This window comes from Colletes latitarsis, unplaced genomic scaffold, assembly GCF_051014445.1.
Source record: "Colletes latitarsis isolate SP2378_abdomen unplaced genomic scaffold, iyColLati1 scaffold0018, whole genome shotgun sequence".
In the NCBI taxonomy this organism is placed as follows: domain Eukaryota; kingdom Metazoa; phylum Arthropoda; class Insecta; order Hymenoptera; family Colletidae; genus Colletes; species Colletes latitarsis.
Genome location: NW_027488369.1, coordinates 14775209 through 14847297, shown reverse-complemented (window position 1 = coordinate 14847297; position 72089 = coordinate 14775209).

Genomic DNA, 72089 nt, shown 5'->3' with positions numbered 1-72089 from the left:
ACGTAGTAATGCGTTAACACACCGAAACAGTCAAATAAACCTGGTTGCGATTAATATTTTAGAGGATAACGCAGGTTATGTCTCGGGTAGGTCTGGGATTTGTCCTCATCTGGCTCGTACTTTCGCGTTTTTCGCATACTTGTTGGCCAGATCCTGGCCTTTTTCTGGCTTGGACCACGTAGTAATGTGGTACCACACCGAAACAGTCAATTAAACCTGGTTGCGATTAATATTTTAGTGGATAACGCCGGTTATGTCTCGGTTAGGTCTGGGATTAGCCCTCATCTGGCGCGTACTTTCGCATTTTTCGCATACTTGTTGGCCAGATCATGGCCTTTTTCTGGTTTGGATCACGTAGTAATGCGGTACCACACCGAAACAGTCAATTAAACCTGGTTGCGATTAATATTTTAGAGGATAACGCCGGTTATATCTCGGGTAGGTCTGGGATTTGTCCTCATCTGGCTCGTACTTTCGCGTTTTTCGCATACTTGTTGGCCAGATCCTGGCCTTTTTCTGGCTTGGACCACGTAGTAATGTGGTACCACACCGAAACAGTCAAATAATCCTGGTTGCGATTAATATTTTAGAGGATATCGCCGGTTATGTCTCCGTTAGGTCTGGGATTTGCCCTCATCTGGCTCGTACTTTCGCAATTTTCGCATACTTGTTGCCCAGATCCTGGCCTCTTTCTGGTTTGGATCATCGTAGCAATGCGGTACCACACCGAAACAGTCAATTATACCTGGTTGCGATTAATATATTAGGGGATAACGCCGGTTACGTCTCGGTTAGGTCTGGGATTTTCCCTCATCTGGCTCGTACTTTCGCGTTTTTCTCATAGTTGTTGAACAGATCCTGGGTTTTGTCTGGTTTGGATCCCGTTGTAATGTGGTTCCACAACGAAACAGTCAATTATACCTGGTTGCGATTAATATTTTAGAGGATAACGCCGGTTATGTCTCGGTTAGGCCTGGGATTAGCCCTCATCTGGCGCGTACTTTCGCATTTTTCGCATTCATGTTGGCCAGATCCTGGGCTTTTTCTGGCTTGGACCACGTAGTAATGTGGTACCACACCGAAACAGTCAATTACACCTGGTTGCGAATAATATTTTAGAGGATAACACCGGTTATGTCTCGGTTAGGTCTGGGATTTGCCCTCATCTGGCTCGTACTTTCGCATTTTTCGCATACTTGTTGGCCAGATCATGGCCTTTTTCTGGTTTGGATCACGTAGTAATGTGGTACCACACTGAAGCAGTCAATTATACCTGGTCAATTATACCTGGTTGCGATTAATATTTTAGAGGATAACGCCGGTTATGTCTCGGTTAGGTCTGGGATTAGCCCTCATCTGGCACATACTTTCGCGTTTTTCGCCTACTTGTTGGCCAGATCCTGGGTTTTTTCTGTTTTGGATCCCGTAGTAATGAGGTTCCACACCTAAGCAGTCAATGAAACTGGTTGCGATTAATATTTTAGAGGATAGCGCCGGTTATGTCTCGGGTAGGTCTGGGTTTTGTCCTCATCTGGCTCGTACTTTCGCGTGTTTCGCATACTTGTTGGCCAGATCCTGGCCTTTTTCTGGCTTGGACCACGTAGTAATGTGGTACCACACCGAAACAGTCAATTAAACCTGGTTGCGATTAATATTTTAGTGGATAACGCCGGTTATGTCTCGGTTAGGTCTGGGATTAGCCCTCATCTGGCGCGTACTTTCGCATTTTTCGCATTCATGTTGGCCAGATCCTGGCCTTTTGCTGGCTTGGACCACGTAGTAATGTGGTACCACACCGAAACAGTCAATTACACCTGGTTGCGAATAATATTTTAGAGGATAACGCCGGTTATGTCTCGGTTAGGTCTGGGATTTGCCCGCATCTGGATCGTACTTTCGCATTTTTCGGATACTTGCTGGCCAGATCCTGGGTTTTTTCTGGCTTAGATCATCGTAGCAATGCGGTACCACACCGAAACAGTCAATTATACCTGGTTGCGGTTAATATTTTAGAGGATAACGCCGGTTATGTCTGGGTTAGGTCTGGTATTTGCCCACATCTGGCTCGAACTTTCACATTTTTCACATACTTGTTGGCCAGATCCTGGGCTTTATCTGGTTTGGATCACGTAGTAATGCGTTACCACACCGAAACTGTCAAATAAACCTGGTTGCGATTAATATTTTAGAGGATAACGCAGGTTATGTCTCGGTTAGGTCTGGGATTTGCCCTCATCTGGCTCGTACTTTCGCATTTTTCGCATACTTGTTGGCCAGATCCTGGGCTTTTTCTGATTTGGATCACGTAGTAATGTGGTACCACACTGAAACAGTTAATTAAACCTGGTTGCAATTAATATTTTAGAGGATAACGCCGGTTATGTCTCGGTTAGGTCTGGCATTTGCCCTCACCTGGCGCGTACTTTCGCATTTTTCGCATTCTTGTTGGCCAGATCCTGGGCTTTTTCTGGTTTGGATCACGTAGTAATGCAGTACCACACCGAAACAGTCAATTAAACCTGGTTGCGATTAATATTTTAGAGGATAGCGCCGGTTATGTCTCGGTTAGGTCTGGGATTTGCCCTCATCTGGATCGTACTTTCGCATTTTTCGCATACTTGTTGGCCAGATACTGGGTTTTTTCTGGTTTGGATCCCGCAGTAATGTGGTTCCACAACGGAACAATCAATTAAACCTGGTTGCGATTAATATTTTAGAGGATAACGCCGGTTATGTCTCGGTTAGGTCTGGGATTAGCCCTCATCTGGCGCGTACTTTCGCATTTTTCGCATTCATGTTGGCCAGATCCTGGGCTTTTTCTGGCTTGGACCACGTAGTAATGTGGTACCACACCGAAACAGTCAATTACACCTGGGTGCGAATAATATTTTAGAGGATAACGCCGGTTATGTCTCGGTTAGGTCTGGGATTTGCCCTCATCTGGATCGTACTTTCGCATTTTTCGCATACTTGTTGGCCAGATCCTGGGTTTTTTCTGGCTTGGATCATCGTAGCAATGCGGTACCACACCGAAGCAGTCAATTATACCTGGTTGCGGTTAATATTTTAGGGGATAACGCCGGTTTTGTCTGGGTTAGGTCTGGTATTTGCCCTCATCTGGCTCGAACTTTCACATTTTTCACATACTTGTTGGCCAGATCCTGGGCTTTGACTGGTTTGGATCACGTAGTAATGCGTTACCACACCGAAACAGTCAAATAAACCTGGTTGCGATTAATATTTTAGAGGATAACGCCGGTTATGTCCCGGTTAGGTTTGGGATTTGCCCTCATCTGGCTCGTTCTTTCGCATTTTTCGCATACTTGTTGGCCAGATCCAAGGTTCTTTCTGGTTTGGATCCCGTAGTAATGTGGGTCCACAACGAAACAGTCAACTAAACCTGGTTGCGATTAATATTTTAGCGGATAATGCCGGTTATGACTGGGTTAGGTCTGGAATTTTCACTCATGTGGCTCGTACTTTCGCGTTTCTCGCATTCTTGTTGGCCCGATCCTGGGATTTTTCTGGTTTGGATCTCGTAGTAATGTGTTACCACACTGAAACAGTCATTAAAAGCATGTTCCGATTCGTATTTTAGAGGATAACGCTGGTAATGTCAGGCATAGTTCTGGTATTTGCAACCATCTGACTCATACTTTCGCATTTTTCGCATACTTGTTGGCCAGATCCTGGGCTTTTTCTGGTTTGGATCACGTAGTAATGCGGTACCACACCGAAACAGTCAATTAAACCTGGTTGCGATTAATATTTTAGAGGATAACGCCGGTTATGTCTCGGGTAGGTCTGGGATTTGTCCTCATCTGGCTCGTACTTTCGCGTTTTTCGCATCCTTGTTGGCCAGATCCTGGCCTTTTTCTGGCTTGGACCACGTAGTAATGTGGTACCACACTGAAGCAGTCAATTATACCTGGTTGCGATTAATATTTTAGAGGATATCGCCGGTTATGTCTCCGTTAGGTCTGGGATTTTCCCTCATCTGGCTCGTACTTTCGCGTTTTTCTCATAGTTGTTGAACAGATCCTGGGTTTTTTCTCGTTTGGATCCCGTAGTAATGTGGTTCCACACCGAAACAGTCAATTGAACCTGGTTGCGATTAATATTATAGAGGATAACGCCGATTATGTCTCGGTTAGGTCTGGTATTTCCCCACATCTGGCTCGGACTTTCGTATTTTTCGCATACTTGTTGGCCAGACCCTGGCCCTTTTCTGGTTAGGATCACGTAGTAATGTGGTTCCACACCGAAACAGTCAATTATACCTGGTTGCGATTAATATTTTAAAGGATATCGCCGGTTATGTCTCCGTTAGGTCTGGGATTTGCCCTCATCTGGCTCGTACTTTCGCAATTTTCGCATACTTGTTGGCCAGATCCTGGCCTCTTTCTGGTTTGGATCATCGTAGCAATGCGGTACGACACCGAAACAGTCAATTATACCTGGTTGCGATTAATATTTTAGAGGATATCGCCGGTTATGTCTCCGTTAGGTCTGGGATTTTCCCTCATCTGGCTCGTACTTTCGCGTTTTTCTCATAGTTGTTGAACAGATCCTGGGTTTTTTCTCGTTTGGATCCCGTAGTAATGTGGTTCCACACCGAAACAGTCAATTGAACCTGGTTGCGATTAATATTATAGAGGATAACGCCGATTATGTCTCGGTTAGGTCTGGTATTTCCCCACATCTGGCTCGGACTTTCGTATTTTTCGCATACTTGTTGGCCAGACCCTGGCCCTTTTCTGGTTTGGATCACGTAGTAATGTGGTTCCACACCGAAACAGTCAATTATACCTGGTTGCGATTAATATTTTAAAGGATATCGCCGGTTATGTCTCCGTTAGGTCTGGGATTTGCCCTCATCTGGCTCGTACTTTCGCGTTTTTCGCATACTTGTTGGCCAGATCCTGGCCTTTTTCTGGCTTGGACCACGTAGTAATGTGGTACCACACCGAAACAGTCAATTAAACCTGGTTGCGATTAATATTTTAGTGGATAACGCCGGTTATGTCTCGGTTAGGTCTGGGATTAGCCCTCATCTGGCGCGTACTTTCGCATTTTTCGCATTCATGTTGGCCTGATCCTGGCCTTTTGCTGGCTTGGACCACGTAGTAATGTGGTACCACACCGAAACAGTCAATTACACCTGGTTGCGAATAATATTTTAGAGGATAACGCCGGTTATGTCTCGGTTAGGTCTGGGATTTGCCCTCATCTGGATCGTACTTTCGCATTTTTCGGATACTTGTTGGCCAGATCCTGGGTTTTTCTGGCTTGGATCATCGTAGCAATGCGGTACCACACCGAAACAGCCAATTATACCTGGTTGCGGTTAATATTTTAGGGGATAACACCGGTTTTGTCTGGGTTAGGTCTGGTATTTGCCCTCATCTGGCTCGAACTTTCACATTTTTCACATACTTGTTGGCCAGATCCTGGGCTTTATCTGGTTTGGATCACGTAGTAATGCGTTACCACACCGAAACAGTCAAATAAACCTGGTTGCGATTAATATTTTAGAGGATAACGCAGGTTATGTCTCGGTTAGGTCTGGGATTTGCCCTCATCTGGCTCGTACTTTCGCATTTTTCGCATTCTTGTTGGCCCGATCCTGGGATTTTTCTGGTTTGGATCTCGTAGTAATGTGGGACCACACTGAAACAATGCATTAAACCTGGTCTTGATAAATATTTTTGAGGATAACGCAAGTTAGGTCTGGGATAGGTCTGGGATTTGCCCCCATCAGACTCATACTATCGCATATTTCTTATACTTCATGGCTATATCCTGGGATATTTCTGGATTGCATCACGTAGTAATGTGGTACCACACTGAAACAATCAATTAAACCTGGTTTCGCTCAATATTTTAGAAGATGACGCGTATTAGGTTTAGGTTAGGCCTGGGATTTGCCCTCATCAGGGTCATACTTTCACAGTTTTAACATGCATGTTGACCTGATCGAGGGTTTTTTCTGCTTTGGATCACGTAGTAAAGTGGTACCACAACTAAAACAGTCAATTAAACCTGGTTTCGATCACTATTTTAGAGGATAACGCAAGTTAGGTCTGGGATAGGTCTCGGATTATCCCTCATCAGACTCATACTTTCGCACACTTCACATACTCCTTGACAAGATCCAGGGTTTTTTTCTGGTTTGGATCAGGTAGTAATGTGGTACCACACTGAAACAGTCGATTAATCCTGGTTTCGATTAATATTTTTGAGGATAACGCATGTTAGGTCTGGGATAGGTCTGGGATTTGCCCTCATCAGACTCATAATTTCGCAGTTTTAACATGCATGTTGACCTGATCGAGGGTTTTTTCTGCTTTGGATCACGTAGTAAAGTGGTACCACACTAAAACAGTCAATTAAACCTGGTTTCGATCAAGATTTTAGAGGATAACGAAAGTTATGTCTAGTTTAGGCCTGGGATTTGCCCTCATCAGACTCATACTTTCGCATACTTCACATACTTGTTGAACAGATCCTGGGTTTTTTTCAGGTTTGGATCACGTAGTAATGTGGTACCACACTGAAACAGTCGATTAAACCTGGTTTCGATTAATATTTTTGAGGATAACGCATGTTAGGTCTATCTTTAGGCCTGGGATTTGCCCTCATCAGACTCATACTTTCGCATACTTCACATACTTATTGAACAGATCCTGGGTTTTTTTCTGCTTTGGATCACGTAGTAAAGAGGTACCACACTGAAGCAGTCCATTAAACCTGGTTTGGATCAATATTTTAGAGGATAACGCATGTTAGGTTTGGGTTAGGTCTAGGATTTGCCCTCATCAGGCTGATACTTTCGCATATTTCTCATACTTCATGGCTAGATCCTGGGCTGTTTCTGGATTGTATCACGTAGTAATGTGGTACCACGCTGAAACAGTCAATTAAACCTGGTTTCGATCAATATTTTAGAGGATAACGCAAGTTAGGTCTGGGATAGGTCTGGGATTTTCACTCATCAGACTCATACTTTCGCATTCTTCACATACTTGTTGAACAGATCCTGGGTTTTTTCTGGTTTGGGTCCGGTAGTAATGTGGTACCACACTGAAACAGTCGATTAAACCAGGTTTCGATCAATATTTTTGAGGATAACGCATGTTAGGTCTGGGTTAGGTCTAGGATTTGCCCTCGTCAGGCTCATACTTTCGCATTCTTCCCATACCTGTTAAACGGATCCTGGGTTTTTTCCGGTTTGGATCACGTAGTAATGTGGGACCACACTGAAACAATCAATTAAACCTAGTCATGATAAATATTTTAGAGGATAACGCATGTTAGGTCTGGGATAGGTCTGGCATTTGCCCTCACCATACTCATACTTTCGCACACTTCACAAACTCGTTGAACAGATCCTGGGTTATTTTCTGGTTAGGATCACATAGTAATGTGGTACCACACCGAAACAGTCGATTAAACCAGGTTTTGATCAATATTTTTGAGGATAACGCATGTTAGGTCTAGTTTAGGCCTGGGATTTGCCCTCATCAGACTCATACTTTCACATACTTCAAATACTTGTTGAACAGGTCCTGGGTTTTTTTCTGGTTTGGATCACGTAGTAATGTGGTACCACACTGAAACAGTCGATTAAACCTGGTTTCGATCAATATTTTTGAGGATAACGCATGTTAGGTCTAGGTTAGGCCGGGGATTTTCACTCATCAGACTCATACTTTCGCATTCTTCACATACTTGTTGGACGGATCCTGGGTTTTTTCTGGTTTGGATCACGTAGTAATGTGGGACCACACTGAAACAATCAATTAAACCTGGTCTTGATAAATATTTTAGAGGATAACGCATGTTAGGTCTGGGATAGGTCTGGGATTTGCCCTCATCAGACTCATACTTTCGCATACTTCAAATACTTGTTGAACAGGTCCTGGGTTTTTTTCTGGTTTGGATCACGTAGTAATGTGGTACCACACTGAAACAGTCGATTAAACCAGGTTTCGAGCAATATTTTTGGGGATAACGCATGTTAGGTCTAGGTTAGGCCGGGGATTTTCACTGATCAGACTCATACTTTCGCATTCTTCACATACTTGTTGGACGGATCCTGGGTTTTTTCTGGTTTGGATCACGTAGTAATGTGGGACCTCACTGAAACAATCAATTAAACCTGGTCTTGATGAATATTTTAGAGGATAACGCATGTTAGGTCTGGGATAGGTCTGGGATTTGCCCTCATCAGGCTCATACTTTCGCGTTTTTCACATACTTGTTGAACGGATCCTGGGTTTTTTCTGGTTTGGATCACGTAGTAATGTGGGACCACACTGAAACAATGAATTAAACCTGGTCTTGATAAATATTTTTGAGGATAACGCAAGTTAGGTCTGGGATAGGTCTGGGATTTGCCCTTATCAGGCCCATACTTTCGCGTTTTTCACATACATGTTGAACAGATCCTGGGTTTTTTCCGGTTTGGGTCACGTAGTAGTGTGGTACCACACTGAAACAGTCGATTAAACCAGGCTTCGATCAATATTTTTGAGGATAACGCATGTTAGGTCTAGGTTAGGCCGGGGATTTTCAGTCATCAGACTCATACTTTCGCATTCTTCACATACTTGTAGGACGGATCCTCGGTTTTTTCTGGTTTGGATCACGTAGTAATGTGGGACCACACTGAAACAATCAATTAAACCTGGTCTTGATAAATATTTTAGAGGATAACGCATGTTTGGTCTGGGATAGGTCTGGGATTTGCCCTCATCATACTCATACTTTCGCACACTTCACAAACTCGTTGAACACATCCTGGGTTATTTTCTGGTTTGGATCACATAGTAATGTGGTACCACACTGAAACAGTAGATTAAACCAGGTTTTGATCAATATTTTTGAGGATAACGCATGTTAGGTCTAGTTTAGGCCTGGGATTTGCCCTCATCAGACTCATACTTTCGCATACTTCAAATACTTGTTGAACAGATCCTGGGTTTTTTCCGGTTTGGGTCACGTAGTAGTGTGGTACCACACTGAAACAGTCGATTAAACCTGGCTTCGATCAATATTTTTGAGGATAACGCATGTTAGGTCTAGGTTAGGCCGGGGTTTTTCACTCATCACACTCATACTTTCGAATTCTTCACATACTTGTTGAACGGATCCTGGGTTTTTACTGGTTTGGATCACGTAGTAATGTGGTACCACACTGAAACATTCAATTAAAGCTGGTCTTGATAAATATTTTAGAGGATAACGCATGTTAGGTTTGGGTTAGGTCTAGGATTTGCCCTCATCAGGCTCATACTTTCGCATATTTCTCATACTTCATGGCTAGATCCTGGGCTGTTTCTGGATTGTGTCACGTAGTAATGTGGGACCACACTGAAACAATCAATTAAACCTGGTCTTGATAAATATTTTAGAGGATAACGCTTGTTAGGTCTGGGATAGGTCTGGGATTTGCCCTCATCATACTCATACTTTCGCACACTTCACATACTTCTTGAACAGATCCTGGATTATTTTCAGGTTTGGATCACATAGTAATGTGGTACCACACTGAAACAGTCGATTAAACCTGGTTTCGATCAATATTTTTGAGGATAACGCATGTTAGGTCTGGGTTAGGTCTAGGATTTGCCCTCATCAGGCTCATACTTTCGCATATTTCTCATACTTCATGGCTAGATCCTGGGCTGTTTCTGGATTGTGTCACGTAGTAATGTGGGACCACACTGAAACAGTCAATTAAACCTGGTCTTGATAAATATTTTAGAGGATAACGCTTGTTAGGTCTAGGTTAGCTCTGGGATTTTCACTCATCAGACTCATACTTTCGCATTCTTCACATACTTGTTGAACAGATACAGGGTTTTTTCTGGTTTGGATCACATAGTAATGTGGCACCACACTGAAACAGACGATTAAACCAGGTTTCGATCAATATTTTTGAGGATAACGCATGTTAGGTCTAGGTTAGGCCGGGGTTTTTCACTCATCACACTCATACTGTCGCATTCTTCACATAGTTGTTGAACGGATCCTGGGTTTTTACTGGTTTGGATCACGTAGTAATGAAGTGCAACACTGAAACAGTCAATTAAACCTGGTTTCCATCAATATTTTAGAGGACAACGCATGTTAGGTCTAGGTTAGGCCGAGGATTTTCACTCATCAGACTCATACTTTCGCATTCTCCACATACTTGTTGAACGGATCCTGGGTTTTTACTGGTTTGGATCACGTAGTAATGTGATACCACACTGAAACAGTCGATTAAACCTGGTTTCGATCAATATTTTTGAGGATAACGCATGTTAGGTCTAGGTTAGGCCGAGGATTTTCACTCATCAAACTCGTACTTTCGCATTCTCCACATACTTGTTGAACGGATCCTGGGTTTTTACTGGTTTGGATCACGTAGTAATGTGGTACCACACTGAAACATTCAATTAAAGCTGGTCTTGATAAATATTTTAGAGGATAACGCATGTTAGGTCTGGGATAGGTCTGGGATTTGCCCTCATCATACTCATACTTTCGCACACTTCACATACTCCTTGAACAGATCCTGGATTATTTTCAGGTTTGGATCACATAGTAATGTGGTACCACACTGAAACAGTCGATTAAACCAGGTTATGATCAATATTTTTGAGGATAACGCATGTTAGGTCTAGTTTAGGCCTGGGATTTGCCCTCATCAGACTCATTCTTTCGCATACTTCAAATACTTGTTGAACAGGTCCTGGGTTTTTTTCTGGTTTGGATCACGTAGTAATGTGGGACCACACTGAAACAATCAATTAAACCAGGTCTTGATGAATATTTTAGAGGATAACGCATGTTAGGTTTGGGTTAGGTCTAGGATTTGCCCTCATCAGGCTCATACTTTCGCATATTTCTCATACTTCATGGCTAGATCCTGGGCTGTTTCTGGATTGTGTCACGTAGTAATGTGGTACCACGCTGAAACAGTCAATTAAACCTGGTCTTGATAAATATTTTAGAGGGTAACGCTTGTTAGGTCTAGGTTAGCCCTGGGATTTTCACTCATCAGACTCATACTTTCGCATTCTTCACATACTTGTTGAACAGATACAGGGTTTTTTCTGGTTTGGATCACATAGTAATGTGGCTCCACACTGAAACAGACGATTAAACCAGGTTTCGATCAATATTTTTGAGGATAACGCATGTTAGGTCTAGGTTAGGCCGGGGTTTTTCACTCATCACACTCATACTTTCGCATTCTTCACATACTTGTTGAACGGATCCTGGGTTTTTACTGGTTTGGATCACGTAGTAATGAAGTGCAACACTGAAACAGTCAATTAAACCTGGTTTCGATCAATATTTTAGAGGACAACGCATGTTAGGTCTAGGTTAGGCCGAGGATTTTCACTCATCAGACTCATACTTTCGCATTCTCCACATACTTGTTGAACGGATCCTGGGTTTTTACTGGTTTGGATCACGTAGTAATGTGGTACCACACTGAAACAGTCGACTAAACCTGGTTTCGATCAATATTTTTGAGGATAACGCATGTTAGGTATAGGTTAGGCCGAGGATTTTCACTCATCAAACTCATACTTTCGCATTCTCCACATACTTGTTGAACGGATCCTGGGTTTTTACTGGTTTGGTTCACGTAGTAATGTGGTACCACACTGAAACATTCAATTAAACCTGGTCTTGATAAATATTTTACAGGATAACGCATGTTAGGTCTGGGATAGGTCTGGGATTTTCACTCATCAGACTCATACTTTCGCATTCTTCACATATTTGTTGAACGGATCCTGGGTTTTTTCTGGTTTGGATCACGTAGTAATGTGGGACCACACTGAAACATTCAATTAAACCTGGTCTTGATAAATATTTTAGAGGATAACGCATGTTAGGTTTGGGTTAGGTCTAGGATTTGCCCTCATCAGGCTCATACTTTCGCATATTTCTCTTACTTCATGGCTAGATCCTGGGCTGTTTCTGAATTGTGTCACGTAGTAATGTGGGCCCACACAGAAACAATCAATTAAACCTGGTCTTGATAAATATTTTACAGGATAACGCATGTTAGGTCTGGGATAGGTCTGGGATTTTCACTCATCAGACTCATACTTTCGCATTCTTCACATATTTGCTGAACGGATCCTGGGTTTTTACTGGTTTGGTTCACGTAGTAATGTGGTACCACACTGAAACATTCAATTAAACCTGGTCTTGATAAATATTTTAGAGGATAACGCATGTTAGGTCTGGGATAGGTCTGGGATTTTCACTCATCAGACTCATACTTTCGTATTCTTCAGATATTTGTTGAACGGATCCTGGGTTTTTTCTGGTTTGGATCACGTAGTAATGTGGGACCACACTGAAACATTCAATTAAACCTGGTCTTGATAAATATTTTAGAGGATAACGCATGTTAGGTCTGGGATAGGTCTGGGATTTTCACTCATCAGACTCATACTTTCGCATTCTTCACATATTTGTTGAACGGATCCTGGGTTTTTTCTGGTTTGGATCACGTAGTAATGTGGGACCACACCGAAGCAATCAATTAAACCTGGTCTTGATAAATATTTTAGAGTATAACGCATGTTAGGTCTGGGTTAGGTCTAGGGTTTGCCCTCGTCAGGCTCATACTTTCGCATATTTCTCATATCTCATGGCTAGATCCTGGGCTATTTCTGGATTGGATCACGTAGTAATGTGGTACCACACTGAAACAGTCGATTAAACCAGGTTTCTATCAATATTTTTGAGGATAACGCAAGTTAGGTCTGGGATAGGTCTGGGATTTGCCCTCATCAGGCTCATACTTTCGCGTTTTTCACATACTTGTTGAACAGATCCTGGGTTTTTTCCGGTTTGGGTCACGTAGTAGTGTGGTACCACTCTGAAACAGTCGATTAAACCTGGTTTCGATCAATATTTTTGAGGATAACGCATGTTAGGTCCAGGTTAGGCCGGGGAATTTCACTCATCAGACTCATACTTTCGCATTCTTCACATACTTGTTCAACGGATCCTGGGTATTTCTGGTTTGGATCACGTAGTAATGTGGGACCACACTGAAACAATCAACTAAACCTGGTCTTGATAAATATTTTAGAGGATAACGCATGTTAGGTCTGGGATAGGTCTGTGATTTGCCCTCATCATACTCATACTTTCGCACACTTCACATACTCGTTGAACAGATCCTGGGTTATTTTCTGGTTTGGATCACATAGTAATGTGGTACCTCACTGAAACAGTCGATTAAACCAGGTTTTGATCAATATTTTTGAGGATAACGCTTGTTAGGTCTAGGTTAGGCCTGGGATTTTCACTCATCAGACTCATACTTTCGCATTCTTCACATACTTGTTGAACGGATCCTGGGTTTTTTCTGGTTTGGATCACGTAGTAATGTGGGACCACACTGAAGCAATCAATTAAACCTGGTCTTGATAAATATTTTAGAGTATAACGCATGTTAGGTCTGGGTTAGGTCTAGGATTTGTCCTCGTCAGGCTCATACTTTCGCATATTTCTCATACTTCATGGCTAGATCCTCGGTTATTTCTGGATTGGGTCACGTAGTAATGTGGTACGACATTGAAACAGTCGATTAAACCAGGTTTCGATCAATATTTTTGAGGATAACGCAAGTTAGATCTGGGATAGGACTGGGATTTGCCCTCATCAGGCTCATACTTTCGCGTTTTTCACACACTTGTCGAACAGATCCTGGGTTTTTCCCGGTTTGGGTCACGTATTCGTGTGGTACCACACTGAAACAGTCGATTAAACCTGGTTTCGATCAATATTTTAGAGGATAACGCATGTTAGGTCTGGGTTAGGTCTAGGATTTGCCCCCATCAGGCTCATACTTTCGCATATTTCTCATACTTCATGGCTGGATCCTGGGCTATTTCTGGATTGGATCACGTAGTAATGTGGTACCACACTGAAACAGTCGATTAAACCAGGTTTCGATCAATATTTTTGAGGATAACGCATGTTAGGTCTAGGTTAGGCCTGGGATTTTCACTCATCAGACTCATACTTTCGCATTCTTCACATACTTGTTGAACGGATCCTGGGTTTTTTCTGGTTTGGATCACGTAGTAATGTCGGACCACACTGAAACAATCAATTAAACCTGGTCTTGATAAATATTTTAGAGGATAACGCAAGTTAGGTCTGGGTTAGGTCTAGGATTTGCCCTCGTCAGGGTCATACTTTCGCATATTTCTCATACTTCATGGCTAGATCCTGGGCTATTTCTGGACTAGATCACGTAGTAATGTGGTGCCACACTGAAACAGTCAATTAAACCTGGTTTTGATCAATATTTTAGAGAATAATTCATGTTAGGTCTAGGTTAGGTCTGGGATTTGCTCTCATCAGGCTCATTCTTTCGCATATTTCTCATACTTCATGGCTAGATCCTGGGCTATTTCTGGATTGTATCACGTAGTAACGTGGTACCACGCTGAAACAGTCAATTAAACCTGGTTTCGATCAATATTTTAGAGGATAACGAAAGTTAGGTCTGGGATAGGTCTGGGATTTGCCCTCATCAGGCTCATACTTTCGCGTTTTTCACATACTTGTTGAACAGATCCTGGGTTTTTTCCGGTTTGGGTCACGTAGTAGTGTGGTACCACACTGGAACAGTCAATTAAACCTGGTTTTGATCAATATTTTTGAGGATAACGCATGTTAGGTCTAGGCTAGGCCGGGGATTTTCACTCATCAGACTCATACTTTCGCATTCTTCACATACTTGTTAAACGGATCCTGGGTTTTTTCTGGTTTGGATTACGTAGTAATGTGGGACCACACTGAAACAATCAATTAAACCTGGTCATGATAAATATTTTAGAGGATAACGGATGTTAGGTCTGAGTTAGGTCTAGGATTTGCCCTCGTCAGACTCATACTTTCGCATATTTCTCATACTTCACGGCCTCGATCCTGGGCTATTTCTGGATTGGATCACATAGTAATGTGGTACCACACTGAAACAGTCAATTAAACCTGGTTTCGATCAATATTTTTGAGGATAACGCATGTTAGGTCTAGGTTAGGCCTGGGATTTTCACTCATCAGACTCATACTTTCGCATTCTTCACATACTTGTTGAACGGATCCTGTGTTTTTTCTGGTTTGGTTCACGTAGTAATGTGGTACCACACTGAAACATTCAATTAAACCTGGTCTTGATAAATATTTTAGAGGATAACGCATGTTAGGTTTGGGTTAGGTCTAGGATTTGTCCTCATCAGGCTCATACATTCGCATATTTCTCATACTTCATGGCTAGATCCTTGGCTGTTTCTGGATTGTATCATGTAGTAATGTGGTACCACGCAGAAGCAGTCAATTAAACCTGGTTTCGATCAATATTTTTGAGGATAACGCATGTTAGGTCTAGGTTAGGCCTGGGATTTTCACTCATCAGACTCATACTTTCGCATTCTTCACATACTTCTTAAACGGATCCTGGGTTTTTTCTGGTTTGGATCACGTAGTAATGTGGGACCACACTGAAACAATCAATTAAACCTGGTCATGATAAATATTTTAGAGGATAACGCATGTTAGGTCTGAGTTAGGTCTAGGATTTGCCCTCGTCAGACTCATACTTTCGCATATTTCTCATACTTCACGGCTAGATCCTGGGCTATTTCTGGATTGCATCACGTAGTAATGAAGTACAACACTGAAACAGTCAATTAAACCTGGTTTCCATCAATATTTTAGAGGACAACGCATGTTAGGTCTAGGTAAGGCCTGGGATTTGCCCTCATCAGGGTCATACTTTCGCAGTTTTAACATACATGTTGACCTGATCGAGGATTCTTAATGCTTTGGATCACGTAGTAAAGTGGTACCACACTGAAACAGTCCATTAAACCTGGTTTGGATCAATATTTTAGAGGATAGCGCATGTTAGGTCTGGGTTAGACCTGGGATTTTCACTCATCAGACTCATACTTTCGCATTCTTCACATACTTGTTGAACGGAACCTGGGTTTTTTCTGGTTTGGATCACGTAGTAATGTGGGACCACACTGAAACAATCAATTAAACCTGGTCTTGATAAATATTTTAGAGGATAACGCATGTTAGGTCTGGGTTAGGTCTAGGATTTGCCCTCGTCGGGCTCATACTTTCGCATATTTCTCATATTTCATGGCTAGATCCTGGGCTATTTCTGGATTGGATCACGTAGTAATGTGGTAACACACTGAAACCGACGATTAAACCAGGTTTCGATCAATATATTTGAGGATAACGCATGTTAGGTCTAGGTTAGGCCGGGGTTTTTCACTCACCACACTCATACTTTCGCATTCTTCACATACTTGTTGAACGGATCCTGGGTTTTTACTGGTATGGATCACGTAGTAATGAAGTGCAACACTGAAACAGTCAACTAAACCTGGTTTCCATCAATATTTTAGAGGATAACGCTTGTTAGGTCTAGGTTAGCCCTGGGACTTTCACTCATCAGACTCATACTTTCGCATTCTTCACATACTTGTTAAACGGATCCTGGGTTTTTTCTGTTTTGGATTACGTAGTAATGTGGGACCACACTGAAACAATCAATTAAACCTGGTCTTGATAAATATTTTAGAGGATAACGCATGTTAGGTTTGGGTTAGGTCTAGGATTTGTCCTCATCAGGCTCATACATTCGCATATTTCTCATACTTCATGGCTAGATCCTTGGCTGTTTCTGGATTGTATGATGTAGTAATGTGGTACCACGCAGAAACAGTCAATTAAACCTGGTTTCGATCAATATTTTTGAGGATAACGCATGTTAGGTCTAGGTTAGGCCTGGGATTTTCACTCATCAGACTCATACTTTCGCATTCTTCACATACTTGTTAAACGGATCCTGGGTTTTTTCTGGTTTGGATTACGTAGTAATGTGGGACCACACTGAAACAATCAATTAAACCTGGTCATGATAAATATTTTAGAGGATAACGGATGTTAGGTCTGAGTTAGGTCTAGGATTTGCCCTCGTCAGACTCATACTTTCGCATATTTCTCATACTTCATGGATAGACCCAGGGCTGTTTCTGGATTGTATCACGTAGTAATGTGGTACCACGCTGAAGCAGTAAATTAAACCTGGTTTCCATCAATATTTTAGAGGATAACGCTTGTTAGGTCTAGGTTAGCCCTGGGACTTTCACTCATCAGACTCATACTTTCGCATTCTTCACATACTTGTTGAACGGATCCTGGGTTTTTTCTGGTTTGGTTCACGTAGTAATGTGGTACCACACTGAAACATTCAATTAAACCTGGTCTTGATAAATATTTTAGAGGATAACGCATGTTAGGTTTGGGTTAGGTCTAGGATTTGTCCTCATCAGGCTCATACATTCGCATATTTCTCATACTTCATGGCTAGATCCTTGGCTGTTTCTGGATTGTATCATGTAGTAATGTGGTACCACGCAGAAACAGTCAATTAAACCTGGTTTCGATCAATATTTCTGAGGATAACGCATGTTAGGTCTAGGTTAGGCCTGGGATTTTCACTCATCAGACTCATACTTTCGCATTCTTCACATACTTCTTAAACGGATCCTGGGTTTTTTCTGGTTTGGATCACGTAGCATAGTGGTACCACACTGAAACAGTCGATTAAACCTGGTTTTGATCAATATTTTAGAGAATAATTCATGTTAGGTCTAGGTTAGGTCTGGGATTTGCTCTCATCAGGCTCATTCTTTCGCATATTTCTCATACTTGATGGCTAGATCCTGGGCTTTTTCTGGATTGCATCACGTAGTAATGAAGTACAACACTGAAACAGTCAACTAAACCTGGTTTCCATCAATATCTTAGAGGACAACGCAAGTTAGGTCTGGGATAGGTCTGGGATTTGCCCACATCAGGCTCATACTTTGGCGTTTTTCACATACTCGTTGAACAGATCCTGGGTTATTTTCTGGTTTGGATCGCATAGTAATGTGGTACCACACTGAAACAGTCGATTAAACCTGGTCTTGATAAATATTTTAGAGGATAACGCATGTTAGGTCCGGGTTAGGTCTAGGATTTGCCCTCATCAGGCTCATACTTTCGCATATTTCTCATACTTCATGGCTGGATCCTGGGCTATTTCTGGATTGGATCACGTAGTAATGTGGTACCACACTGAAACAGTCGATTAAACCAGGTTTCGATCAATATTTTTGAGGATAACGCATGTCAGGTCTAGGTTAGGCCTGGGATTTTCACTCATCAGACTCATACTTTCGCACACTTCACATACTCGTTGAACAGATCCTGGGTTATTTTCTGGTTTGGATCACATAGTAATGTGGTACCACACTGAAACAGTCGATTAAAGCAGGTTTCGATCAATATTTTTGAGGATAACGCATGTTTGGTCTAGGTTAGGCCTGGGATTTTCACTCATCAGACTCATACTTTCGCATTCTTCTCATACTTGTTGAACGGATCCTGGGTTTTTCCTGGTTTGGATCACGTAGTAATGTGGGTCCGCACAGAAACAATCAATTAAACCTGGTGTTGATAAATATTTTAGAGGATAACGCAAGTTAGGTCTGGGATAGGTCTGGGATTTGCCCTCATCAGACTCATACTTTCGCACACTTCACATACTCGTTGAACAGATCCTGGGTTATTTTCTGGTTTGGATCACATAGTAATGTGGTACCACACTGAAACAGTCGATTAAACTAGGTTTGGATCAACATTTTACAGGATAACGCATGTTAGGTCTACGTTAGGTTGGGGATTTTCACTCATCAGACTCATACTTTCGCATTCTTCACATACTTGTTGAACGGATCCTGGGTTTTTTCTGGTTTGGATCACGTAGTAATGTGGTACCACACTGAAACATTGAATTAAACCTGGTCTTGATAAATATTTTAGAGGATAACGCATGTTAGGTCTGGGTTAGGTCTAGGATTTGCCCTCATCAGGCTCATACTTTCGCATATTTTTCATACTTCATGACTGGATCCTGGGCTATTTCTGGATTGGATCACGTATTAATGTGGTACCACACTGAAACAGTCAATTAAACCTGGCTTTGATGAATATTTTAGAGAATAATTCATGTTAGGTCAAGGTTAGGCATGGGATTTGCTCTCACCAGGCTCATTCTTTCGCATATTTCTCATACTAGATGGCTAGATCCTGGGCTTTTTCTGGATTGCATCACGCAGTAATGAAGTACAACACTGAAACACTCAATTAAACCTGGTTTCGATCAATATTATTGAGGATAACGCATGTTAGGTCTAGGTTAGGCCTGGGATTTTCACTCATCAGACTCATACTTTCGCATTCTTCTCATACTTGTTGAACGGATCCTGGGTTTTTCCTGGTTTGGATCACGTAGTAATGTGGGACCGCACAGAAACAATCAATTAAACCTGGTGTTGATAAATATTTTAGAGGATAACGCATGTTAGGTCTGGGTTAGGTCTGGGATTTGCCCTCATCAGGCTCATACTTTCGCGTTTTTCACATACTTGTTGAACAGATCCTGGGTTTTTTCCGGTTTGGGTCACGTAGTAGTGTGGTACCACACTGGAACAGTCAATTAAACCTGGTTTTGATCAATATTTTTGAGGATAACGCATGTTAGGTCTAGGCTAGGCCGGGGATTTTCACTCATCAGACTCATACTTTCGCATTCTTCACATACTTGTTAAACGGATCCTGGGTTTTTTCTGGTTTGGATTACGTAGTAATGTGGGACCACACTGAAACAATCAATTAAACCTGGTCATGATAAATATTTTAGAGGATAACGGATGTTAGGTCTGAGTTAGGTCTAGGATTTGCCCTCGTCAGACTCATACTTTCGCATATTTCTCATACTTCACGGCTAGATCCTGGGCTATTTCTGGATTGGATCACATAGTAATGTGGTACCACACTGAAACAGTCAATTAAACCTGGTTTCGATCAATATTTTTGAGGATAACGCATGTTAGGTCTAGGTTAGGCCTGGGATTTTCACTCATCAGACTCATACTTTCGCATTCTTCACATACTTGTTGAACGGATCCTGTGTTTTTTCTGGTTTGGTTCACGTAGTAATGTGGTACCACACTGAAACATTCAATTAAACCTGGTCTTGATAAATATTTTAGAGGATAACGCATGTTAGGTTTGGGTTAGTTCTAGGATTTGTCCTCATCAGGCTCATACATTCGCATATTTCTCATACTTCATGGCTAGATCCTTGGCTGTTTCTGGATTGTATCATGTAGTAATGTGGTACCACGCAGAAACAGTCAATTAAACCTGGTTTCGATCAATATTTTTGAGGATAACGCATGTTAGGTCTAGGTTAGGCCTGGGATTTTCACTCATCAGACTCATACTTTCGCATTCTTCACATACTTCTTAAACGGATCCTGGGTTTTTTCTGGTTTGGATCACGTAGTAATGTGGGACCACACTGAAACAATCAATTAAACCTGGTCATGATAAATATTTTAGAGGATAACGCATGTTAGGTCTGAGTTAGGTCTAGGATTTGCCCTCGTCAGACTCATACTTTCGCATATTTCTCATACTTCACGGCTAGATCCTGGGCTATTTCTGGATTGCATCACGTAGTAATGAAGTACAACACTGAAACAGTCAATTAAACCTGGTTTCCATCAATATTTTAGAGGACAACGCATGTTAGGTCTAGGTAAGGCCTGGGATTTGCCCTCATCAGGGTCATACTTTCGCAGTTTTAACATACATGTTGACCTGATCGAGGATTCTTAATGCTTTGGATCACGTAGTAAAGTGGTACCACACTGAAACAGTCCATTAAACCTGGTTTGGATCAATATTTTAGAGGATAGCGCATGTTAGGTCTGGGTTAGACCTGGGATTTTCACTCATCAGACTCATACTTTCGCATTCTTCACATACTTGTTGAACGGAACCTGGGTTTTTTCTGGTTTGGATCACGTAGTAATGTGGGACCACACTGAAACAATCAATTAAACCTGGTCTTGATAAATATTTTAGAGGATAACGCATGTTAGGTCTGGGTTAGGTCTAGGATTTGCCCTCGTCGGGCTCATACTTTCGCATATTTCTCATATTTCATGGCTAGATCCTGGGCTATTTCTGGATTGGATCACGTAGTAATGTGGTAACACACTGAAACCGACGATTAAACCAGGTTTCGATCAATATATTTGAGGATAACGCATGTTAGGTCTAGGTTAGGCCGGGGTTTTTCACTCACCACACTCATACTTTCGCATTCTTCACATACTTGTTGAACGGATCCTGGGTTTTTACTGGTATGGATCACGTAGTAATGAAGTGCAACACTGAAACAGTCAATTAAACCTGGTTTCCATCAATATTTTAGAGGATAACGCTTGTTAGGTCTAGGTTAGCCCTGGGACTTTCACTCATCAGACTCATACTTTCGCATTCTTCACATACTTGTTAAACGGATCCTGGGTTTTTTCTGGTTTGGATTACGTAGTAATGTGGGACCACACTGAAACAATCAATTAAACCTGGTCTTGATAAATATTTTAGAGGATAACGCATGTTAGGTTTGGGTTAGGTCTAGGATTTGTCCTCATCAGGCTCATACATTCGCATATTTCTCATACTTCATGGCTAGATCCTTGGCTGTTTCTGGATTGTATGATGTAGTAATGTGGTACCACGCAGAAACAGTCAATTAAACCTGGTTTCGATCAATATTTTTGAGGATAACGCATGTTAGGTCTAGGTTAGGCCTGGGATTTTCACTCATCAGACTCATACTTTCGCATTCTTCACATACTTGTTAAACGGATCCTGGGTTTTTTCTGGTTTGGATTACGTAGTAATGTGGGACCACACTGAAACAATCAATTAAACCTGGTCATGATAAATATTTTAGAGGATAACGGATGTTAGGTCTGAGTTAGGTCTAGGATTTGCCCTCGTCAGACTCATACTTTCGCATATTTCTCATACTTCATGGCTAGACCCAGGGCTGTTTCTGGATTGTATCACGTAGTAATGTGGTACCACGCTGAAGCAGTAAATTAAACCTGGTTTCCATCAATATTTTAGAGGATAACGCTTGTTAGGTCTAGGTTAGCCCTGGGACTTTCACTCATCAGACTCATACTTTCGCATTCTTCACATACTTGTTGAACGGATCCTGGGTTTTTTCTGGTTTGGTTCACGTAGTAATGTGGTACCACACTGAAACATTCAATTAAACCTGGTCTTGATAAATATTTTAGAGGATAACGCATGTTAGGTTTGGGTTAGGTCTAGGATTTGTCCTCATCAGGCTCATACATTCGCATATTTCTCATACTTCATGGCTAGATCCTTGGCTGTTTCTGGATTGTATCATGTAGTAATGTGGTACCACGCAGAAACAGTCAATTAAACCTGGTTTCGATCAATATTTCTGAGGATAACGCATGTTAGGTCTAGGTTAGGCCTGGGATTTTCACTCATCAGACTCATACTTTCGCATTCTTCACATACTTCTTAAACGGATCCTGGGTTTTTTCTGGTTTGGATCACGTAGCATAGTGGTACCACACTGAAACAGTCGATTAAACCTGGTTTTGATCAATATTTTAGAGAATAATTCATGTTAGGTCTAGGTTAGGTCTGGGATTTGCTCTCATCAGGCTCATTCTTTCGCATATTTCTCATACTTGATGGCTAGATCCTGGGCTTTTTCTGGATTGCATCACGTAGTAATGAAGTACAACACTGAAACAGTCAACTAAACCTGGTTTCCATCAATATCTTAGAGGACAACGCAAGTTAGGGCTGGGATAGGTCTGGGATTTGCCCACATCAGGCTCATACTTTGGCGTTTTTCACATACTCGTTGAACAGATCCTGGGTTATTTTCTGGTTTGGATCGCATAGTAATGTGGTACCACACTGAAACAGTCGATTAAACCTGGTCTTGATAAATATTTTAGAGGATAACGCATGTTAGGTCCGGGTTAGGTCTAGGATTTGCCCTCATCAGGCTCATACTTTCGCATATTTCTCATACTTCATGGCTGGATCCTGGGCTATTTCTGGATTGGATCACGTAGTAATGTGGTACCACACTGAAACAGTCGATTAAACCAGGTTTCGATCAATATTTTTGAGGATAACGCATGTCAGGTCTAGGTTAGGCCTGGGATTTTCACTCATCAGACTCATACTTTCGCACACTTCACATACTCGTTGAACAGATCCTGGGTTATTTTCTGGTTTGGATCACATAGTAATGTGGTACCACACTGAAACAGTCGATTAAAGCAGGTTTCGATCAATATTTTTGAGGATAACGCATGTTTGGTCTAGGTTAGGCCTGGGATTTTCACTCATCAGACTCATACTTTCGCATTCTTCTCATACTTGTTGAACGGATCCTGGGTTTTTCCTGGTTTGGATCACGTAGTAATGTGGGACCGCACAGAAACAATCAATTAAACCTGGTGTTGATAAATATTTTAGAGGATAACGCAAGTTAGGTCTGGGATAGGTCTGGGATTTGCCCTCATCAGACTCATACTTTCGCACACTTCACATACTCGTTGAACAGATCCTGGGTTATTTTCTGGTTTGGATCACATAGTAATGTGGTACCACACTGAAACAGTCGATTAAACTAGGTTTGGATCAACATTTTACAGGATAACGCATGTTAGGTCTACGTTAGGTTGGGGATTTTCACTCATCAGACTCATACTTTCGCATTCTTCACATACTTGTTGAACGGATCCTGGGTTTTTTCTGGTTTGGATCACGTAGTAATGTGGTACCACACTGAAACATTGAATTAAACCTGGTCTTGATAAATATTTTAGAGGATAACGCATGTTAGGTCTGGGTTAGGTCTAGGATTTGCCCTCATCAGGCTCATACTTTCGCATATTTTTCATACTTCATGACTGGATCCTGGGCTATTTCTGGATTGGATCACGTATTAATGTGGTACCACACTGAAACAGTCAATTAAACCTGGCTTTGATGAATATTTTAGAGAATAATTCATGTTAGGTCAAGGTTAGGCATGGGATTTGCTCTCACCAGGCTCATTCTTTCGCATATTTCTCATACTAGATGGCTAGATCCTGGGCTTTTTCTGGATTGCATCACGCAGTAATGAAGTACAACACTGAAACACTCAATTAAACCTGGTTTCGATCAATATTATTGAGGATAACGCATGTTAGGTCTAGGTTAGGCCTGGGATTTTCACTCATCAGACTCATACTTTCGCGTTCTTCACATACTTGTTGAACGGATCTTGGGTTTTTTCTGGTGTGGATCACGTAGTAATGTGGTACCACACTGAAACAATCAATTAAACCTGATCTTGATAAATATTTTAGAGGATAACGCATGTTTGGTCTGGGGTAGGTCTAGGATTTGCCCCCATCAGGCTCATACTTTCGCATATTTCTCATACTTCATGGCTGGATCCTGGGCTGTTTCTGGATTGTATCACATAGTAATGTGGTACCACGCTGAAACAGTCGATTAAACCTGGTTTCGATCAATATTTTAGAGGATAACGCAAGTTAATTCTGGGATAGGTCTGGGATTTGACCTCATTAGACTCATACTTTCGCGTTTTTCACGTACTTGTTGAACAGATCCTGGGTTTTTTCTGGTTTGGATCACGTAGTAGTGTGGTACCACACTGAAACAGTCCATTACACCTGCTTGCGATCAATATTTTAGAGGATAACGCATGTTAGGACTGGGTTAGGTCTAGGATTTGCCCTCATCAGGCTCATACTTTCGCATATTTCTCAAACTTGATGGCTAGATCCTGGGCATTTTCTGGATTACATAACGTAGTAATGTGGTACCACACTGAAACATTCAATTAAACCTGATCTTGATAAATATCTTAGAGGATAACGCATGTTAGGTCTGGGTTAGTTCTAGGATTTGCCCTCATCAGGCTCATACTTTCGCATATTTCTCATACTTCATGGCTAGATCCTGGGCTTTTTCTGGATTGCATCACGTAGTAATGAAGTACAACACTGAACCCGTCAATCAAACCTGGTTTCCATCAATATCTTAGAGGACAACGCAAGTTAAGTCTGGGATTGGTCTGGGATTTGACCTCATCAGACTCATACTTTCGCACACTTCACATACGCGTTGAACTGATCCCGGGTTTTTTCTGGTTTGTCTCACGTAGTTGTGTGGTACCACACTGAAACAGTCCATTAAACCTGGTTTGCATCAATATTTTAGAGGATAACGCATGTTAGGTCTAGGTTAGCCCTGGGATTTTCACTCATCAGACTCATACTTTCGCATTCTTCACATACTTGTTGAACTGATCCTGGGTTTTTTCTGGTTTGTCTCACGTAGTAGTGTGGTACCACACTGAAACAGTCCATTAAACCTGGTTTGCATCAATATTTAAGAGGATAACGCATGTTAGGTATAGGTTAGCCCAGGGATTTTCACTCATCAGACTAATACTGTCGCATTCTTCACATACTTGTTGAACTGATCCTGGGTTTTTTCTGGTTTGGATCACGTAGTAATGTGGTACCACACTGAAACAGTCGATTAAACCTGGTTTCGATCAATATTTTAGAGGATAACGCAAGTTAATTCTGGGATAGGTCTGGGATTTGACCTCATCAGGCTCATACTTTCGCATATTTCTCAAACTTGATGGCTAGATCCTGGGCATTTTCTGGATTACATAACGTAGTAATGTGGTACCACACTGAAACATTCAATTAAACCTGATCTTGATAAATATCTTAGAGGATAACGCATGTTAGGTCTGGGTTAGTTCTAGGATTTGTCCTCATCAGGCTCATACATTCGCATATTTCTCATACTTCATGGCTAGATCCTTGGCTGTTTCTGGATTGTATCATGTAGTAATGTGGTACCACGCAGAAACAGTCAATTAAACCTGGTTTCGATCAATATTTTTGAGGATAACGCATGTTAGGTCTAGGTTAGGCCTGGGATTTTCACTCATCAGACTCATACTTTCGCATTCTTCACATACTTCTTAAACGGATCCTGGGTTTTTTCTGGTTTGGATCACGTAGTAATGTGGGACCACACTGAAACAATCAATTAAACCTGGTCATGATAAATATTTTAGAGGATAACGCATGTTAGGTCTGAGTTAGGTCTAGGATTTGCCCTCGTCAGACTCATACTTTCGCATATTTCTCATACTTCACGGCTAGATCCTGGGCTATTTCTGGATTGCATCACGTAGTAATGAAGTACAACACTGAAACAGTCAATTAAACCTGGTTTCCATCAATATTTTAGAGGACAACGCATGTTAGGTCTAGGTAAGGCCTGGGATTTGCCCTCATCAGGGTCATACTTTCGCAGTTTTAACATACATGTTGACCTGATCGAGGATTCTTAATGCTTTGGATCACGTAGTAAAGTGGTACCACACTGAAACAGTCCATTAAACCTGGTTTGGATCAATATTTTAGAGGATAGCGCATGTTAGGTCTGGGTTAGACCTGGGATTTTCACTCATCAGACTCATACTTTCGCATTCTTCACATACTTGTTGAACGGAACCTGGGTTTTTTCTGGTTTGGATCACGTAGTAATGTGGGACCACACTGAAACAATCAATTAAACCTGGTCTTGATAAATATTTTAGAGGATAACGCATGTTAGGTCTGGGTTAGGTCTAGGATTTGCCCTCGTCGGGCTCATACTTTCGCATATTTCTCATATTTCATGGCTAGATCCTGGGCTATTTCTGGATTGGATCACGTAGTAATGTGGTAACACACTGAAACCGACGATTAAACCAGGTTTCGATCAATATATTTGAGGATAACGCATGTTAGGTCTAGGTTAGGCCGGGGTTTTTCACTCACCACACTCATACTTTCGCATTCTTCACATACTTGTTGAACGGATCCTGGGTTTTTACTGGTATGGATCACGTAGTAATGAAGTGCAACACTGAAACAGTCAATTAAACCTGGTTTCCATCAATATTTTAGAGGATAACGCTTGTTAGGTCTAGGTTAGCCCTGGGACTTTCACTCATCAGACTCATACTTTCGCATTCTTCACATACTTGTTAAACGGATCCTGGGTTTTTTCTGGTTTGGATTACGTAGTAATGTGGGACCACACTGAAACAATCAATTAAACCTGGTCTTGATAAATATTTTAGAGGATAACGCATGTTAGGTTTGGGTTAGGTCTAGGATTTGTCCTCATCAGGCTCATACATTCGCATATTTCTCATACTTCATGGCTAGATCCTTGGCTGTTTCTGGATTGTATGATGTAGTAATGTGGTACCACGCAGAAACAGTCAATTAAACCTGGTTTCGATCAATATTTTTGAGGATAACGCATGTTAGGTCTAGGTTAGGCCTGGGATTTTCACTCATCAGACTCATACTTTCGCATTCTTCACATACTTGTTAAACGGATCCTGGGTTTTTTCTGGTTTGGATTACGTAGTAATGTGGGACCACACTGAAACAATCAATTAAACCTGGTCATGATAAATATTTTAGAGGATAACGGATGTTAGGTCTGAGTTAGGTCTAGGATTTGCCCTCGTCAGACTCATACTTTCGCATATTTCTCATACTTCATGGCTAGACCCAGGGCTGTTTCTGGATTGTATCACGTAGTAATGTGGTACCACGCTGAAGCAGTAAATTAAACCTGGTTTCCATCAATATTTTAGAGGATAACGCTTGTTAGGTCTAGGTTAGCCCTGGGACTTTCACTCATCAGACTCATACTTTCGCATTCTTCACATACTTGTTGAACGGATCCTGGGTTTTTTCTGGTTTGGTTCACGTAGTAATGTGGTACCACACTGAAACATTCAATTAAACCTGGTCTTGATAAATATTTTAGAGGATAACGCATGTTAGGTTTGGGTTAGGTCTAGGATTTGTCCTCATCAGGCTCATACATTCGCATATTTCTCATACTTCATGGCTAGATCCTTGGCTGTTTCTGGATTGTATCATGTAGTAATGTGGTACCACGCAGAAACAGTCAATTAAACCTGGTTTCGATCAATATTTCTGAGGATAACGCATGTTAGGTCTAGGTTAGGCCTGGGATTTTCACTCATCAGACTCATACTTTCGCATTCTTCACATACTTCTTAAACGGATCCTGGGTTTTTTCTGGTTTGGATCACGTAGCATAGTGGTACCACACTGAAACAGTCGATTAAACCTGGTTTTGATCAATATTTTAGAGAATAATTCATGTTAGGTCTAGGTTAGGTCTGGGATTTGCTCTCATCAGGCTCATTCTTTCGCATATTTCTCATACTTGATGGCTAGATCCTGGGCTTTTTCTGGATTGCATCACGTAGTAATGAAGTACAACACTGAAACAGTCAACTAAACCTGGTTTCCATCAATATCTTAGAGGACAACGCAAGTTAGGGCTGGGATAGGTCTGGGATTTGCCCACATCAGGCTCATACTTTGGCGTTTTTCACATACTCGTTGAACAGATCCTGGGTTATTTTCTGGTTTGGATCGCATAGTAATGTGGTACCACACTGAAACAGTCGATTAAACCTGGTCTTGATAAATATTTTAGAGGATAACGCATGTTAGGTCCGGGTTAGGTCTAGGATTTGCCCTCATCAGGCTCATACTTTCGCATATTTCTCATACTTCATGGCTGGATCCTGGGCTATTTCTGGATTGGATCACGTAGTAATGTGGTACCACACTGAAACAGTCGATTAAACCAGGTTTCGATCAATATTTTTGAGGATAACGCATGTCAGGTCTAGGTTAGGCCTGGGATTTTCACTCATCAGACTCATACTTTCGCACACTTCACATACTCGTTGAACAGATCCTGGGTTATTTTCTGGTTTGGATCACATAGTAATGTGGTACCACACTGAAACAGTCGATTAAAGCAGGTTTCGATCAATATTTTTGAGGATAACGCATGTTTGGTCTAGGTTAGGCCTGGGATTTTCACTCATCAGACTCATACTTTCGCATTCTTCTCATACTTGTTGAACGGATCCTGGGTTTTTCCTGGTTTGGATCACGTAGTAATGTGGGACCGCACAGAAACAATCAATTAAACCTGGTGTTGATAAATATTTTAGAGGATAACGCAAGTTAGGTCTGGGATAGGTCTGGGATTTGCCCTCATCAGACTCATACTTTCGCACACTTCACATACTCGTTGAACAGATCCTGGGTTATTTTCTGGTTTGGATCACATAGTAATGTGGTACCACACTGAAACAGTCGATTAAACTAGGTTTGGATCAACATTTTACAGGATAACGCATGTTAGGTCTACGTTAGGTTGGGGATTTTCACTCATCAGACTCATACTTTCGCATTCTTCACATACTTGTTGAACGGATCCTGGGTTTTTTCTGGTTTGGATCACGTAGTAATGTGGTACCACACTGAAACATTGAATTAAACCTGGTCTTGATAAATATTTTAGAGGATAACGCATGTTAGGTCTGGGTTAGGTCTAGGATTTGCCCTCATCAGGCTCATACTTTCGCATATTTTTCATACTTCATGACTGGATCCTGGGCTATTTCTGGATTGGATCACGTATTAATGTGGTACCACACTGAAACAGTCAATTAAACCTGGCTTTGATGAATATTTTAGAGAATAATTCATGTTAGGTCAAGGTTAGGCATGGGATTTGCTCTCACCAGGCTCATTCTTTCGCATATTTCTCATACTAGATGGCTAGATCCTGGGCTTTTTCTGGATTGCATCACGCAGTAATGAAGTACAACACTGAAACACTCAATTAAACCTGGTTTCGATCAATATTATTGAGGATAACGCATGTTAGGTCTAGGTTAGGCCTGGGATTTTCACTCATCAGACTCATACTTTCGCGTTCTTCACATACTTGTTGAACGGATCTTGGGTTTTTTCTGGTGTGGATCACGTAGTAATGTGGTACCACACTGAAACAATCAATTAAACCTGATCTTGATAAATATTTTAGAGGATAACGCATGTTTGGTCTGGGGTAGGTCTAGGATTTGCCCCCATCAGGCTCATACTTTCGCATATTTCTCATACTTCATGGCTGGATCCTGGGCTGTTTCTGGATTGTATCACATAGTAATGTGGTACCACGCTGAAACAGTCGATTAAACCTGGTTTCGATCAATATTTTAGAGGATAACGCAAGTTAATTCTGGGATAGGTCTGGGATTTGACCTCATTAGACTTATACTTTCGCGTTTTTCACGTACTTGTTGAACAGATCCTGGGTTTTTTCTGGTTTGGATCACGTAGTAGTGTGGTACCACACTGAAACAGTCCATTACACCTGCTTGCGATCAATATTTTAGAGGATAACGCATGTTAGGACTGGGTTAGGTCTAGGATTTGCCCTCATCAGGCTCATACTTTCGCATATTTCTCAAACTTGATGGCTAGATCCTGGGCATTTTCTGGATTACATAACGTAGTAATGTGGTACCACACTGAAACATTCAATTAAACCTGATCTTGATAAATATCTTAGAGGATAACGCATGTTAGGTCTGGGTTAGTTCTAGGATTTGCCCTCATCAGGCTCATACTTTCGCATATTTCTCATACTTCATGGCTAGATCCTGGGCTTTTTCTGGATTGCATCACGTAGTAATGAAGTACAACACTGAACCCGTCAATCAAACCTGGTTTCCATCAATATCTTAGAGGACAACGCAAGTTAAGTCTGGGATTGGTCTGGGATTTGACCTCATCAGACTCATACTTTCGCACACTTCACATACGCGTTGAACTGATCCCGGGTTTTTTCTGGTTTGTCTCACGTAGTTGTGTGGTACCACACTGAAACAGTCCATTAAACCTGGTTTGCATCAATATTTTAGAGGATAACGCATGTTAGGTCTAGGTTAGCCCTGGGATTTTCACTCATCAGACTCATACTTTCGCATTCTTCACATACTTGTTGAACTGATCCTGGGTTTTTTCTGGTTTGTCTCACGTAGTAGTGTGGTACCACACTGAAACAGTCCATTAAACCTGGTTTGCATCAATATTTAAGAGGATAACGCATGTTAGGTATAGGTTAGCCCAGGGATTTTCACTCATCAGACTAATACTGTCGCATTCTTCACATACTTGTTGAACTGATCCTGGGTTTTTTCTGGTTTGGATCACGTAGTAATGTGGTACCACACTGAAACAGTCGATTAAACCTGGTTTCGATCAATATTTTAGAGGATAACGCAAGTTAATTCTGGGATAGGTCTGGGATTTGACCTCATCAGGCTCATACTTTCGCATATTTCTCAAACTTGATGGCTAGATCCTGGGCATTTTCTGGATTACATAACGTAGTAATGTGGTACCACACTGAAACATTCAATTAAACCTGATCTTGATAAATATCTTAGAGGATAACGCATGTTAGGTCTGGGTTAGTTCTAGGATTTGCCCTCATCAGGCTCATACTTTCGCATATTTCTCATACTTCATGGCTAGATCCTGGGCTTTTTCTGGATTGCATCACGTAGTAATGAAGTACAACACTGAACCCGTCAATCAAACCTGGTTTCCATCAATATCTTAGAGGACAACGCAAGTTAAGTCTGGGATTGGTCTGGGATTTGACCTCATCAGACTCATACTTTCGCACACTTCACATACGCGTTGAACTGATCCCGGGTTTTTTCTGGTTTGTCTCACGTAGTTGTGTGGTACCACACTGAAACAGTCCATTAAACCTGGTTTGCATCAATATTTTAGAGGATAACGCATGTTAGGTCTAGGTTAGCCCTGGGATTTTCACTCATCAGACTCATACTTTCGCATTCTTCACATACTTGTTGAACTGATCCTGGGTTTTTTCTGGTTTGTCTCACGTAGTAGTGTGGTACCACACTGAAACAGTCCATTAAACCTGGTTTGCATCAATATTTAAGAGGATAACGCATGTTAGGTATAGGTTAGCCCAGGGATTTTCACTCATCAGACTAATACTGTCGCATTCTTCACATACTTGTTGAACTGATCCTGGGTTTTTTCTGGTTTGGATCACGTAGTAATGTGGTACCACACTGAAACAGTCGATTAAACCTGGTTTCGATCAATATTTTAGAGGATAACGCAAGTTAGGTCTGGGATAGGTCTGGGATTTGACCTCATCAGACTCATACTTTTTTTTTTTTTTTTTTTTTTTTTTTTTTGTCGTGGGGAAAATCTTCGAAAGACTCCCTCCCACCTCCTTGGGGAGAGGTGGGAGGGGTGTGTGGGATTCCCCGCGCCCGTACAACGACAGGCGCGGGACCTACCCACTAAAAACCCCACGGTGACCCTTCGGCACGCTTTGGGAGGATACCGGGAATCGCCCGAAGCATTCTTCCGGTATCCTCCCCGTGCCCGCGCTTTCGCGCCCATCCCCCGGGGGGACAATCGGTCCCCACAGTAGACACACTGCCTCATAGCGGCGGGACGGGGCCACTCCATCCCGCCGCTATCCGTCCCGGGGCCGCGTTTAGTGGCGGCTGCGAGCCCCAACTCGCAACCGCCCGCGACCCCGTTTCCACCCCTCGGCGGCCGGGCGTTCATGGCCGCACCAGACCGCCGAGGGTGCCTCCCCTTGCGTCGGACCGGTAGGGGGAGGCACTCCTACCCCCAACCGGTCCGACCCGGCGCCGCCTGGCGGGAGGAGGGTCCCCTCAGGACCCCCCTCCCAGCCTAGGTCATCCGCCACGCCGAGGCGGCCGCCCGCGACGCCTCGCGACCGGGCGACGACCTCGGGCCACCGCACGAGCGCGAGCTTCAGCGCGCCGCTGAAGCTCGCGCTCCCTCCCCGCGGCCTCCTTCTGCAACATTACGTTCTCGCAGAAGGAGGCCACGGCCCTCCACTTCTCCTCGCTGCCGAGCATGGCGCGCACCACGCCCGGCAGCGAGACATCCCGCCCGACGACGCCGACCAGGACACGGCGCTCCCCCTCCCACGCGGGGCATACCTCCAGGGTATGATCCGCCGTGTCCTCCTCAGCGTCGCAGTGGCAGCAACGCGCCGTCGGCTCCTTCCCTATCCGGCACAGGTATCTTCCGAAGCTCCCATGCCCGGAAAATACCTGTGCCAGCCGGTAGGTGAAGCTGCCATGGCCTCTGTCCAGCCACTCCTTCAGGAGTGGCCGAACAGCCCCGACAGTCCGGTGCCCCGCGGTTGGCAGAGCCAGCCGCTCCTGCCACGCGAGCAACACGGACTGCCGGGCCTGGCGCTTCAAATCGCCCCAAGCAGGTTCCTGCCCGCCCGGGACCGACCCCACCCCCGCGCGACGGTCGACGCGGTGCCGGTACATCACCGCATGCGACCGCGCGAGCAGGTCCATGGGCGGCATCCCCGCTAGCACCGTCGCCGCCTCATGTGACACGGTCCGATACCCGCGGACGACCCTGAGCGCCATGCGCCTCTGCACCCGGCGCAGCATAGTCATGCTGCGCCGGGAGGCAGCCAGGTCGTCCGCCCAGACGGGGGCCCCGTATAGGGCCACCGACTGGACCATTGCCACATAGAGGCGACGAACTCGGCCCGCCGGGCCCCCCAGGTTGGGCAGGATCCGGCCCAGAGCCGCAACCATCCTTTCCAACCGGGGGACCAGGCAGCGGAAATGCTCCACGAAACGCCAGTGGCTATCGAGGATCAGCCCCAGATACCTGATCTGGGGCTTCACCTCGATGTCAGCCCCACCCACCCGGATCAGAGGGGGTGGCGGATCCTGCCGAGGTGAATGAAACGCAATCACCTCGGTCTTATGGACCGCCACCGTCATCCCCATCCCCCTGATCCGGTCGACGACGCGTTGCGACCCCTCCTCCGCGCGACGCATGGCCCTCCCCCAGTGCGCCCCGACGGCCAGCACCAGTGTGTCATCCGCATAACACACCGTGCTGACGCCGTCGGGGAGGCCGGCCCGCAACACCGAGTCGTACGCGATGTTCCACAGGAGTGGCCCGAGGACCGACCCCTGCGGAACACCGCAGTACACCTCCCTCCGCATATCACCATCCCGGCCCGGATACTCGATCCACCTGCCGCGGAGATAATCCCCGACGACCGCCCTGAGACAAGGGGGGACTCGATGATATTCGAGTCCCCTCCTTATCTCTTCCCAGGGAAGGGTGTTAAAGGCATTGGCAATATCCAAGGATATTGCCAATGCCACCCCTCCCCGGGAGACGGCCGCCTCCGAGAGGGCCCTCACACGACCTATCGCGTCGATAGTCGATCGGCCCCCCCGGAAACCGAACTGGCAGTCTGCCAGACCGGGATCACCCCGCGACAGGTGCTCGACGAGGCGGGCAGCAATCACACGCTCGAAGAGCTTGCCCACCTCGTCGAGGAGACAAATGGGCCGGTATGCGGAGGGAGACTCCGCGGGCCGACCCTCCTTCCGGAGGAGGACCATCCTCGCCACCTTCCAACTGGGGGGGAATCGCCCGTCCCTCAGGCAGCGGTCGAACAACCGCCTGAGGTCGGCCCCAAGGACGCCCTGGGTCAAGACCCAAACCCGGCCGGGCACCCCATCCGGACCCGGGGCCGTGTTACGAACCCCGAGCCGTCTGATGGCCGCTGCCAGCTCCTCCTGCGTGACCCCCAGCTCGGCCGTCCACTCCACTGGGACAGCCGCCGCCGCCGGAGGACGCGGTCCCCTCTCCCCAATTGGGAAGAGTGTATTGACCACGTCCTCCAGCAGCCGGGGGTCAAGACCCTCGGTGACGGGGGGCGCCCACGGGCGGAGCTTATTCAGCACCACCTTATATGGGCGCCCCCATGGATCGTCATCAAGGGTCTGGAGGAGCTCCTTCCATGCCTGGGTCTTGGCCCGTTTGATGGCGACCTGCAGAGCAACCCGCGCCACGCGGTATGCTCCATACAGGTCATCAGCTGCCCTCGCTCGCGCCACGCCGTCGCCTGTACGTTGACGACGGCGCGCGCGGGTGTACTGGCGTCGGGCGCGGACAGTCGCGACTCGCAACTCCGCGATCGCGTCCGACCACCAGTACACCGCCCGGCGAGGAGAAGCCCGCCCGACCCGAGGCATCGCCGGGTCGCAAATACCCGCGACCAATGCTCCGAGCCGGGCGACCTCCTCCTCTATGCTCGGCAACTCGGCCGCTCCCTGCGGCCAAGTTGCAGCGAGGGCAGCTGCCATCAGGGCGTCCTTGTCCAGGCGCCGAAGCGCCCAGCGGCGTGGTGGGGTGCCACGCAGGCGGCCGTGTCGGGATGCACTCGCGGCGGCAGAGACCTCCATCCGGATGTACCGGTGATCGGAGAGTGTCTCTGCCCCCGCGACCACGTGCCAACCCGACACCATGCGCACGGCGTTGGGGGTCGCGAATCCAACATCCACGATGGACCCCCCATATCGCCGCACGCATGTGTGCTCCGACCCCCGGTTCAATACCCGGAGGTCGAGCCCCGCCGCCCAATCGCCCAGGATCCCGCCGCGAACGGAGGTCCTGGGGGATCCCCAAGCCACCGACTTGGCATTAAAATCCCCCAGGACCAGCACCGGCCGGGCCGCGTAGCGCTGCACGCATGCCGCGACCTCGGCCAGGTACAGCTCGAACGCAGCGTGACCGCTACGGGGCGAAATGTAGCACCCCACCACAGCGACTCCCCCCCAGTCCACGGCGACGAATCCCCGACCGCGCTCCAACAAGGAGAACGGTGGGGACCCGTCGCCCCCTCCCCATACCGTCGCCACCAAGCCGTCCGCGTCGCCCACCCAATGAGGGTGATCAGGGACGCGGTACGGCTCGGCGGCGACCGCCAGGCCAACCCCCCACTCCGCGAGGACTTGGGACATCAAGTCCTGTGCCGCGCGGCAGTGGTTGAGGTTGGCCTGGAGGAGGAGGCGGGGCGGCATTAATTAATGGCCGCGCCAGCCTCCTCCCGGCCGTCCGTCCCCGTAGCACCGTCCACCTCCATGGAGGACGATGCCACCGCCCTCGGCACCGGAGCCGGTGCAGCCCGCCTCTTCCTCTCCTTACGGGAGGGGGGGGAGCACTTCTTGCTCCCCACCCTGTGATCGGCTGGCCTCCCCATGTCCGCACACAGCGGGCAGTGGGGGGCCGCCGAGCACTGGCTCGCACGGTGCTCTTTGGCACCGCAGCGGTAACACTGACCGCTGCGGTCCACCGGCGAGGTGCACCACTGCCTCACGTGCCCCAATTCGAGGCAGCGGTGACACTGGAGCGGGCGCGGCGCGAGGATTTCCACTCGCGCCGAAACCCACCCCACCAACACCCTCCCGGATTCCGCCACCTTACGGGCGGCGGAGAGGGGGCACCGGGCCCACACCGACCCGAGGCCGGAGGGCGACCTGCGGATCTCTCCGATCCGCAGGTCCTCCACAGGACAGTCCCCCGCCCTCGCAAGGGCACGGGACACATCCTGTGCGCTGACCGAGTCGTCCAGCCCACAAACGCGCATCTCCGTGCGCTTCGTGGGCCGGGCGACCCGGACACCTCGCTCGCCCAGCTGCTCCCGGAGCCTCTGGGCGAGACGATCCGCCTTCGCGCCGCTCTCTGCACCGGGGATCTCCAACAAGAGACCCCCGGTCACGGCCCTCTTCGCCCTCACGGAGGCGATGCCCAGCTCTTCCAGGGAGATATTCTCCCTGGCGAGCCGCATCGCCTCCGCGAGGGTCAGGTCGCCCCCCTGCGCAACGGTCAGCGTCACCGCTGCCGTTTTTGGGGGACGACCTGGTCGTGCCTTCCCGACCTTCGCGGCCTTTACCTTGGCCGCCGGCGGCGGAGGCGGAGGCTGCGGTTGCGAGGCCTTCCTCGCCGCCCGCTTCGCCTTCCGCCCCACCACCTCACTCCACGCCACCCCCCCTTGGGAGGGTGCCGTGGAGGACGCGACCACCGCGACCACGGGTACACCACCCCCCTTGGGGGTCGCAACCCGGGGCCCTGGTGCCGCAACGCTGGGCGGAGCCTTCACTCCGCCCTTCTTTGCCTTCCCCGACTGTACCGGAACAGGTCGGGGAGGCACCGCCTTCCTGCTGACCGCTCTTCCGGCGAGGAGCTCCTCCCGGAAGGCGGCCAGCTTGCCATCAATCATGTCCCCAATCCTCCTCAGAAGATCGTCTTCTGAGGAGGACGGGGACTTCTTCACGGGCGGAGTGCGGGTGGAGGGGCCCGCGGTGCCCCGCACCACTGCCGCCGCACTCCGCTTATTTACCTCCGCTGAGGGACGCGGCGGTGGAGGAGGAGGGAGGATGGGAGGGAGGGCCGCGCTGTTCCACAGCGCCTCTGCCCTCCTCCTCCCCTGTCGCTCCTCCTCCAAGAGGAGCTGCAGACGGGCGTTCCGCCCTCTGAGCTCCCGCGCCGCCTCCCTCATCTCCTCCGCCGCGGCCTTCAGGGCCTCCGCGCCACCGCTTTTCTGCCCCTTAAAGGCGCAGGCAGCGGCGACTTTCTCCACCCGCCTCAGGGACGAGGAGATCCTCTCCGATATCTCCTCGGTCACCTCGTCCCTGAGGCAACTCAGCCTCACCGACGGGCTCATCGCCCCGCCCACCTCGACGACGGCCTGCCCCGTCCTCTTCCTCTTAGAGCGTATGTGGCTCGTGCTCGAGGAGAAGGACGAGACCGACGCCGTCTCGTCGTCCTCCTCCACCCTCCACGAAGCCGGACCTGGCGCTGAGTGGGGCGCGAGCGCCGCCACCCTAACCCCAACCCCGTCTCCGTCCTCCCCAACCGACAAAACCCGCCCCATCCCCATTTTATTTTCTGTGTCCATAAGAATCCCACGAGATGGTCGGAAATAAAGGTCCACCCGGGCAGAGCCGCCTTACCCGGGTAAGCCTAATACTCCGGGGGTTCGGCAGGTTCCCCGGAGGTGGTCGCTTGGGATTGGGCCTTCTCCCCCAACCATGCATCCCATCGCCGCGCACCATAGCTTAGGATTGGAGGGCGATTTTATAGAGTCGCCATACTCGTGGCCCAGGCGGTTAAGCCAAGACCCCCGTTCCTCCTGCCGTCACGTACCATTCACAAAACCAATAGGGAATTGCGAATGGGTCGTTGTGACGACCAACAGGAGGCTTACGGTGTGTGTATGACTCGGGTACCCCGGGTTCGTTAAGCCCGTACTGCAGCTGAAAGGCTGGCAGCCCCTGAGGGGATCAGACTCATACTTTCGCACACGTCACATACTCGTTGAACAGATCCTGGGTTATTTTCTGGATTGCATCACGTAGTAATGAAGTACAACACTGAAACAGTCAATTAAACCTGGTTTCCATCAATATTTTAGAGGACATCGCATGTTAGGTCTAGGTTAGGCCTGGGATTTGCACTCATCAGGGTCATACTTTCGCAGTTTTAACATACATGTTGACCTGATCGAGGGTTTTTTCTGCTTTGGATCACGTAGTAAAGTGGTACCACACTGAAACAGTCCATTAAACCTGATCTTGATAAATATTTTAGAGGATAACGCATGTTAGGTCTGGGTTAGGTCTAAGATTTGCCCCCATCAGGCTCATACTTTCGCATATTTCCCATACTTCATGGCTAGATCCTGGGCTGTTTCTGGATTGTATCACGTAGTAATGTGGTACCACGCTGAAACAGTCAATTAAACCTGGTTTCGATCAATATTTTAGAGGATAACGCAAGTTAGGTCTGGCATAGGTCTGGGATTCGCCCTAATCAGGCTCATACTTTCGCGTTTTTCACATACTTGTTGAACTGATCCTGGGCTTTTTCTGGTTTGGATCACGTAGTAATGTGGTACCACACTGAAACAGTCAATTAAACCTGGTTTCGATCAATATTTTAGAGAATAATTCATGTTAGGTCTAGGTTAGGTCTGGGATTTGCTCTCATCAGGCTCATACTTTCGCACACTTCACATACTCGTTTGACAGATCCTGGGTTATTTTCTGGTTTGGATCACGTAGTAAAGTGGTACCACACTGAAACAGTCCACTAAACCTGGTTTGGATCAATATTTTAGAGGATAATGCATGTTAGGTCTAGGTTAGCCCTGAAATTTTCACTCATCAGACTCATACTTTCGCATTCTTCAGATACTTGTTGAACAGATCCTGGGTTTTTTCTGGTATGGATCACGTAGTAATGTGGTACCACACTGAAACATTCAGTTAAACCTGGTCTTGATAAATATTTTTGAGGATAACGCATGTTAGGTCTGGGTTAGGTCTAGGATTTGCCCTCATCAAGCTCATACTTTCGCATATTTCTCATACCTCATGGCTAGATCCTGGGCTATTTCTGGATTGGATCACGTAGTAATGTGGTACCACACTGAAACAGTCAATTAAACCTGGTTTCGATCAATATTTTAGAGGATAACGCATGTTAGGTCTAGGTTAGGCCTGGGATTTTCACTCATCAGACTCATACTTTCGCATTCTTCACATACTTGTTGAACGGATCCTGGGTTTTTTCTGGTTTGGATCACGTAGTAGTGTGGTACCACACCGAAACTGTCGATTAAACCTGGTTTCGATCAATATTTTTGAGGATAACGCATGTTAGATCTAGGTTAGGCCGAGGATTTTCACTCATCAGACTCATACTTTCGCATTCTTCACATACTTGTTGAACGTATCCTGGGGTTTTACTGGATTGGATCACGTAGTAATGTGGTACCACACTGAAACAGTCAATTAAACTTGGTTTCGATCAATATTTTAGAGAATAATTCATGTTAGGTCTAGGTTAGGTCTGGGATTTGCACTCATCAGACTCATTCTTTCGCATATTTCTCATACTTGATGGCTAGATCCTGGGCTTTTTCTGGATTGCATCACGTAGTAATGAAGTACAACACTGAAACAGTCAATTAAACCTGGTTTCCATCAATATCTTAGAGGACAACGCAAGTTAGGTCTGGGAAAGGTCTGGGATTTGCCCTGATCAGACTCTTACGTTCGCATTCTTCACATACTTGTTGAATGGATCCTGGGTTTTTTCTGGTATGGATCACGTAGTAATGTGGTACCACACTGAAACATTCAAATAAACCTGGTCTTGATAAATATTTTAGAGGATAACGCATGTTGGGTTTGGGTTAGGTCTAGGATTTGCCCACATCAGGCTCATACTTTCGCATATTTCTCATACTTGATGGCTAGATCCTGGGCTTTTTCTGGATTGCATCACGTAGTAATGAAGTACAACACTGAAACAGTCAATTAAACCTGGTTTCGATCAATATTTTAGATAATAATTCATGTTAGGTCTAGGTTAGGCCTGGGATTTGCCCTCATCAGGCTCATACTTTCGCACACTTCACATACTCGTTTAACAGATCCTGGGTTTTTTCTGGTTTGGTTCACGTAGTAATGTGGTACCACACTGAAACATTCATTTAACCTGGTCTTGATCAATATTTTAGAGGATAACGCATGTTAGGTTTGGGTTAGGTCTAGGATTTGCCCTCATCAGGCTCATACTTTCGCATATTTCTCATACTTGATGGCTAGATCCTGGGCTTTTTCTGGATTGCATCACGTAGTAATGAAGTACAACACTGAAACAGTCAATTAAACCTGGTTTCGATCAATATTTTAGATAATAATTCATGTTAGGTCTAGGTTAGGCCTGGGATTTGCCCTCATCAGGCTCATACTTTCGCGTTTTTCACATACTTGTTGAACTGATCCTGAGTTTTTTCTGGTTTGGATCACGTAGCATAGTGGTACCACACTGAAACAGTCGATTAAACCTGGTTTTGATCAATATTTTAGAGAATAATTCATGTTAGGTCTAGGTTAGGTCTGGGATTTGCTCTCATCAGGCTCATTCTTTCGCATATTTCTCATACTTGATGGCTAGATCCTGGGCTTTTTCTGGATTGCATCACGTAGTAATGAAGTACAACACTGAAACAGTCAACTAAACCTGGTTTCCATCAATATCTTAGAGGACAACGCAAGTTAGGTCTGGGATAGGTCTGGGATTTGCCCACATCAGGCTCATACTTTGGCGTTTTTCACATACTCGTTGAACAGATCCTGGGTTATTTTCTGGTTTGGATCGCATAGTAATGTGGTACCACACTGAAACAGTCGATTAAACCTGGTCTTGATAAATATTTTAGAGGATAACGCATGTTAGGTCTAGGTTAGGCCTGGGATTTTCACTCATCAGACTCATACTTTCGCGTTCTTCACATACTTCTTGAACGGATCTTGGGTTTTTTCTGGTGGGGATGACGTAGTAATGTGGTACCACACTGAAACAATCAATTAAACCTGATCTTGATAAATATTTTAGAGGATAACGCATGTTTGGTCTGGGGTAGGTCTAGGATTTGCCCCCATCAGGCTGATACTTTCGCATATTTCTCATACTTCATGGCTGGATCCTGGGCTGTTTCTGGATTGTATCACATAGTAATGTGGTACCACGCTGAAACAGTCGATTAAAGCTGGTTTCGATCAATATTTTAGAGAATAACGCAAGTTAATACTGGGATAGGTCTGGGATTTGACCTCATCAGACTCATACTTTCGCGTTTTCCACGTACTTGTTGAACAGATCCTGGGTTTTTTCTGGTTTGGATCACGTAGTAGTGTGGTACCACACTGAAACAGTCCATTACACCTGCTTGCGATCAATATTTTAGAGGATAACGCATGTTAGGACTGGGTTAGGTCTAGGATTTGCCCTCATCAGGCTCATACTTTCGCATATTTCTCAAACTTCATGGCTAGATCCTGGGCTTTTTCTGGATTGCATCACGTAGTAATGAAGTACAACACTGAACCCGTCAATCAAACCTGGTTTCCATCAATATCTTAGAGGACAACGCTAGTTAAGTCTGGGATTGGTCTGGGATTCTCACTCATCAGACTCATACTTTCGCACACGTCACATACTCGTTGAACAGATCCTGGGTTATTTTCTGGATTGGATCACATAGTAATGTGGTATCGCACTGAAACAGTCGATTAAACCAGGTTTGGACCAACATTTTACAGGATAACGCATGTTAGGTCTACGTTAGGTCTGGGATTTTCACTCATCAGACTCATACTTTCGCATTCTTCACATACTTGTTGAACGGATCCTGGGTTTTTTCTGGTTTGGATCACGTAGTAATGTGGTACCACACTGAAACATTGAATTAAACCTGGTCTTGATAAATATTTTGGAGGATAACGGATGTTAGGTCTGGGTTAGGTCTAGGATTTGCCCTCATCAGGTTCATACTTTCGCATATTTCTCATACTTCATGGCTGGATCCTGGGCTATTTCTGGATTGGATCACGTATTAATGTGGTACCACACTGAAACAGTCAATTAAACCTGGTTTTGATGAATATTTTAGAGAATAATGCATGTTAGGTCTAGGTTAGGCATGGGATTTGCTCTCATCAGGCTCATTGTTTCGCATATTTCTCATACTAGATGGCTAGATCCTGGGCTTTTTCTGGATTGCATCACGCAGTAATGAAGTACAACACTGAAACACTCAATTAAACCCGGTTTCGATCAATATTATTGAGGATAGCGCATGTTAGGTCTAGGTTAGGCCTGGGATTTTCACTCATCAGACTCATGCTTTCGCATTCTTCACATACTTGTTGAACGGATCCTGGGTTTTTTCTGGTTTGGATCACGTAGTAATGTGGGTCCACACTGAAACAATCAATTAAACCTGGTCTTGATAAATATTTTAGAGGATAACGCATGTTAGGTCTGGGATAGGTCTGGGATTTGCCCTCATCAGACTCATACTTTCGCACACTTTACATACTCGTTGAACAGATCCTGGGTTTTTTCTGGTTTGGATCACGTAGTAATGTGGTACCACACTGAAACAGTCGATGAAACCTGGTTTCGATCAATATTTTAGAGGATAACGCAAGGTAAGTCTTGGATTGGTCTGGGATTTGACCTCATCAGACTCATACTTTCGCACACTTCACATACTCGTTGAACAGATCCTGGGTTATTTTCTGGTTTGGACCACATAGTAATGTGGTACCACACTGAAACAGTCGATTAAACCAGGTTTCGATCAATATTTTTGAGGATAACGCATGTTAGGTCTAGGTTAGGCCGGGGATTTTCACTCAACAGACTCATACTTTCGCATTCTTCTCATACTTGTTGAACGGATCCTGGGTTTTTTCTGGTTTGGATCACGTAGTAATGTGGTACCACACTGAAACAGTCAATTAAACCTGGTTTTGATCAATATTTTAGAGAATAATTCATGTTAGGTCTAGGTTAGGTCTGGGATTTGCTCTCATCAGGCTCATTCTTTCGCATATTTCTCATACTTGATGGCTAGATCCTGGGCTTTTTCTGGATTGCATCACGTAGTAATGAAGTACAACACTGAAACAGTCAACTAAACCTGGTTTCCATCAATATTTTAGAGGACAACGCATGTTAGGTCTAGGTTAGGTCTGAGACTTGTCCTCATCAGGGTCATACTTTCGCAGTTTTAACATACATGTTGACCTGATCGAGGGTTTTTTCTGCTTTGGATCACGTAGTAAAGTGGTACCACACTGAAACAGTCCGTTAAACCTGGTTTGGATCTATATTTTAGAGGATAACGCATGTTAGGTCTAGGTTAGCCCTGGGATTTTCACTAATCAGACTCATACTTTCGCATATTTCTCATACTTCATGGCTAGATCCTGGGCTGTTTCTGGATTGTATCACATAGTAATGTGGTACCACGCTGTAACAGTCGATTAAACCTGGTTTCGATCAATATTTTAAAGGATAACGCAAGTTAAGTCTGGGATAGGTCTGGGATATGACCTCATCAGACTCATACTTTCGCGTTTTTCACATACTTGTTGAACGGATCCTGGGCTATTTCTGGATTGGATCACGTATTAATGTGGTACCACACTGAAACAGTCAATTAAACCTGGCTTTGATGAATATTTTAGAGAATAATTCATGTTAGGTCCAGGTTAGGCATGGGATTTGCTCTCACCAGGCTCATTCTTTCGCATATTTCTCATACTAGATGGCTAGATCCTGGGCTTTTTCTGGATTGCATCACGCAGTAATGAAGTACAACACTGAAACACTCAATTAAACCTGGTTTCGATCAATATTATTGAGGATAACGCATGTTAGGTCTAGGTTAGGCCTGGGATTTTCACTCATCAGACTCATACTTTCGCGTTCTTCACATACTTGTTGAACGGATCCTGGGCTATTTCTGGATTGGATCACGTAGTAATGTGGTACCACACTGAAACAGTCAATTAAACCTGGCTTTGATCAATATTTTAGAGAATAATTCATGTTAGGTCTAGGTTACGTCTGGGATTTGCCCTCATCAGGCTCATACTTTCGCATATTTCTCATACTTCATGGCTGGATCCTGGGCTATTTCTGGATTGGATCACGTAGTAATGTGGTACCACACTGAAACAGTCAATTAAACCTGGTTTTGATCAATATTTTAGAGAATAATTCATGTTAGGTCTAGGGTAGGTCTGGGATTTGCTCTCATCAGGCTCATTCTTTCGCATATTTCTCATACTTGATGGCTAGATCCTGGGCTTTCTATGGATTGCATCACGTAGTAATGAAGTACAACACTGAAACAGTCAATTAACCCTGGTTTCCATCAATATTTTAGAGGACAACGCATGATAGGTCTAGGTTAGGCCTGGGATTTGCCCTCATCAGGGTCATACTTTCGCAGTTTTAACATACATGTTGACCTGATCGAGGGTTCTTTCTGCATTGAATCACGTAGTAAAGTGGTACCACACTGAAACAGTCCATTAAACCTGGTTTGGGTCAATATTTTTAGAGGATAACGCATGTTAGTTCTAGGTTAGCCCTGGGATTTTCACTCATCAGACTCATACTTTCGCATTCTTCACATACTTGTTGAACGGATCCTGGGTTTTTTCTGGTTTGGTTCACGTAGTAATGTGGTACCACACTGAAACATTCAATTATACCTGATCTTGATAAATATTTTGGAGTATAACGCATGTTAGGTCTGGGTTAGGTCTAGGATTTGCCCTCATCAGGCTCATACTTTCGCATATTTCTCATACTTCATGGCTAGATCCTGGGCTGTTTCTGGATTGTATCACGTAGTAATGTGGTACCACGCTGAAACAGTCAATTAAACCTGGTTTCGATCAATATTTTAGAGGATAACGCAAGTTAGGTCTGGCATAGGTCTGGGATTCGCCCTCATCAGACTCATACTTTCGCGTTTTTCACATACTTGTTGAACTGATCCTGGGCTTTTTCTGGCTTTGATCACGTAGTAATGTGGTACAACACTGAAACACTCAATTAAACCTGGTTTCGATCAATATTATTGAGGATAACGCATGTTAGGTCTAGGTTAGCCCTGGGATTTTCACTCATGAGACTCATACTTTCGCATTCTTCACATACTTGTTGAACGGATCTTGGGTTTTTTCTGGTGTGGATCACGTAGTAATGTGGTACCACACTGAAACAATCAATTAAACCTGATGTTGATAAATATTTTAGAGGATAACGCATGTTAGGTCTGGGTTAGGTCTAAGATATGCCCCCATCAGGCTCATACTTTCGCATATTTCTCATACTTCATGGCTGGATCCTGGGCTGTTTCTGGATTGTATCACATAGTAATGTGGTACCACGCTGAAACAGTCGATTAAACCTGGTTTCGATCAATATTTTAGAGGATAACGCAAGTTAAGTCTGGGATAGGTCTGGGATTTGTCCTCATCAGACTCATACTTTCGCGTTTTTCACATACTTGTTGAACAGATCCTGGGTTTTTTCTGGTTTGGATCACGTAGTAGTGTGGTACCACACTAAAACAGTCCATTAAACCTGGTTGCGATCAATATTTTAGAGGATAATTCATGTTAGGTCTAGGTTAGGCCTGGGATTTGCCCTCATCAGGGTCATACTTTCGCAGTTTTAACATACATATTGACCTGTTCGAGGGTTTTTTCTGCTTTGGATCACGTAGTAAAGTGGTACCACACTGAAACAGTCCATTAAACCTGGTTTGGATCCATATTCTTAGAGGATAACGCATGTTAGGTCTAGGTTAGCCCTGGGATTTTCACTCATCAGACTCATACTTTCGCATTCTTCACATACTTGTTGAACGGATCCTGGGTTTTTTCTGGTTTGGTTCACGTAGTAATGTGGTACCACACTGAAACATTCAATTATACCTGATCTTGATAAATATTTTGGAGTATAACGCATGTTAGGTCTGGGTTAGGTCTAGGATTTGCCCTCATCAGGCTCATACTTTCGCATATTTCTCATACTTCATGGCTAGATCCTGGGCTGTTTCTGGATTGTATCACGTAGTAATGTGGCACCACGCTGAAACAGTCAATTAAACCTGGTTTCGATCAATATTTTAGAGGATAACGCAAGTTAGGTCTGGCATAGGTCTGGGATTCGCCCTCATCAGACTCATACTTTCGCGTTTTTCACATACTTGTTGAACTGATCCTGGGCTTTTTCTGGCTTGGATCACGTAGTAATGTGGTACAACACTGAAACACTCAATTAAACCTGGTTTCGATCAATATTATTGAGGATAACGCATGTTAGGTCTAGGTTAGCCCTGGGATTTTCACTCATGAGACTCATACTTTCGCATTCTTCACATACTTGTTGAACGGATCTTGGGTTTTTTCTGGTGTGGATCACGTAGTAATGTGGTACCACACTGAAACAATCAATTAAACCTGATGTTGATAAATATTTTAGAGGATAACGCATGTTAGGTCTGGGTTAGGTCTAGGATATGCCCCCATCAGGCTCATACTTTCGCATATTTCTCATACTTCATGGCTGGATCCTGGGCTGTTTCTGGATTGTATCACATAGTAATGTGGTACCACGCTGAAACAGTCGATTAAACCTGGTTTCGATCAATATTTTAGAGGATAACGCAAGTTAAGTCTGGGATAGGTCTGGGATTTGTCCTCATCAGACTCATACTTTCGCGTTTTTCACATACTTGTTGAACAGATCCTGGGTTTTTTCTGGTTTGGATCACGTAGTAGTGTGGTACCACACTGAAACAGTCCATTAAACCTGGTTGCGATCAATATTTTAGAGGATAATTCATGTTAGGTCTAGGTTAGGCCTGGGATTTGCCCTCATCAGGGTCATACTTTCGCAGTTTTAACATACATATTGACCTGTTCGAGGGTTTTTTCTGCTTTGGATCACGTAGTAAAGTGGTACCACACTGAAACAGTCCATTAAACCTGGTTTGGATCCATATTTTTAGAGGATAACGCATGTTAGGTCTAGGTTAGCCCTGGGATTTTCACTCATCAGACTCATACTTTCGCATTGTTCACATACTTGTTGAACGGATCCTGGGTTTTTTCTGGTTTGGTTCACGTAGTAATGTGGTACCACACTGAAACATTCAATTAAACCTGATCTTGATAAATATTTTGGAGTATAACGCATGTTAGGTCTGGGTTAGGTCTAGGATTTGCCCTCATCAGGCTCATACTTTCGCATATTTCTCATACTTCATGGCTAGATCCTGGGCTGTTTCTGGATTGTATCACGTAGTAATGTGGTACCACGCTGAAACAGTCAATTAAACCTGGTTTCGATCAATATTTTAGAGGATAACGCAAGTTAGGTCTGGCATAGGTCTGGGATTCACCCTAATCAGGCTCATACTTTCGCGTTTTTCACTTACTTGTTGAACTGATCCTGGGCTTTTTCTGGTTTGGATCACGTAGTAATGTGGTACCACACTGAAACAGTCAATTAAACCTGGTTTCGATCAATATTTTAGAGGATAACGCAAGTTAGGTCTGGGATGGGTCTGGGATTTGCCCTCATCAGGCTCATACTTTCGCGTTTTTCACATACTTGTTGAACAGATCCTGGGTTTTTTCTGGATTGGATCACGTAGTAATGTGGGACCACACTGAAACAATCAATTAAACCTGGTCTTGATAAATGTTTTAGAGGATACCGCATGTTAGGTCTGGGATAGGTCTGGGATTTGCCCCCATCAGACTCATACTTTCGCACACTTCACATACTCGTTGAACAGATCCTGGGTTATTTTCTGGTTTGGATCACATAGTAATGTGGTATCGCACTGAAACAGTCGATTAAACCAGGTTTGGATCAACATTTTACAGGATAACGCATGTTAGGTCTACGTTAGGTCTGGGATTTTCACTCATCAGACTCATACTTTCGCATTCTTCACATACTTGTTGAACGGATCCTGGGTTTTTTCTGGTTTGGATCATGTAGTAATGTGGCACCACACTGAAACATTGAATTAAACCTGGTCTTGATAAATATTTTGGAGGATAACGCATGTTAGGTCTGGGTTAGGTCTAGGATTTGCCCTCATCAGGCTCATACTTTCGCATATTTCTCATACTTCATGGCTAGATCCTGGGCTGTTTCTGGATTGTATCACGTAGTAATGTGGTACCACGCTGAAACAGTCGATTAATCCAGGTTTCGATCAATATTTTTGAGGATAACGCATGTTAGGTCTAGGTTAGGCCTGGTATTTTCACTCATCAGACTCATACTTTCGCATTCTTCACATACTTGTTGAACGGATCCTGGGTTTTTTCTGGTTTGGATCACGTAGTAATGTGGAACCACACAGAAACAATCAATTAAACCTGGTCCTGATAAATATTTTAGAGGATAACGCATGTTAGGTCTAGGTTAGGTCTACGATTTGCCCTCGTCAGGCTCATACATTCGCATATTTCTCATACTTCATGGCTAGATCATGGGCTATTTCTGGATTGTATCACGTAGTAATGTGGTACCACACAGAAACAGTCAATTAAACCTGGTTTCGATGAATATTTTAGAGGATAACGCAAGTTACGTCTGGGATAGGTCTGGGATAGGTCTGGGATTTGCCCTCATCAGGCTCATACTTTCGCGTTTTTCACATACTTGTTGAACAGATCCTGGGTTTTTTTCTGGATTGCGTCACGTAGTAGTGTGGTACCACACTGAAACAGTCGATTAAACCTGGTTTCGATCAATATTTTTGAGGATAACGCATGTTAGGTCTAGGTTAGGCCGGGGATTTTCACTCAACAGACTCATACTTTCGCATTCTTCACATACTTGTTGAACGGATCCTGGATTTTTTCTGGTTTGGATCACGTAGTAATGTGGGACCACACTGAAACAGTCAATTGAACCTGGTTTCGATCAATATATTAGAGAATAATTCATGTTACGTGTAGGTTAGGTCTGGGATTTGCTCTCATCAGGCTCATTCTTTCGCATATTTCTCATACTTGATGGCTAGATCCTGGGCTTTTTCTGGATTGCATCACGTAGTAATGAAGTACAACACTGAAACAGTCAATTAAACCTGGTTTCCATCAATATCTTAGAGGACAACGCAAGTTAGGTCTGGGATAGGTCTGGGATTTGCCCACATCAGGCTCATACTTTCGCGTTTTCCACATACTCGTTGAACAGATCCTGGGTTATTTTCTGGTTTGGATCACATAGTAATGTGGTACCACACTGAAACAGTTGATTAATCCAGGTTTCGATCAATATTTTTGAGGATAACGCATGTTAGGTCTAGGTTAGGCCTGGTATTTTCACTCATCAGACTCATACTTTCGCATTCTTCTCATACTTGTTGAACGGATCCTGGGTTTTTTCTGGTTTGGATCACGTAGTAATGTAGGACCACACAGAAACAATCAATTAAACCTGGTCTTGATAAATATTTTGGAGGATAACGCATGTTAGGTCTGGGTTAGGTCTAGGATTTGCCCTCGTCAGGCTCATACATTCGCATATTACTCATACTTCACGGCTAGATCCTGGGCTATTTCTGGATTGTATCACGTAGTAATGTGGTACCACACAGAAACAGTCAATTAAACCTGGTTTCGATCAATATTTTAGAGGATAACGCAAGTTAGGTCTGGGATGGGTCTGGGATTTGCCCTCATCAGGCTCATACTTTCGCGTTTTTCACATACTTGTTGAACAGATTCTGGGTTTCTTCTGGATTGGATCACGTAGTAATGTGGGACCACACTAAAACAATCAATTAAACCTGGTCTTGATAAATATTTTAGAGGATAACGCATGTTAGGTCTGGGTTAGGTCTAGGATTTGCCCTCATCAGGCTCATACTTTCGCATATTTCTCATACTTCATGGCTGGATCCTGGGCTATTTCTGGATTGGGTCACGTATTAATGTGGTACCACACTGAAACAGTCAATTAAACCTGGTTTTGATGAATATTTTAGAGAATAATTCATGTTAGGTCTAGGTTAGGCATGGGATTTGCTCTCATCAGGCTCATTCTTTCGCATATTTCTCATACTAGATGGCTAGATCCTGGGCTTTTTCTGGATTGCATCACGCAGTAATGAAGTACAACACTGAAACACTCAATTAAACCTGGTTTCGATCAATATTATTGAGGATAACGCATGTTAGGTCTAGGTTAGGCCTGGGATTTTCACTCATCAGACTCATGCTTTCGCATTCTTCACATACTTGATGAACGGATCCTGGGTTTTTTCTGGTTTGGATCATGTAGTAATGTGGGTCCACACTGAAACAATCAATTAAACCTGGTCTTGATAAATATTTTAGAGGATAACGCATGTTAGGTCTGGGATAGGTCTGGGATTTGCCCTCATCAGACTCATACTTTCGCACACTTCACATACTCGTTGAACAGATCCTGGGTTTTTTCTGGTTTGGATCACGTAGTAATGTGGTACCACACTGAAACAGTCGATGAAGCCTGGTTTCGATCAATATTTTAGAGGATAACGCAAGTTAAGTCTTGGATTGGTCTGGGATTTGACCTCATCAGACTAATACTTTCGCACACTTCACATACTTGTTGAACAGATCCTGGGTTATTTTCTGGTTTGGACCACATAGTAATGTGGTACCACACTGAGACAGTCGATTAAACGAGGTTTCGATCAATATTTTTGAGGATAACGCATGTTAGGTCTATGTTAGTCCTGGGATTTTCACTCATCAGGCTCATACTTTCGCATTCTTCACATACTTGTTGAACGGATCCTGGGTTTTTTCTGGTTTGGATCACGTAGTAATGTGGGACCACACAGAAACAGTCAATTAAACCTGGTTTCGATCAATATTTTTGAGGACAACGCAAGTTAGGTCTGGGATAGGTCTGGGATTTGCCCTCATCAGGCTCATACTTTCGCGTTTTTCACATACTTGTTGAACAGATCCTGGGTTTTTTCTGGTTTGTATCACGTAGTAGTGTGGCACCACACTGAAACAGTCCATTAAACCTGGTTTCCATCAATATTTTAGAGGATAACGCATGTTAGGTCTAGGTTAGCCCTGGGATTTTCACTCATCAGACTCATACTTTCGTATTCTTCACATACTTGTTGAACTGATCCTGGGTTTTTACTGGTTTGGATCACGTAGTAATGTGGTACCACACTGAAACAGTCGATTAAACCTGGTTTCGATCAATATTTTAGAGGATAACGCAAGTTAGGTCTGGGATAGGTCTGGGTTTTGACCTCATCAGACTCATACTTTCGCATATTTCTCATACCAGATGGCTAGATCCTGAGCTTTTTCTGGATTGCATCACGTAGTAATGAAGTACAACACTGAAACACTCAATTAAACCTGGTTTCCATCAATATTATTGAGGATAACGCATGTTAGATCTAGGTTAGGCCGGGGATTCTCACTCATCAGACTCATACTTTCGCATTCTTCACATACTTGTTGAACGGATTCTGGGTTTTTTCTGGTTTGGATCACGTAGTAATGTCGGACCACACTGAAACAGTCAATTAAACCTGGTCTGGATAAATATTTTAGAGGATAACGCATCTTAGGTATGGGTTAGTTCTAAGATTTGCCCTCATCAGGCTCATACTTTCGCATATTTCTCATACTAGATGGCTAGATCCTGAGCTTTTTCTGGATTGCATCACGTAGTAATGAAGTACAACACTGAAACACTCAATTAAACCTGGTTTCCATCAATATTTTAGAGGACAACGCATGTTAGGTCTAGGTTAAGCCTGGGATTTGCTCTCATCAGGGTCATACTTTCGCAGATTTAACATACATGTTGACCTGATCGAGGGTTTTTTCTGCTTTTGATCACGTAGTAATGTGGTACCACACTGAAACAGTCAATGAAACCAGGTTTCCATCAATATTTTAGAAGACAACGCAAGTTAGGTCTAGGTAAGGCCTGAGATTTTCACTGATCAGACTCATACTTTCGCATTCTTCACATACTTGTTGCACGGGTCCTCGGTTCTTTCTGGTTTGGATCACGTAGTAATGTGGTACCACACTGAAACATTCAATTAAACCTGGTCTTGATAAATATTTTAGAGAATAACGCATGTTAGGACTGGGTTAGGTCTAGGATTTGCTCTCATCGGGCTCATACTTTCGCATATTTCTCATACTTCATGGCTAGATCCTGGGCTATTTCTGGATTGCATAACGTAGTAATGAAGTACAACACTGAAACAGTCAATTAAACCTGGTTTCCATCAATATTTTAGAGGACAACGCATATTAGGTCTAGGTTAGGCCTGGGATTTGCCCTCATCAGGGTCATACTTTCGCAGTTTTAACATACATGTTGGCCTGATCGAGGGTTTTTTCTGCTTTGGATCACGTAGTAAAGTGGTACCACACTGAAACATTAAATTGAACCTGGTCTTGATAAATATTTTAGAGGATAACGCATGTTAGGTTTGGGTTAGGTCTAGGATTTGCCCTCATCCGGCTCATATTTTCGCATATTTCTCATACTTCGTGGCTAGATCCTGGGCTATTTCTGGATTGGATCACGTAGAAATGTGGTACCACACTGAAACAGTCGATTAAACCTGGTTTCGATCAATATTATTGAGGATTACGCATGTTAGGTCTAGGTTAGGCCTGGGATTTTCACTCATCAGACTCATACTTTCGCATATTTCTCATACTTCATGGCTAGATCCTGGGCTATTTCTGGATTGGATCACGTAGTAATGTGGTACCACACTGAAACAGTCGATTAAACCTGGTTTCGATCAATATTATTGAGGATTACGCATGTTAGGTCTAGGTTAGGCCTGGGATTTTCACTCATCAGACTAATACTTTCGCATATTTCTCATACTTCATGGCTAGATCCTGGGCTATTTCTGGATTGGATCACGTAGTAATGTGGTACCACACTGAAACATTCAATTAAACCTGGTCTTGATAAATATTTTAGAGGATAACGCATGTTAGGTTTGGGTTAGGTCTAGGATTTGCCCTCAACAGGCTCATCCTTTCGCATATTTCTCATACTTCATGGCTAGATCCTGGGCTGTTTCTGGATTGTATCACGTAGTAATGTGGTACCACACTGAAACAGTCTATTAAACCTGGTTTCGCTCAATATTTTAGAGGATAACGCAAGTTAGGTCTGGGATAGGTCTGGGATTCGCCCTAATCAGGCTCATACTTTCGCGTTTTTCACGTACTTGTTGAACTGATCCTGGGTTTTTTCTGGTTTGGATAACGTAGTAATGTGGTACCACACTGAAACAGTCGATTAAACCTCGTTTCCATCAATATTTTAGAGGACAACGCATGTTAGGTCTAGGTTAGGCCTGGGATTTGCCCTCATCAGGGTCATACTGTCGCAGTTTTAACATACTTGTTGAACGGATCCTGGGTTTTTTCTGGTTTGGATAACGTAGTAATGTGGTACCACACTGAAACAGTCGATTAAACCTCGTTTCCATCAATATTTTACAGAATAACGCATGTTAGGTCTGGGTTAGGTCTAGGATTTGCCCTCATCAGGCTCATATTTTCGCATATTTCTCATACTTCATGGCTAGATCCTGGGCTTTTTCTGGATTGCATCACGTAGTAATGAATTACAACACTGAAACAGTCAATTAAACCTGGTTTCGATCAATATTTTACAGAATAATTCATGTTAGGTCTAGGTTAGGTCTGGGATTTGCTCTCATCAGGCTCATTCTTTCGCATATTTCTCATACTTGATGGCTAGATCCTGGGCTTTTTCTGGATTGCATCACGTAGTAATGTAGTACCATACTGAAACAGTCAATTAAACCTGGTTTCCATCAATATTTTAGAGGACAACGCATGTTAGGTCTAGGTAAGGCCTGAGATTTTCACTGATCAGACTCATACTTCCGCATTCTTCACATACTTGTTGAACGGATCCTGGGTTTTTTCTGGTTTTGATCACGTAGTAATATGGTACCACACTGAAACATTCAATTAAATCTGGTTTCGATCAATATTTTAGAGAATAATTCATGTTAGGTCTAGGTTAGGCCTGGGATTTTCACTCATCAGACTCATACCTTCGCATTCTTCACATACTTGCTGAACGGATCCTGGGTTTTTTCTGGTTTGGATCACGTAGTAATGTGGGACCACACTGAAACAGTCAATTAATCCTGGTTTCGATCAATATTTTAGAGAATAATTCATGTTAGGTCTAGGTTAGGTCTGGGATTTGCTCTCATCAGGCTCATTCTTTCGCATATTTCTCCTACATGTAGAACAGATCCTGGGTTTTTTCTGATTTGGATCACGTAGTAATGTGGGACCACACTGAAACAATCAATTAAACCTGGTCTTGATAAACATTTTAGAGGATAACGCATGTTAGGTCTGGGTTAGGTTTAGGATTTGCCCTCATCAGGCTCATACTTTCGCATATTGCTCATACTTCATGGCTAGATCCTGGGCTGTTTCTGGATTGCATCACGTAGTAATGTGGTACCACGCTGAAACTGTCAATTAAACCTGATTTCGATCAATATTTTAGAGTATAACGCAAGTTAGGTCTGGGATAGGTCTAGGATTTGCCCTCATCAGGCTCTTACTTTCGCATATTTCTCATACTTCATGGCTAGATCCTGGGCTATTTCTGGATTGGATCACGTAGTAAAGTGGTACCACACTGAAACATTCAATTAAACCTGGTCTTGATAAATATTTTAGAGGATAACGCATGTTAGATCTGGGTTAGGTCTAGGATTTGCCCTCATCAGGCTCATACTTTCGCATATTTCTCATACTTCATGGCTAGATCCTGGGCTATTTCTGGATTGGATCACGTAGTAATGTGGTACCACACTGAAACAGTCAAATAAACCTGGTTTTGATCAATATTTTAGAGAATAATTCATGTTAGGTCTAGGTTAGGTCTGGGATTTGCTCCCATCAGGCTCATTCTTTCGCATATTTCTCATACTTGATGGCTAGATCCTGGGCTTTTTCTGGATTGCATCACGTAGTGATGAAGTACAACACTGAAACAGTCAATTAAACCTGGTTTCCATCAATATTCTAGAGGACAACGCATGTTAGGTCTAGGTTAGGCCTGGGATTTGCCCTCATCAGGGTCATACTGTCGCAGTTTTAACATACTTGTTGAACGGATCCTGGGTTTTTTCTGGTTTGGTTCACGTAGTAATGTGTTACCACACTGAAACATTCAATTAAACCTGGTCTTGATAAATATTTTAGAGGATAACGCATGTTAGGTTTGGGCTAAGTCTAGGATTTGCCCTCATCAGGCCCATACTTTCGCATATTTCTCATACTTCATGGCTAGATCCTGGGCTGTTTCTGGATTGCATCACGAAGTAGTGTGGTACGTCACTGAAACAGTCCATTAAACCTGGTTTCGCTCAATATTTTAGAGGATAACGCATGTTAGGTCTAGGTTATGTCTGGGATTTGCTCTCATCAGGCTCATTCTTTCGCATATTTCTCATACTTGATGGCTAGATCCTGGGCTTTTTCTGGATTGCATCACGTAGTAATGTAGTACCACACTGAAACAGTCAATGAAACCTGGTTTCCATCAATATTTTAGAGGACAACGCAAGTTAGGTCTAGGTAAGGCCTGAGATTTTCACTGATCAGACTCATACTTTCGCATTCTTCACATACTTGTTGAACGGATCCTGGGTTTTTTCTGGTTTGGTTCTCGTAGTAATATGGTACCACACTGAAACATTCAATTAAACCTGGTCTTGATAAATATTTTAGAGGATAACGCATGTTAGGTTTGGGTTAAGTCTAGGATTTGCCCTCATCAGGCTCATTCTTTCGCGTATTTCTCATACTTCATGGCTAGATCCTGGGCTGATTCTGGATTGTATCACGTAGTAATGTGGCACCACGCTGAAACAGTAGATTAAACCTGGTTTCGATCAATATTTTAGAGGACAACGCAAGTTAGGTCTGGGATATGTCTGGGATTTGCCCTCATCAGGCTCATACTTTCGCGTTTTTCACATACTTGTTGAACAGATCCTGGGTTTTTTCTGGTTTGGATCACGCAGTAGTGTGGTACCACGCTGAAACAGTCCATTAAACCTGGTTTGGATCAATATTTTAGAGGATAACGCATGTTAGGTCTAGGTTAGGCCTGGGATTTTCACTCATCAGACTCATACTTTCGCATTCTTCACATACTTGTTGAACGGATCCTGGGTTATTTCTGGTTTGGATCACGTAGTAATGTGGGACCACACTGAAACAGTCAATTAAACCAGGTTTCGATCAATATTTTAGAGGATAACGCATGTTAGGTTTGGGTTAGGTCTAGGATTTGCCCTCATCAGGCTCATACTTTCGCATATTTCACATACTTCATGGCTAGATCCTGGGCTGTTTCTGGATTGTATCACGTAGTAATGTGGTACCACGCTGAAACAGTCGATTAAACCTGGTTTCGATCAATATTTTAGAGGATAACACAAGTTAAGTCTGGGATAGGTCTGGGATTTGACCTCATCAGACTCATACTTTCGCATTTTTCACATACTTGTTGAACAGTTCCTGGGTTATTTTCTGGTTTGGATCACGTAGTAATGAAGTACAACACTGAAACAGTCAATTAAACCTGGTTTCCATCAATATTCTAGAGGACAACGCATGTTAGGTCTAGGTTAGGCCTGGGATTTGCCCTCATCAGGGTCATACTGTCGCAGTTTTAACATACTTGTTGAACGGATCCTGGGTCTTTTCTGGTTTGGTTCACGTAGTAATGTGTTACCACACTGAAACATTCAATTAAACCTGGTCTTGATAAATATTTTAGAGGATAACGCATGTTAGGTTTGGGTTTGGTCTAGGATTTGCCCTCATCAGGCTCATACTTTCGCATATTTCTCACACTTCATGGCTAGATCCTGGGCTGATTCTGGATTGTATCACGTAGTAATGTGGCACCACGCTGAAACAGTAGATTAAACCTGGTTTCGATCAATATTTTAGAGGATAACGCAAGTTAAGTCTGGGATAGGTCTGGGATTTGACCTCATCAGACTCATACTTTCGCGTTTTTCACATACTTGTTGAACAGATCCTGGGTTTTTTCTGGTTTGGATCACGTAGTAATGTGGGACCACACTGAAACGGTCAGGTAAACCTGGTTTCGATCAATATTTTAGAGAATAATTCATGTTAGGTCTAAGTTAGGTCTGGGATTTGCTCTCATCAGGCTCATTCTTTCGCATATTTCTCATATATGTTGAACAGATACTGGGTTTTTTCTGGTTTGGATCACGTAGTAATGTGGGACCACACTGAAACAATCAATTAAACCTGATCTTGATAAATATTTTAGAGGATAACGCGTGTTAGGTCTGGGTTAGGTCTAGGATTTGCGCTCATCAGGCTCACACTTTCGCATATTTCTCATACTTCATGGCTAGATCCTGGGCTGTTTCTGGATTGTATCACGTAGTAATGTGGTACCACGCTGAAACAGTCAATTAAACCTGGTTTCGATCAATATTTTAGAGGATAACGCAAGTTATGTCTGGGATAGGTCTAGGATTTGCCTTCATCAGGCTGTTACTTTCGCATATTTCTCATACTTCATGGCTAGATCCTGGGCTATTTCTGGATTGGATCACGTAGTAAAGTGGTACCATACTGAAACAGTCAATTAAACCTGGTTTCGATCAATATTTTAGAGAATAATTCATGTTAGGTCTAGGTTAGGTCTGGGATTTGCTGTCATCAGGCTCATTCTTTCGCATATTTCTCATACTTGATGGCTAGATCCTGGGCTTTTTCTGGTTTGGATCACGTAGTAATGTGGGACCACACTGAAACAGTCAATTAAACCAGGTTTCGATCAATATTTTAGAGAATAATTCATGTTAGGTCTAGGTTAGGTCTGGGATTTGCTCTCCTCAGGCTCATTCTTTCGCATATTTCTCATACTTCATGGCTAGATCCTGGGCTATTTCTGGATTGGATCACGTAGTAATGTGGTACCACACTGAAACAGTCAAGTAAACCTGGTTTTGATCAATATTTTAGAGAATAATTCATATTAGGTCTAGGTTAGGTCTGGGATTTGCTCCCATCAGGCTCATTCTTTCGCATATTTCTCATACTTGATGGCTAGATCCTGGGCTTTTTCTGGATTGCATCACGTAGTAATGAAGTACAACACTGAAACAGTCAATTAAACCTGGTTTCCATCAATATTCTAGAGGACAACGCATGTTAGGTCTAGGTTAGGCCTGGGATTTGCCCTCATCAGGGTCATACTGTCGCAGTTTTAACATACTTGTTGAACGGATCCTGGGTTTTTTCTGGTTTGGTTCACGTAGTAATGTGTTACCACACTGAAACATTCAATTAAACCTGGTCTTGATAAATATTTTAGAGGATAACGCATGTTAGGTTTGGGTTAATTCTAGGATTTGCCCTCATCTGGCTCATACTTTCGCATATTTCTCATACTTCATGGCTAGATCCTGGGCTGTTTCTGGATTGGATCACGTAGTAATGTGGTACCACGCTGAAACAGTCAATTAAACCTAGTTTCGATCAATATTTTAGAGGATAACGCAGGTTAGGTCTGGGATAGGTCTAGGATTTGCCCTCATCGGGCTCTTACTTTCGCATATTTCTCATACTTCATGGCTAGATCCTGGGCTATTTCTGGATTGGATCACGTAGTAAAGTGATACCACACTGAAACATTCAATGAAACCAGGTCTGGATAAATATTTTAGCGGATAACGCATCTTATGTCTGGGTTAGGTCTAAGACTTGCCCTCATCAGGCTCACAGTTTAGCGTTTTTCACATACTTATTGAACAGATCCTGGGCTTTTTCTGGTTTGGATCACGAAGTAGTGTGGTACGTCACTGAAACAGTCCATTAAACCTGGTTTCGCTCAATGTTTTAGAGGATAACGCATGTTAGGTCTAGGTTAGGTCTGGGATTTGCTCTCATCAGGCTCATTCTTTCGCATATTTCTCATACTTGATGGCTAGATCCTGGGCTTTTTATGGATTGCATCACGTAGTAATGTAGTACCACACTGAAACAGTCAATGAAACCTGGTTTCCATCAATATTTTAGAGGACAACGCAAGTTAGGTCTAGGTAAGGCCTGAGATTTTCACTGACCAGACTCATACTTTCGCATTCTTCACATACTTGTTGAACGGATCCTGGGTTTTTTCTGGTTTGGTTCTCGTAGTAATGTGGAACCACACTGAAACATTCAATTAAACCTGGTCTTGATAAATATTTTAGAGGATAACGCATGTTAGGTTTGGGTTAAGTCTAGGATTTGCCCTCATCAGGCTCATACTTTCGCATATTTCTCATACTTCATGGCTAGATCCTGGGCTGTTTCTGGATTGTATCACGTAGTACTGTGGCACCACGCTGAAACAGTCGATTAAACCTGGTTTCGATCAATATTTTATAGGATAACGCAAGTTAAGTCTGGGATAGGTCTGGGATTTGACCTCATCAGACTCATACTTTCGCGTTTTTCACATACTTGTTGAACAGATCCTGGGTTTTTTCTGGTTTGGATCACGTAGTAATGTGGGACCACACTGAAACAGTCAAGTAAACCTGGTTTCGATCAATATTTTAGAGAATAATTCATGTTAGGTCTAAGTTAGGTCTGGGATTTGCTCTCATCAGGCTCATTCTTTCGCATATTTCTCATACATGTTGAACAGATCCTGGGTTTTTTCTGGTTTGGATCACGTAGTAATGTGGGACCACACTGAAACAATCAATTAAACCTGATCTTGCTAAATATTTTAGAGGATAACGCATGTTAGGTCTGGGTTAGGTATAGGATTTGCCCTCATCAGGCTCATACTTTCGCATATTTCTCATACTTCATGGCTAGATCCTGGGCTGTTTCTGGATTGGATCACGTAGTAATGTGGTACCACGCTGAAACAGTCAATTAAACCTGGTTTCGATCAATATTTTAGAGGATAACGCAAGTTAGGTCTGGGATAGGTCTAGGATTTGCCCTCATCGGGCTCTTACTTTCGCATATTTCTCATACTTCATGGCTAGATCCTGGGCTATTTCTGGATTGGATCACGTAGTAAAGTGATACCACACTGAAACATTCAATGAAACCTGGTCTGGATAAATATTTTAGCGGATAACGCATCTTATGTCTGGGTTGGGTCTAAGATTTGCCCTCATCAGGCTCACAGTTTAGCGTTTTTCACATACTTATTCAACAGATCCTGGGCTTTTTCTGGTTTGGATGACGAAGTAGTGTGGTACGTCACTGAAACAGTCCATTAAACCTGGTTTCGCTCAATATTTTAGAGGATAACGCATGTTAGGTCTAGGTTAGGTCTGGGATTTGCTCTCATCAGGCTCATTCTTTCGCATATTTCTCATACTTGATGGCTAGATCCTGGGCTTTTTCTGGATTGTATCACGTAGTAATGTGGTTCCACGCTGAAACAGTCGATTAAACCTGGTCTCCATCAATATCTTAGAGGACAACGCAAGTTAGGTCTGGGATATGTCTGGGATTTGCCCTCATCAGGCTCATACTTTCGCGTTTTTCACATACTTGTTGAATAGATCCTGGGTTTTTTCTGGTTTGGATCACGCAATAGTGTGGTACCACGCTGAAACAGTCCATTAAACCTGGTTTGGATCAATATTTTAGAGGATAACGCATGTTAGGTCTAGGTTAGGCCTGGGATTTTCACTCATCAGACTCATACTTTCGCATTCTTCACATACTTGTTGAACGGATCCTGGGTTATTTCTGGTTTGGATCACGTAGTAATGTGGGACCACAATGAAACAGTCAATTAAACCAGGTTTCGATCAATATTTTAGAGAATAATTCATGTTAGGTCTAGGTTAGGTCTGGGATTTGCTCTCCTCAGGCTCATTCTTTCGCATATTTCTCATACTTCATGGCTAGATCCTGGGCTGTTTCTGGATTGTATCACGTAGTAATGTGGTACCACGTTGAAACAGTCAATTAAACCTGGTTTCGATCAATATTTTAGAGAATAATTCATGTTAGGTCTAGGTTAGGTCTGGGATTTGCTCTCATCAGGCTCATTCTTTCGCATATTTTTCGTACTTGATGGCTAGATCCTGGGCTTTTTCCGGATTGCATCACGTAGTAATGAAGTACAACACTGAAACAGTCAATTAAACCTGGTTTCCATCAATATTCTAGAGGACAACACATGTTAGGTCTAGGTTAGGCCTGGGATTTGCCCTCATCAGGGTCATACTGTCGCAGTTTTAACATACTTGTTGAACGGATCCTGGGTCTTTTCTGGTTTGGTTCACGTAGTAATGTGTTACCACACTGAAACATTCAATTAAACCTGGTCTTGATAAATATTTTAGAGGATAACGCATGTTAGGTTTGGGTTTGGTCTAGGATTTGCCCTCATCAGGCTCATACTTTCGCATATTTCTCACACTTCATGGCTAGATCCTGGGCTGATTCTGGATTGTATCACGTAGTAATGTGGCACCACGCTGAAACAGTAGATTAAACCTGGTTTCGATCAATATTTTAGAGGATAACGCAAGTTAAGTCTGGGATAGGTCTGGGATTTGACCTCATCAGACTCATACTTTCGCGTTTTTCGCATACTTGTTGAACAGATCCTGGGTTTTTTCTGGTTTGGATCACGTAGTAATGTGGGACCACACTGAAACAATCAATTAAACCTGATCTTGATAAATATTTTAGAGGATAACGCATGTTAGGTCTGGATTAGGTCTAGGATTTGCTCTCATCAGGCTCACACTTTCGCATATTTCTCATACTTCATGGCTAGATCCTTGGCTGTTTCTGGATTGTATCACGTAGTAATGTGGTACCACGCTGAAACAGTCAATTAAACCTGGTTTCGATCAATATTTTAGAGGATAACGCAAGTTATGTCTGGGATAGGTCTAGGATTTGCCTTCATCAGGCTGTTACTTTCGCATATTTCTCATACTTCATGGCTAGATCCTGGGCTATTTCTGGATTGGATCACGTAGTAAAGTGGTACCATACTGAAACAGTCAATTAAACCTGGTTTCGATCAATATTTTAGAGAATAATTCATGTTAGGTCTAGGTTAGGTCTGGGATTTGCTCTCATCAGGCTCATTCTTTCGCATATTTCTCATACTTGATGGCTAGATCCTGGGCTTTTTCTGGATTGCATCACGTAGTAATGAAGTACAACACTGAAACAGTCAATTAAACCTGGTTTCCATCAATATTCTAGAGGACAACGCATGTTAGGTCTAGGTTAGGCCTGGGATTTGCCCTCATCAGAGTAATACTGTCGCAGTTTTAACATACTTGTTGTACGGATCCTGGGTCTTTTCTGGTTTGGTTCACGTAGTAATGTGGTACCACACTGAAACATTCAATTAAACCTTTTCTTGATAAATATTTTAGAGGATAACGCATGTTAGGTTTGGGTTAGGTCTGAGGTTTGGCCCTCATCAGGCTCATACTTTCGCATATTTCTCATACTTCATGGCTAGATCCTGGGCTGTTTCTGGATTGTATCAGGTAGTAAAGTGGTACCACACTGAAACATTCAATGAAACCTGGTCTGGATAAATATTTTAGAGGATAACGCATCTTAGGTCTGGGTTAGGTCTAAGATTTGCCCTCATCAGGCTCACAGTTTAGCGTTTTTCACATACTTCTTGAACAGATCCTGGGCTTTCTCTGGTTTGGATCACGAAGTAGTGTGGTACCACACTGAAACAGTCCATTAAACCTGGTTTCGCTCAATATTTTAGAGGATAACGCATGTTAGGTCTAGGTTAGGTCTGGGATTTGCTCTCATCAGGCTCATTCTTTCGCATATTTCTCATACTTGATGGCTAGATCCTGGGCTTTTTCTGGATTGTATCACGTAGTAATGTGGTACCACGCTGAAACAGTCGATTAAACCTGGTCTCCATCAATATCTTAGAGGACAACGCAAGTTAGGTCTGGGATATGTCTGGGATTTGCCCTCATCAGGCTCATACTTTCGCGTTTTTCACATACTTGTTGAATAGATCCTGGGTTTTTTCTGGTTTGGATCACGCAATAGTGTGGTACCACGCTGAAACAGTCCATTAAACCTGGTTTGGATCAATATTTTAGAGGATAACGCATGTTAGGTCTAGGTTAGGCCTGGGATTTTCACTCATCAGACTCATACTTTCGCATTCTTCACATACTTGTTGAACGGATCCTGGGTTATTTCTGGTTTGGATCACGTAGTAATGTGGGACCACAATGAAACTGTCAATTAAACCAGGTTTCGATCAATATTTTAGAGAATAATTCATGTTAGGTCTAGGTTAGGTCTGGGATTTGCTCTCCTCAGGCTCATTCTTTCGCATATTTCTCATACTTCATGGCTAGATCCTGGGCTGTTTCTGGATTGTATCACGTAGTAATGTGGTACCACGTTGAAACAGTCAATTAAACCTGGTTTCGATCAATATTTTAGAGAATAATTCATGTTAGGTCTAGGTTAGGTCTGGGATTTGCTCTCATCAGGCTCATTCTTTCGCATATTTTTCGTACTTGATGGCTAGATCCTGGGCTTTTTCCGGATTGCATCACGTAGTAATGAAGTACAACACTGAAACAGTCAATTAAACCTGGTTTCCATCAATATTCTAGAGGACAACACATGTTAGGTCTAGGTTAGGCCTGGGATTTGCCCTCATCAGGGTCATACTGTCGCAGTTTTAACATACTTGTTGAACGGATCCTGGGTCTTTTCTGGTTTGGTTCACGTAGTAATGTGTTACCACACTGAAACATTCAATTAAACCTGGTCTTGATAAATATTTTAGAGGATAACGCATGTTAGGTTTGGGTTTGGTCTAGGATTTGCCCTCATCAGGCTCATACTTTCGCATATTTCTCACACTTCATGGCTAGATCCTGGGCTGATTCTGGATTGTATCACGTAGTAATGTGGCACCACGCTGAAACAGTAGATTAAACCTGGTTTCGATCAATATTTTAGAGGATAACGCAAGTTAAGTCTGGGATAGGTCTGGGATTTGACCTCATCAGACTCATACTTTCGCGTTTTTCACATACTTGTTGAACAGATCCTGGGTTTTTTCTGGTTTGGATCACGTAGTAATGTGGGACCACACTGAAACAATCAATTAAACCTGATCTTGATAAATATTTTAGAGGATAACGCATGTTAGGTCTGGATTAGGTCTAGGATTTGCTCTCATCAGGCTCACACTTTCGCATATTTCTCATACTTCATGGCTAGATCCTTGGCTGTTTCTGGATTGTATCACGTAGTAATGTGGTACCACGCTGAAACAGTCAATTAAACCTGGTTTCGATCAATATTTTAGAGGATAACGCAAGTTATGTCTGGGATAGGTCTAGGATTTGCCTTCATCAGGCTGTTACTTTCGCATATTTCTCATACTTCATGGCTAGATCCGGGGCTATTTCTGGATTGGATCACGTAGTAAAGTGGTACCATACTGAAACAGTCAATTAAACCTGGTTTCGATCAATATTTTAGAGAATAATTCATGTTAGGTCTAGGTTAGGTCTGGGATTTGCTCTCATCAGGCTCATTCTTTCGCATATTTCTCATACTTGATGGCTAGATCCTGGGCTTTTTCTGGATTGCATCACGTAGTAATGAAGTACAACACTGAAACAGTCAATTAAACCTGGTTTCCATCAATATTCTAGAGGACAACGCATGTTAGGTCTAGGTTAGGCCTGGGATTTGCCCTCATCAGAGTAATACTGTCGCAGTTTTAACATACTTGTTGTACGGATCCTGGGTCTTTTCTGGTTTGGTTCACGTAGTAATGTGGTACCACACTGAAACATTCAATTAAACCTTTTCTTGATAAATATTTTAGAGGATAACGCATGTTAGGTTTGGGTTAGGTCTGAGGTTTGGCCCTCATCAGGCTCATACTTTCGCATATTTCTCATACTTCATGGCTAGATCCTGGGCTGTTTCTGGATTGTATCAGGTAGTAAAGTGGTACCACACTGAAACATTCAATGAAACCTGGTCTGGATAAATATTTTAGAGGATAACGCATCTTAGGTCTGGGTTAGGTCTAAGATTTGCCCTCATCAGGCTCACAGTTTAGCGTTTTTCACATACTTCTTGAACAGATCCTGGGCTTTCTCTGGTTTGGATCACGAAGTAGTGTGGTACCACACTGAAACAGTCCATTAAACCTGGTTTCGCTCAATATTTTAGAGAATAATTCATGTTAGGTCTAGGTTAGGTCTGGGATTTGCTCCCATCAGGCTCATTCTTTCGCATATTTCTCATACTTGATGGCTAGATCCTGGGCTTTTTCTGGATCGCATCACGTAGTATTGAAGTACAACACTGAAACAGTCAATTAAACCTGGTTTCCATCAATATCTTAGAGGACAACGCAAGTTAGGTCTGGGATAGGTCTGGGATTTGCCCTCATCAGGCTCATCATTTCGCGTTTTTCACATACTTGTTGAACAGATCCTGGGTTTTTTCTGGTTTGGATCACGTAGTAATGTGGTACCACACTGAAACAGTCGACTAAACCTGGTTTCGATCAATATTTTAGAGGATAACGCAAGTTAGGTCTGGGATAGGTCTGGGATTTGACCTCATCAGACTCATACTTTCGCACACTTCACATACTCGTTGAACAGATCCTGGGATATTTTCTGGTTTGGATCACATAGTAATGTGGTACCACTCTGAGACAGTCGATTAAACCAGGTTTCGATCAATATCTTAGAGGATAACGCATGTTAGGTCTGGGTTAGGTCTAGGATTTGCCCTCATCAGGCTCATACTTTCCCATATTTCTCATACTTCATGGCTAGATCCTGGGCTGTTTCTGGATTGTATTACGTAGTAATGTGGTACCACGCTGAAACAGTCAATTAAACCTGGTTTCGATCAATACTTTAGAGGATAACGCAAGTTAGGTCTGGGATAGGTTTAGGATTTGCCCTCATCAGGCTCTTACTTTCGCATATTTGTCATACTTCATGGCTAGATGCTGGGCTATTTCTGGATTGGATCACATAGTAAAGTGGTACCACACTGAAACATTCAATAAAACCTGGTCTGGATAAATATTTTAGAGGATAACGCATGTTAGGTCAAGGTTAGGTCTAAGATTTGCCCTCATCAGACTCATACTTTCGCATTCCTCACATACTTGTTGAACGGATCCTGGGTGTTTTCTGGTTTGGATCACGTAGTAATGTGGGACCACACTGAAACAGTCAATTAAACCTGGTTTCGATCAATATTTTAGAGAATAATTCATGTTAGGTCTAGGTTAGGTCTGGGATTTACTCTCATCAGGCTCATTATTTCGCATATTACTCATACTTGATGGCTAGATCCTGGGCTGTTTCTGGATTGTATCAGGTAGTAATGTGGTACCACGCTGAAACAGTCAATTAAACCTGGTTTCGATCAATATTTTAGAGGATAACGCAAGTTAGGTCTTGGATTGGTCTGGGATTCGCCCTAATCAGGCTCATACATTCGCGTTTTTCACATACTTGTTGAACTGATCCTGGGTTTTTTCTGGTTTGGATCACGTAGTAATGTGGTACCACACTGAAACAGTCGATTAAACCTGGTTTCGACCAATATTTTAGAGGATAACGCAAGTTAGGTCTGGGATAGGTCTGGGATTTGACCTCGTCAGACTCATACTTTCGCATTCTTCACATACTTGTTGAACGGACCCTGGGTTTTTTCTGGTTTGGATCACGTAGTAATGTGGGACCACACTGAAGCAGTCAATTAAACCTGGTTTCGATCAATATTTTAGAGAATAATTCATGTTAGGTCTAGGTTAGGTCTGGGATTTGCTCTCATCAGGCTCATTCTTTCGCATATTTCTCCTACATGTAGAACAGATCCTGGGTTTTTTCTGGTTTGGATCACGTAGTAGTGTGGTACCACACTGAAACAGTCCATTAAACCTGGTTTCGATCAATATTTTAGAGGATAACGCAAGTTACGTCTGGGATAGGTCTGGGATTTGCCCTCATCAGGCTCATACTTTCGCATTCTTCACATACTTGTTGAACGGATCCTGGGTTTTTTCTGGTTTGGATCACGTAGCAATGAGGTACAACACTGAAACAGTCAATTAAACCTGGTTTCCATCAATATCTTCGAGGACAACGCAAGTTAGGTCTGGGATAGGTCTGGGATTTGCCCTCATCAGGCTCATACTTTCGCGTTTTTCACATACTTGTTGAACAGATCCTGGGTTTTTTCTGGTTTGGATCACGTAGTAGTGTGGTACCACACTGAAACAGTCCATTAAACCTGGTTTCGATCAATATTTTAGAGAATAATTCATGTTAGGTCTAGGTTAGGTCTGGGATTTACTCTCATCAGGCTCATACTTTCGCACCCTTCACATACTCGTTGAACGGATCCTGGGTTTTTTCTGGTTTGGTTCACGTAGTAATGTGGTACCACGCTGAAACAGTCAATTAAACCTGGTTTCGATCAATACATTAGAGGATAACGCAAGTTAGGTCTGGGATAGGTCTAGGATTTGCCCTCATCAGGCTCTTACTTTCGCATATTTCTCATACTTCATGGCTAGACGCTGGGCTATTTCTGGATTGGATCACGTAGTAATGTGGGACCACACTGAAACAATCAATTAAACCTGGTCTTGATAAATATTTTAGAGGACAGCGCATGTTAGGTCTGGGATAGGTCTGGGATTTGCCCTAATCAGACTCATACTTTCGCACACTTCACATACTCGTTGAACTGATCCTGGGTTATTTTCTGGTTTGGATCACATAGTAATGTGGTACCACACTGAAACAGTCGATTAAACCAGGTTTCGATCAATATTTTTGAGGATAAAGCATGCTAGGTCTGGGCTAGGTCTGGGATTTGCTCTCATCGGGCTCATTCTTTCGCATATTTCTCATACTTGATGGCTAGATCCTGGGCTTTTTCTGGATCGCATCACGTAGTAATGAAGTACAACACTGAAACAGTCAATTAAACCAGGTTTCCATCAATATTTTAGAGGATAACGCATGTTAGGTCTAGGTTAGGTCTGGGATTTTCACTCATCAGACTCAAACTTTCGCATTCTTCACATACTTGTTGAACGGATCCTGGGTTTTTTCTGGTTTGGATCACGTAGTAATGTGGTACCACACTGAAACAGTCGACTAAACCTGGTTTCGATCAATATTTTAGGGGATAACACAAGTTAGGTCTGGGATAGGTCTGGGATTTGACCTCATCAGACTCATACTTTCGCGTTTTTCGCATACTTGTTGAACAGATCCTGGGTTTTTGCTGGTTTGGATCACGTAGTAGTGTGGTACCACACTGAAACAGTGCATTAAACCAGGTTTCGATCAATATTTTAGAGGATAACGCATGTTAGGTCTGGGTTAGCTCTAGGATTTGCCCTCATCAGGCTCATACTTTCGCATATTTCTCATACTTCATGGCTGGATCCTGGGCTGTTTCTGGATTGTATCACGTAGTAATGTGGTACCACGATGAAACAGTCAATTAAACCTGGCTTCGATCAATATTTTAGAGAATAATTCATGTTAGGTCTAGGTTAGGTCTGGGATTTACTCTCATCAGGCTCATTCTTTCGCATATTACTCATACTTGATGGCTAGATCCTCGGCTATTTCTGGATTGGATCACGTAGTAATGTGGTACCACACTGAAACAATCAATTAAACCTGGTCTTGATAAATATTTTAGAGGATAACGCATGTTAGGTTTGGGTTAGGTCTAGGATTTGACCTCAACAGGCTCATACTTTCGCATATTTCTCATACTTCATGGCTAGATCCTGGGCTGTTTCTGGATTGTATCACGTAGTAATGTGGTACCACGCTGACACAGTCAATTAAACCTGGTTTCGATCAATATTTTAGAGGATAACGCAAATTAGGTCTGGGATAGGTCTGGGATTCGCCCTAATCAGGCTCATACTTTCGCGTTTTTCACGTACTTGATGAACTGATCCTGGGTCTTTTCTGGTTTGGATCACGTAGTAATGTGGTACCACACTGAAACATTCAATTAAACCTGGTCTTGATAAATATTTTAGAGGATAACGCATGTTAGGTCTGTGTTAGGTCTAGGATTTGCCCTCATCAGGCTCATACTTTCCCATATTTCTCATACTTCATGGCTAGATCCTGGGCTGTTTCTGGATTGTATCACGTAGTAATGTGGGACCACACTGAAACAATCAATTAAACCTGGTCTTGATAAATATTTTAGAGGATAACGCATGTTAGGTCTGGGTTAGGTCTAGGATTTGCCTTCATTAGGCTCATACTTTCGCACCCTTCACATACTCGTTGAACAGATCCTGGGTTATTCTCTGGTTTGGAACACATAGTAATGTGGTGCCACACTGAAACAGTCCATTAAACCTGGTTTCCATCAATATTTTAGAGGATAACGCAAGTTAGATCTGGGATAGGTCTGGGATTTGACCTCATCAGACTCATACTTTCGCACCCTTCACATACTCGTTGAACAGATCCTGGGTTTTTTCTGGTTTGGATCACGTAGTAGTGTGGTACCACACTGAAACAGTCCATTAAACCTGGTTTCGATCAATATTTTAGAGAATAATTCATGTTAGGTCTAGGTTAGGTCTGGGATTTACTCTCATCAGGCTCATACTTTCGCACCCTTCACATACTCGTTGAACGGATCCTGGGTTTTTTCTGGTTTGGTTCACGTAGTAATGTGGTACCAGGCTGAAACAGTCAATTAAACCTGGTTTCGATCAATACATTAGAGGATAACGCAAGTTAGGTCTGGGATAGGTCTAGGATTTGCCCTCATCAGGCTCTTACTTTCGCATATTTCTCATACTTCATGGCTAGACGCTGGGCTATTTCTGGATTGGATCACGTAGTAATGTGGGACCACACTGAAACAATCAATTAAACCTGGTCTTGATAAATATTTTAGAGGACAGCGCATGTTAGGTCTGGGATAGGTCTGGGATTTGCCCTAATCAGACTCATACTTTCGCACACTTCACATACTCGTTGAACTGATCCTGGGTTATTTTCTGGTTTGGATCACATAGTAATGTGGTACCACACTGAAACAGTCGATTAAACCAGGTTTCGATCAATATTTTTGAGGATAAAGCATGTTAGGTCTGGGCTAGGTCTGGGATTTGCTCTCATCGGGCTCATTCTTTCGCATATTTCTCATACTTGATGGCTAGATCCTGGGCTTTTTCTGGATCGCATCACGTAGTAATGAAGTACAACACTGAAACAGTCAATTAAACCAGGTTTCCATCAATATTTTAGAGGATAACGCATGTTAGGTCTAGGTTAGGTCTGGGATTTTCACTCATCAGACTCAAACTTTCGCATTCTTCACATACTTGTTGAACGGATCCTGGTTTTTTTCTGGTTTGGATCACGTAGTAATGTGGTACCACACTGAAACAGTCGACTAAACCTGGTTTCGGACAATATTTTAGAGGATAACACAAGTTAGGTCTGGGATAGGTCTGGGATTTGACCTCATCAGACTCATACTTTCGCGTTTTTCGCATACTTGTTGAACAGATCCTGGGCTGTTTCTGGATTGTATCACGTTGTAATGTGATACCACGCTGAAACAGTCAATTAAACCTGGTTTCGATCAATATTTTAGAGGATAACGCAAGTTACGTCTGGGATAGGTCTGGGATTTGCCCTCATCAGGCTCATACTTTCGCGTTTTTCACATACCTGTTGAACAGATCCTGGGTTTTTTCTGGTTTGGGTCACGTAGTAATGTGGTACTACACTGAAACATTCAATTAAACCTGGTCTTGATAAATATTTTAGAGGATAACGCATGTTAGGTTTGGGTTAGGTCTAGGATTTGCCCTCATCAGGCTCATACTTTCGCACCCTTCACATACTCGTTGAACTGATCCTGGGTTATTTTCTGGTTTGGATCACATTGTAATATGGTACCACACTGAAACAGTCGATTAAACCAGGTTTCGATCAATATTTTTGAGGATAACGCATGTTAGGTCTAGGTTAGGCCTGGGATTTTCACTCATCAGACTCATACTTTCGCATTCTTCACATACTTGTTGAACGGACCCTGGGTTTTTTCTGGTTTGGGTCACGTAGTAATGTGGGGCCACACTGAAACAGTCAATTATACCTGGTTTCGATCAATATTTTAGAGAATAATTCATGTTAGGTCTAGGTTAGGCCTGGGATTTTCACTCATCAGACTCATACTTTCGCATTCTTCACATACTTGTTGAACGGACCCTGGGTTTTTTCTGGTTTGGATCACGTAGTAATGTGGGACCACACTGAAACAGTCAATTAAACCAGGTTTCGATCAATATTTTAGAGAATAATTCATGTTAGGTCTAGGTTAGGTCTGGGATTTGCTCTCATCAGGCTCATTCTTTCGCATATTTCTCCTACATGTAGAACAGATCCTGGGTTTTTTCTGGTTTGGATCACGTAGTAGTGTGGTACCACACTGAAACAGTCCATTAAACCTGGTTTCGATCAATATTTTAGAGGATAACGCAAGTTACGTCTGGGATAGGTCTGGGATTTGCCCTCATCAGGCTCATACTTTCGCATTCTTCACATACTTGTTGAACGGATCCTGGGTTTTTTCTGGTTTGGATCACGTAGCAATGAAGTAC